The sequence below is a fragment of the Mya arenaria genome, chromosome 4 (genome assembly GCF_026914265.1).
Source record: "Mya arenaria isolate MELC-2E11 chromosome 4, ASM2691426v1".
NCBI lineage: Eukaryota > Metazoa > Mollusca > Bivalvia > Myida > Myidae > Mya > Mya arenaria.
In genome coordinates this window covers 66,967,635-67,026,561 of record NC_069125.1, presented here as the reverse complement: position 1 = coordinate 67,026,561, position 58,927 = coordinate 66,967,635, and the positions used below count along the sequence as shown (strand labels likewise).

General features: G+C 35.3%; 1 protein-coding gene across 2 annotated transcripts; it reads right to left on the bottom strand.

The window, feature by feature from the left end:
- Positions 1 to 1,812: 1,812 nt before the first annotated feature.
- Positions 1,813 to 57,738, bottom strand: LOC128232450 (uncharacterized). 2 transcript variants are annotated; one of them, XM_052945999.1, is made up of 10 exons: positions 57,649 to 57,738; positions 43,047 to 43,208; positions 26,667 to 26,808; positions 22,387 to 24,473; positions 16,932 to 17,028; positions 14,788 to 14,876; positions 14,008 to 14,209; positions 12,858 to 13,055; positions 12,567 to 12,611; positions 1,813 to 11,268 (listed from the first exon to the last, which is right to left on the bottom strand). In XM_052945999.1, the coding sequence occupies exons 2-10, from the start codon at positions 43,146 to 43,148 to the stop codon at positions 11,222 to 11,224; spliced, it is 3,009 nt and encodes a 1,002-aa protein (XP_052801959.1). In that variant the 5' UTR covers positions 43,149 to 43,208; positions 57,649 to 57,738; the 3' UTR covers positions 1,813 to 11,221. The 2 variants fall into 2 exon arrangements, with proteins under 2 accessions (XP_052801959.1, XP_052801958.1); XM_052945998.1 differs by lacking the exon at positions 57,649 to 57,738 and adding an exon at positions 57,509 to 57,642 and having other exon boundaries at positions 1,813 to 12,611.
- Positions 57,739 to 58,927: the final 1,189 nt, after the last annotated feature.

The window sequence follows — 58,927 nt, the reverse complement described above, 5'->3', positions numbered from 1 at the left end:
AGATGAAGGTCACAATTCTACATCAAATTCAGTTTTGTTTCCCCTCCACATTAATATCTTTTGAATGATAAGGTTGAAACTTGAATCATGTATTTTACAAATTAAAGGCAACTCCTGCAGCTAAATAAAGGTATTGTTCTGACTGCCTTGTCTTAATAGGTCATCAAATTTGAAGTAAGTTTCAATCAGCCTAGTGTAATACTCCTTTGAACATGATCATTAAACTAGTTATTATGGGTTTTTTGAATGACAAAAGAAAATACTTGTTTATAAGTGAAAGGGTCACACCTGGTAGATATTAAGAATGTTTCAGTGATCCTTTGACATGCTTGTTAGATTAAAATTTACTCTGTCTTTAGATATCAGTACTCTGAACTCTAGGGTCTTGTCTGATCATCACCAAGCAGCATGTGTATGGGGAGTACCGGTATATCTCTGCCAAGTTCGATAACCAGCCATGTTGCATTGTCACTTCACTGTTATGGCCATTACACAGACAACAACAAACATGAATTACATGTGTGTAAGTTGCGACAGTAGCAACCTGTGAAGTTTCATTGTCCTAGGTGAAGCAATTCTCAAGTTAACCAAACAACATTGACTGTAACCTTGACTTTTAACCTATCAACAATGAAATCAATAGGAGTCATCTACTGGTAAACAACATCCTTCCAGAGAATTTAAAGGCAACCTACTATTGACTTCTTGGTCATAGGTCAAACTATTCTAAAGTTATTATGACCTACTGTCCCCAAAACAATTGGGGACTTTTGGTGGTCAAGGCCAATTGGTGACTGAAGTTTCATGGTCCTACTACTGAAGTAGAATGTGCGACCAGGCGTGTTCAGTAAAGATAATTGCGGCGAACGTTTGCTGTTTGGTTTCCCACTTAACGTGTATGCGCTGCGTTACAACAGGGATACAAAACAAAACGTTTGCGAGCGTTTTGTAAACGCTCGCCTTACTGAACGCACTGCTGGTTATGTATTGCATATGTTGAGTAACAACCAACAGAAAAAAAACAGAACAATTGAAGGTGCTATAAATTGGCTTTTTGAACAGTGACAGCTTCAATGAAGACATCACAAACATTTTACTACAATAAAACTTCATTTGAACACTCACAAGCATCAGAGGTATTTTGAAGATGGTACACAACTTAATCAGAATATGAATGCAATTGAAAAGATATGCGTTCCTCTAAGGAAGAACAATAGGGAGTGTAAATATTCAAATATGTTCCAATAAGTTCAGCATGGAACTTGCTTTCCAAGACTTCGAAATTGGACCTTCTGCCCTCAAAAACAAAAGCCATCTACCAAGTTTGAGGACCATACCATTCTGTAAATATTCAGCAGTAACTATTGAGAGTGAGGTTACCATGACCATTGACCTACTGATGGTCAGCTACATGTTATGGAAATTATATTGAGCGAACATTTTTTTAGTAAAGGTCACTACAACTTTGACCTAGTGAGCTCAAATCAATAAGTCATCTACTGGTCATGATCAATATTCCTACCTAGTTTGTGAATAATATAGGATCAAGCATTTTGTCTATAGTAAGAGGTCAGTATTTTATGAGTAAAGTTACCATGACCATAGTCTTTAAAATCAAACAGGTGTATTTGTCATTACTAATGCTTTTAAGTCTGTAGACAGTAGGGTCAAGTGCATCTTGGCAAAAATCTTGAATTGTGCACATGAGTGGAATCATAAGGTTGGACAGCACAAGACTTATCAAACCAACCGCATGATACCTTTCAACATTTCAAGAAGCAATTCAAATGGTCAAATAATAACAACATCAAATGGCTCACTATTTTTATTGGCATAATCCAGTATTACACTTTTCCATGATTACATGCATTTTATGGTAAAAGCATACCAATATGAAATGTGTGATCAAAACAAAAATGGACTCCAATTATGAATAAATGATGAAAATAGACATTAACAAAGAAAAGTAATGACAGCAAAACATGCTAAACTGATGAAATGGCAACCTTGGTATCTGATGCAATAGCACTTGTCAAATATATGGTGGCTTTATGTCTTAGTTTGTAAAAAAACAGATGCCCACTTTTAATTTATTTGTCTAGAAATAACTTGATGCAGATATTTGAAGACCATAATTATGACATTTAAATACATTTAATTATTTCATTAATCCCCACTACATCATCAATAGTGTACATCAACCATCATTAATTATAGGACATTGTTTATTAAGGTCTTTATGAATATGATCCATTCATGCCCAGAGAAGCTAGATAATTAACATTAAGACCTCCGAATTAATGATAACAAATATAATGGTTGAAATCAATTTTGTTTAAATTAACGTGTTGTCGACCATTTCTGCTGAAATATGTACATGCAAGAAACATTGTTTCATTCTTTGAAAGGCTAAAAAAATTTTGTTAAGCCCAGGTAAGTTGAAATAATTTTTTGACTAAATTTTACTTTACCGCATTTCAGATTGTTTCGGCTGTCTTTTGACATTTTTTTTCTCATGTACATCTCCCAAGGGCTAAACTTTTATGCATGAGAGCCACAGTGGCTTGTCATTGTTGGCATGGAAAATGTTGAACACTGATTAAAACAGAAAAAGACTGCTCCTATAACCCAATACAAGTCTTAAAGACTAACAATACCATCTTTGTTTAAACATTGTGCAATCTTAGCAGAACCACATACTTCTTCAGCATTGTCAAAGGAGTATGACACTTATGCACCAGTCAATTGTAAAAGGTCAGGGGGTATATCTGGGATAACTGGGTCACAAAATAATCAGACAATGAAAATGTTCTAACTTGACTGTTTCTACCAGTAAGTATGGCACATAAAAATTAATCAATATGGAATGTAACAGACAAATATTTTGAAAAATACTACCAACCCATTGGCTCAAAAATGATTTCAACCATTATTTAAAGATTATTAGACCAACAGATTTAGACCAATATTGTAATAAAAGAACTAAAAGTGCATACATGATCATGTGTTTATCAAAAAATCAATAAAAATCCATGGACTCAAAACTTAAACCAGAAGAAATTTTCTGCATATAAAAATGAAAAATAAATTAAATTGTACAGATATTATGCCTCTTCAGTCATCACTTATTTTATAAGTTAATGATAACAACTTATGTTAGTCACTTGAAATAGTAGAGGAATATGAAAGAAAATTTATGAAATATTCAAATTATGTTACTATTAACAATAAGGGATATATCAAAGTTTTGCTCCATCAGAACAGTGTTACCCACTACTTTTGTTTTGGTTCAATTTCATTAATTATCACATTTTAAGGAGTTTCAAAATAATTACAGGAATTTATTTTAAAAGTGATAATGATAAACTACTTTTTTATCATAGAAAGTCAAGTATAAGCAGGTCATTTAACTAAATAAAATAAGGGACTTAAAAACCTGTTATGCTTAAAAAATTTCAAGAAATCTGGGCGTGGCTCTGATGGAGAAAACATTGATAAATGCACGAACAAGACAGGTAATTATTATGCCAAATGTATAGGAATCACAGAGATACAAATCATACATTAAGAACAGCACAATAGTAACAAATAAAAAATTGCCCGAGTACATTTTTGTCAGCAACTGAATAGACTGTGGTATTTTACATCAATTAGATTATTATAGTCAAACAAAAAAAGTTTCTAGGGGAAGCAGCAGTTTTGATACAGTGTTGAACATTGAATAAATTAATAATGACAGCTTTTTCGCTTATTAGTTATTGGTTATCTAAAATGAAGTGTAACAGGTACAAATCTTGAGCACAGATTGTTTGTCAGTGTACGGGCACTTGACAGAAATGTTCCCAGGCAAAAACAAAACTGAGCAATTTTAAACAACCATCAATTTCAGTACATTGATTTGTCATGCATTGTAGATATGACAGAATTACACAATAAAATGAAAAAAAATCATTCTGGCATCAAGCCACATACCCTTAAAACACATGATTGTTTTTATTTCATCCACAAGTACAGATTTGCAACATCGGATATCAAGGATTTTTTTATTCTGTTATCAGTGTAGATTAGTTATTATACTACAAATTGAACTTATTGAGTGTGTATAATAAACCAAATAGATCACATGCAGATCTGGGTGCAGTATGGCTGCAGAGTAGGGATGCGTACTATTGTTGGAAAATACATATTGGCGGTATCATGATATATCGTGACATTTCCAAAGTGAATCATGATATTGCTTTTGAAAATAAAAAAATATATCATTCTATATCATTCTATACTTTATCTGTTTCCACATTTTCCAATTTCTAAACAAACCCAAGTGGCAACAGGATGTCACATGATTTCTATAGTTCACAATGATCAAACAAGCAAATTCATTGAATTGATATCCCCAGCCAGATTAGGTGCAGAGAGATAGACTCATATGAACATTGAATAAGAGATATTAGTTTGGTTGCAAATTTTTGAAATGAAAAAATAAAACTAATAAAATATTTCATCAAGGCAAACATTCTGATTAAGTTTCAAGAAGATTGGACCAGAAATATTGCCACAGATTTCCAAAGATTTCTCTCAGATTTTACCTAGTTTTTGACCCCATGCGACCCACTTGTAAAGTCTACTGTGATAACATCAAAGGGAACAATATCCTGGCCACAGTCTGAACAAAGTCGGACCAACTAATCCCAATATTTTGTTCCAAAACATAATTTTTCAAAGACTCCACCTAGTCACCTAGTATCTGACCTCATTTGACCTAGTTTCAAACTAGTCATTAATTTCATCAAGAAATACATTTTGATTAAGTTTCATAAATATTTGGACAGATATATTGCCTCAAGTATATTCCCAAGATTTTACCCAGTGACCTAGATTTTTACCCCATATGACCCACACTTGAAAATGCAATGAGTATTCGTTAAGAGAAACATTCTGTCCATGTTCGAACACAATCTGACCAATTAATAACATGATATAGTTCCAGACAAGAGATTGTGTGAAGGGGAAACATTCTGATTAAGTTTGATGACTAATGGATCAAATATAAAACCTCTAGTGATTAAAAAGATCTGACCTTGTGATCTAGTTTTTTTTGCTGAGACTTGACCAAGGGGACCGTTCTGACCAAGTTTAAACATGATCAAACCTTTACCTTTCAGGATGGAGTCATTTATATAGTTCTAGACAAAAAAGATATGACATATTGACCCATTTGACACCACATGACCTAGTTTCAAAACAATCCAAGAGTTCTGCAAAGAAAACATTCTGATTAAGTCAAATGAATATAAGACCAAACAAAATGCCTCCACTGTCTTCCAATATATTTTTTGGAAGATTTGACCTTGTGACCTAGTTTTTTTTAGATTAGTTTAAACATTATCTGACCAATCCCTACCAACACAAAATATCATTTGTAAGAAAAACAATCATAATGGATTTGCTAAACAAGGTTTTACAAGGTAGTAAAATCATTGGTACATTCCAAACAGTGGTCCCTAACCAGTTGCATTTTGGGGCGTAATTAAATAAGCTATGAAGCAACAAGGGGGAAATGTAGAAAATACATTAATGCCAGATTCCTCATTTTAATAAGTCCAATTTTGCAGCAGGGTGTATGTTTAAAGAGGAAAAGGTGACTGCTGCTGACCCATATAGGCACTGGTCCGAAATTGTTTTTGTCCTGAGTTAACTTACTTTCACACTGGTCCAAATATCATGCTGAGAAAATTCTTGCTGAGTTTCTTAGATAAACACTGATGAATTTATGAAAGGAATAAGAAAGGTTTTATTATCTGACCAAGTGGCCTATTTTTTAACCAAGGTAATCCATATTCCGACTTATCTTAAATATCATTTCTACAAATATTCGGATAGAGTTTCATGTAGTTTTGTTAAACACTGTTGAATTTATGAACACAAATATTTTCATGATTTGACCTAGTGACCTAGTTCCTGTCCCAAGATAACCCATATTCATGTTGAGTTTCCTGAAGAGTGGCTAGACACTGATAAATTTGTAAATGGAATAAGACCTTGTTTATGACCAGAGATGACCCATGTTCACACAGGTCTTAGAAATCATGCTTAGGAAGATTCTGAAAAAGTAGTTTCATGAATATAAGATACAAACTGTTGTATTTATGACACAAAAAAGAATGCTCATCATAAACAAAGTTCTATATTGTCTGGTCATTTTAAAATTTGAATGCATGTTTAGTATGGCATATAAAACAATGAAAATATTGATATGTTGCAGTAGCATATCAATATGTAGCACTTTGGTTACATATCACAATATATCAGTTTATCTAGAACATGTAGCATCCCTACTGCAGGACCATGGCTTCATTATACTCATTAAATTTTCCCAGATAAAAATTTCACAACTATAACCACTTGTATATTGAAATTTCAAAGCCATCATATTGATATTGAATCATGAATCTTCAATTTGAATAAATGCAGTAACAAAATTAAAATATATAATGCCATCCTAACAAAAAGGCACACTTGAAGTGTTATAATAAATATTTATCAACAACAATTTTATTTACCGGGTTAGATTAGATCAAGTCATGCAGTAAAATATGATAAAAGATAAACATAAAATCAATAATAAAATGAATGTCTTAACAGTGGAATTATGGCGTTTAAGCATAAAACATACAGATAAACTTAACAGGATACAAATATACACCGAGAGACTTTAAAAACACAATATATGAACTTCGAAAATGATTTTTGATAAATGAAGAAATGTTCAACACTGTTAATTCTTTGTGAATTAAGTTTTATGGCAATCATTAAGGCTTAATTCACAAAGAATTTACTAGGCTGAACATTTTATGGTCTTACCAAAAAACAATTTTCATATCACATTGTATTGTGTTTTTAAAGTTTCTAAGTGTATATAATGATATGATCTTAGGCACTCAACCACAAACATTTAGCACTTCTGTTAAATCACAAATAGGCAACAATACATATTTTTATCATACATGTATAACATTCATATGCAGCACTGTACATACCTGTACAAAATACACATGAAGAGCAAAGGTTATTTTCCTCTAACACTCTGTATACTGTATACAGATAAGTTGATTGTTGACAAACATATTTATAACATTAAAAGAACAAATGCACAATCTTATATATATTATACTGTAACAATATATACTTGTGTATATGGCTACATAAAAATAACATATCTTGGCCATATACTTAAACATGTTGTCAACAAGTATACCATGGCAACAATCTTTGATACATGTAGAATTGTGATTTTAAATCTTTAGTGATTAAGAAACAGCAGATTCATTCAGCATAGTTTATTGAAGCGTTCTGTATTGTATGGTAGAACATTGAACTCTACAACTGTGCTGTATGCTCATTTAACACCAAACAAGCAATGCAACCCACCACAATCCTGACAGCAGTTTTAAACAAAGATAACAACGCTTGTTGGTTTTTTCAATCAAGGGATATAACTTTATTATTATTGAAGCCAAAGTTTTTGGCCTTCTTACATGTTATTGGAGAATGGTTACTAATAAATTGTGCACCAAGTTATATTTGAAAATCTTTCATCAGTTTTTCAGTTATTGCAACAGAAATTTTTTTGAATGCTGACACCAATGACTACTAAGATTTGTTATTGATTTGATTAAACTTTGTATATTCATGACTTAAGATAAACTATGGTAATTTATTACATTTATATATTTTCAAAGTGTATACATTAGTTGAAAAGAACAACAAGAGGGCCATGATGACCCTGAATCGCTCACCTGAGATATGTAAAGAAAAACACTTCTTTTAAACATTTATTGGCTTGTACACCCAATTTACATTTAGTGCTTGTACGCCCAATTTACATTTAGAATGGCATAAATCAGATCAGACCCCTGGGAGGGCACAGACTATATCTGATATTGTCAAAGATAAAGCTTAACTTACGGAATAAAATGCAGAAAATGCTGATGATATTTTCCATGTTTCGAGATAAAATGTGATAGACAGTGTGTTTTAAAAAAATGTATCATTGAATTGATGACAAAGTCTAAAATTATATCAGCCCTGTTTATTGTTGTTTTTTTAAATTTCTATTTTAATGCCTACATTTCAGTAATAAGTTGAAGGTTACATGGTACCATTACTATTTATTTGTCAATCTCCTATGTAATAATCTCTGTTGGCAAGTATGGACAAAAGAAGTTTTGAAAAACTAACATTGGACCTATCTTATTCATGAACCTATCATTCGATAGATTTTTCGAATCCTTTATTCTTGGCTGTTATGAGATACATCTTGAATGAAAAAACTTTGACTGGAAATATTACTCAAGGCCTGTTTGGATTTTAAAGTTCAATTCCAATTTCATTTCCCACACTTGCTTTGTATTTAATTGAAATCTGTCATAGTATGACAACTTGTCGTATGCTCATTGATAACATGAGCCAATGATGCTTTGTTTGTTTTGCAATGTTATTCAAAATAAAATTTCCAGGCTGTTCCCTTATAATGTATAATCATTTTTCCGAATTCATTTACTCATTACTGGTTGACAAACCTGAACAGATAACAAATCCTGAACACATGTTAAAACACGTTTATTTACGTTGATTTTGATGATCTAGACCAATACAGCCGCTTGCTTTAGCAAGTGTTCTTTTATCTTCTTTTGATATTTTTTTCTAAAAAGGCCATTCATTGCTCTAACATGCTTAAAGGTCAAAATGTAGCAGGTAGGGGCAATGACGTCACAGGGCGCATAGACATCTTTGAGGCCTCTCAGTTATGTTAACCTACATTTAAGATATTTATAGAGTTTTGAAAAAAGCACTGTGTCATTGCAACATTTAATAGATGTAAAAATGTAGAAATAGGAACACACATCACATGTTAGGGATCCTGGACCTTAAAATGGGGCCCTGTGCTTTTCCACAACTAACTGGAGAAATACTTTATATTTTCCAATTAAATTTTACATGAAGAAATTAACACTCCTGTTTTTAAAATAAATGTGATGAAAGCATTTTGGAATCCATGTTGTTGGATATCATCAGGCCAATGCCAATAGTCTTATAACATCCCTTTGCTTCAATTCAATACAATTTAGCTTTCAGTTGAAATATTTTATGAAAATAACAGTATTACTATGATTATTTTGTTTTCTTAAACTATTTAAAATTGATAAATTTATAAAAGAATAATAGAATATAACACAATTAAGTCAGATTCTTATGAATCATCATCTTCGAGGAATTTAAAAAGCTTCAAGCTATTCACAATAAATAAGAACCGAGAAACCCAATGTTTTCCTAGTTTCTAATGAAAGTACATTAAAAAAAATTATAATGAATTTAATTGCTAGATTTCTTATACTTTAAGCAATTCCTGAATTAACTGCCCAATACATGTATTTTCGCGGTAAAAAAATACTATTGGCAGGTAACCATGGTCATCCCTATCAAGTTATAGATGCTATCCTGTTTTTCATTCAGTTCAAACTAAAAACACTCCTCTGTTTCTTCATCCTTTTGTCAAAAAACACTAGGTAAGTGTTTGGAATGTTTAACCTCCATAGCATAAATTGAAGGGTTACTTACTATCCACTTAATATTAATAAGATTGTGAACTTATTGACACATTAATTAAAGATGTTTCATACGAAATGTAAACCCACTACAACAAAAACCCTCCAAGATGATTGTAAAAAAAACCTACCTTAAGTTTTCAAATTTAGGCCTTACCCAGAACAGTAGTGTGTTAACAGAAAAAATCTGTTACAAACTATACCAGTATTATCAAAAATGTCTTTCCCAAACATGCAACCTTAATAAGTTATCATTGAAGAACACAAAAACTGACTGCAATATTTCCATCCATATATATGTGTACCTCGATGGCACACCGCAGGGATTTCATCAGTTTATATAAGATGAAAGTGGCTAGCAAGAGATTGAATTCTGTACAAGTCTGTCAATGGTCTAGTCTGGTGGAAAAGTCTGATTATTAAATATAATATTGGAAAAAAATGTAATTCTATGAACTAAAAAAATATAATAATTACTTTAACCTATAAGTCTATAAAAAGAACAATAATTACCTTAGAAGTGACTTATTTGAAGAATTCATCAAGTATAAAATCTGTTCCCTTGTTACTAAAAATAGACAAAAATTCCAATGTGAAGAGAAAGGGATATAATGTAGCATGATTTGCTGCCCTTGTTCAAATTTTAACAATATGGATTTTTCACTCTGCTTTAAACTTTTTTTTTACAATTAAACCATTAACATCTTGTTGGGAAGTTGCTCAGTATCTTTTGATTAAGAAAAATAAAATTTCAGATAGATTTTTTAAACTTAAATCAGAAAGTCAGCCTTTATTTGTTGTTGTTGTTGTAGGTCAATCAAGAGGCCTTATTGTATTTTTGTAGATGGGCACCCAAGTTTCCTGTGAAGTTGAAATAAATTTGACACAGTGGTTCAAAAGAAATATTTTAAAAGACAAAAAAGAAGTCGGCCATTTTGATGTTGTTGTCATAGGTTGATCAAGGTTTTTTTGTTCTTTTGAAGAAAGTCCACCTAGGAAGCTTCCTGCAAGGTTTCATCAAATTTGGCCCAATGGCGTCAGAGATGATGACTTTCAAGCAATTGTTAATGGAGGTACATACGGACAGATGGATGACGAACAAAGATTGATCTTTATAGCTCATCCTGAGCAGAGCACTTTGTGCTTAAGTGAGCTATAAACACAGCACACACATTACTTTAAGTAATTAACAGTTGTAATATTGCACAGACAAGATCAGAATAAACATAAAATGACCCCATCCCTTAAAACTTTGTTGCAGAAAACAAATATACATAACATTATAAATCATAAATACATTTGATGCATGATCTATTATTGCCTTTAAAAGAAGCACTATAAATTTTTATATTTAAAAAAAAAAACAATTTAGAGGATAAAAGTTTACTTCATCCAGCATGAATCAGCCATGAAGAAATGGAAAACAGGAAAATGGGATAGAGTTGGGAAAATGTTTGGAAAGGGGTCCGGTATACCATCTTTAAAGCATTTAAAACAAATAAGTATCTTGATTCTTGTCATAATGCTTGTTTTCAAATTAGCTGAAGGGATTTGCTGTGTGTATAATGACCCTGAATAATGGTTTAAGCATGGGATAATAAAATCATAACTTACAACTAAATATTGCATCCAACATTCCAGAAACTAAAACAATCAATACTACCTGAAAAGAAGAGAAAACAACTCAAAACAGACAGGTAATTTAACAAAGGAGTAAACTTGCATATAAGAAATATGGCAGCAGTTGGATATTTTATGCTAATTAAAGGGACTAGACACCAGATGTTACAATTGTAAAAAAAGAAGAAAATTGTTAAAAACTTACATCAAATTGGTATTGTTGTGCACAACACATTGAATATTACTTACTGATGTATCATATCGCTAACAACACAATTATCTTTTGCAGTTTTTTCAAATTTAAAATCTACTAGGTTTATCTACCCAGTAAGTTTAAAAATAGCATCAATATATTTATCGACACTCATCATGTGACTTTTACATGCTAAATATACACACTTCATTTCTTCCAAAAAGGAAGGACAGTGCAAGAAAGTGGAAAACTGCTGTGAAATGAAATACAGAGCCTTAGAGATTAACATTGGTGATGAAATTGATTGACGAAATCTTTTGAAAGAGATTAACACTGCTGAAAATGATAGTTGGCTAAGCGCATATCGACAGGTTAGTGTCATCACATGACTTGCAAGTTGTTCGGATAAACTGTTCCGTGCCATTTTTAAACAGGAAAACCATTCTGCACTATTTTAAAAAGGGTAAACTCCCCTGAGACAGCGTGTGCGGCAACATTGTTGTTGATTTTTTTCTTTAAATCATACAAAATCATGTATTATCGGTCACATACTATCTCATTTTCCCAATTCTAGGCTTGTTTTAAGGAAATACTGGATTTGCCGATTTTGTGACCATTTGGTGTCTAGTCCCTTTAAGCGTTAATGCCCTGGATGAATCTGGAAACTATATGATACTTTCATTCTTTTTAAACAGATGGTTTTGATCAGTCAAAAACCGTTCAGCCCTTCAAGTGTGAATACTTCCAAACACAAATCAACTGTACCAACAAACATTTTCAGTTAATTATCATCATAATGAGCCATATGTAAATATAGATATATATATGTATATATATATATATACTGTCTTCATGTCACCGGTTCTAAAAATAAAGTACATCAACATGTACGTTTAAATATAAAGTACATAAACATATATGTTTAAAAATAAAGTACACCATCACACATGTTTAAAAATAAAGTACACCAACATGTACGTTTAAATATAGAGTGCACCAACATATACACTTCTAAAGTTATCTAAAAGTCACAAAAAGAACAATAACAATGGTATATGATATCTAATGTCTATATTGAAGTACATCATCTGAGCTGTGATGTCATAGGCCATGTGACTGGCTGGTAGCAGCTGATTGGCCCTGCTTACCGTTTGTAATCCTTCCATCTTTAACTGCACCTTCAACCTTCTTATCTATAAAACCAATGTGCCACCTTTTTATGCATATTACTTAATCAATTTTTACTACACTCAATTAAACTTCTAATCAGTTGATAAAAGAATGGTGCAACAAGTTGCATGTGATTATCTAAACTATTTTTAGTTATAGTCAATGCTTAAGATTTTGTGAAGCGAAGCCGACCCCAAAGCTGACATCAGGCTATGAAAACAGTTGACTCTTTTTATTTATAAAAGAAACCTTGTGGATTATCTACTTACTAATTCCACTGGTTGAAAATTTGCCAATGATTTCCTTCTGGATGCGGTTGATTTCATCCATGAGTGGAGTAAGGCTGAAGACATCGAGGATCAGCCCAGTGTGGTCGCTATGGTTTTTTCTCACCTCAAGTGAGAAGAGTTCCAGCAGTTCCGAGTTGAGGGTGTTCACCGCCTCAGTCTCCTCCAGCTCAAGGCCAACTGCAATTGTAAGATTATCACAAAGTTAAAAATAATAAAGTTGATCAGCAAATGTTAATGGCTACATTACTCAAGAGAAATGCTATTCACTTTATTCTAACTTAATTGTAGAAAGTTATAACAACAAGAGTGAATTACATAGCAATTGTATATAGAATTTGACATTCAATGGATTTATAAAATTTCATAATAGCTCTCAGCTCTAACTTAAAATCTGCATTGCAGTTTTGCTGCCTTCTTGAGCCCTTCATGCTATCTACTGACTGAAATTTCTCCAAATTTCTTCAGCATAACAGGCTTAAGTTGCTTATTTCAATTAGCCAAAACACCTAAATTCAGTCAGGGTTTAAATTTGATTTTAATAAACAGTTTATTGTGATTTTCATAGAGATAATTCCTATCGAAAGTAAAAATCAGCTTAGTTTAATCCTGTTATAAGGGACTTAAGAAGTTTGAAAAATTGGGTCCTGACAATGATCGACGTGCACACAAAGTTGCCCAAAAGTAATTGATCGGAAACATCCGTAATTGTTGTATTCAAGATGACCATGGGGTTGAATTTCAACCTGTAAACCCAATAAGGGTCATCTACTGACCATGACCAATATGCATACCAAGCTAGAAGACTTTATACCAAGTTGTACCAAAGCTTTTGATCGGAAATGAAAGTGTGATTCGGCAGAGTAATCTTTAAGTGTCAGCCATGCTATGCTGGTGATACGAAAAAGCTGGAGAATGATAGTTTAGGTTGATTTCTTCTGTATCTTTGAATTAACTTAATAGATATTAAACTTGTATATGCTTGATGTTTCTTATCAAATGCATACTTTAAAGTTATATGACCTTGAAAGATAAGCTTTCTTTTTACGGTAACAAATTTCAGTTTTGTTTTTGTTTTCATCTTGTAACAATCAAAAGCTATAGCTGTAAATGTAAGAAAGGATATATTCACCTGTTTTGGTCAAAATGACAGCGCTCAGTATAACAACTTCCAGATCAGTAAGTTTTAGAACATTGAACTTGTCAGCAAACGTCATTATAATATCAACAATCTCATCATTAAGGATTTTCCGCATGGCAGGAGCGGAGTATATTTCTCCTGTAGGCAGAATCCAGTAACTGTTCCCATTATGGAAATACTCTGCATACGACAACTGAAACAACGTTTATATAAGTATCATATCATATGTAAGCAACAGTGGTGTGCACTGCTTTCTCTGTCTGCATTTTTTCTAGATCTGTATCATGATGAAATCGAAGCATTTTCTATAAAGGTAATATGCTGTTTGACAGTCAGATGATTCACAATAATTGAAAGAAAATCTGACTGAGAATCCACTATATGATATCAGTTTTAAATGTTCTGAATAGTAAATAGTAGGGTTTTAGCTTAAGATTTATGAAAGGGTGCTCCACCCTGTCCTTTTTGGTAGCAACTATCTGCCTTCATGGGGACCAGCATGGCTACCCTTCTGCCTTCATGGCATTAATTGCTTAAGATAGTTAAGTAAAAAATATTTTTAAAGTTATAATGTTATTATATACCGCAGTACATACAAACTTTACATAATTGGCTGTTGAAACCTAATATTACTACAATTAGACATAATTTCTAACATTTTCTGTCAATTTCATAATTCCTTTTCATACAATGTGCCTTTTTCTTCCTTTTCATCCCTCTTCTGCTGTAACCTTTTTTGTAAAGCCCTAGTATAGAGAACATCCCACTTACTGTCCACATGTCATAATAAGCCCTCTTCATCAGTTTGTCCTGGTCTGACTTGGGGAAACTGGTAAATCCCGGCACACTTTCACAGAAACCTTCAAGTTCAACAAAACTCAATTCATTTCTAGGATTTTTAGGTACTCTTGTATCAACATGTTTTAAAGCTGCACTCTCACAGATTGAATGTTTTGACAACTTTTTTACTTATTGTCTTGGAATGAGCCAATTTATATGAAAATGCATGGAAACCAGTGAAATAAGACTGTTGACAAAAAAATCAGATCGCATATTTAAATAGTTTAATTCAAAAAAATGTTGTTTTATGCATTTAGTAACGCTTTTAGCCATAAAACATCAATTTTCGAACGAAAATATGAAAATCTGCGATCTTATCTTTTTTCAGCAGTCTTATATCACTAGTTTGCAGATATTAACGCAAAAAATGGCTCATTCCAAGACAAAAAATAAAACAAGAGGCCCAAAAGGGCCTATGCTCTACTGGCATGGCTTTTGTGGTCATATCAATCCAGAGCATGTATGTATGGGTAAAAGGCAACAGACATATACTTTATGTTTTGTGTTTGGGTTACCTGAAAACGTAGCATGTTCAACATCTGAGCCCAGAAAATATTGTAAGCAGATTAGTTGCATGAACTATTTTATTATGTGCCAAGTAAAAGTCATCTGACAAAAAAAAATGCTTTCAAAACTGTACTCATAGTAAAAATTTCTGTAGTTTTAAAAGTTAAAAAAAGTTGGTCAAAAGGTCAAAGTCAAGGGCATTCTAGGACAACATTGATCAATTTGAACAAACATTCACAATCAATTGTGCTGAGATGGATGCACGAACACACAAAAAGATTTTCAAACATCACCAGGTGCATAACTTAAACATTCACAACCAATTTTGTTAAGATGAATGCACAAACTACAGAACTTAAAGCTAAAAAATGGCCTTTGGGCTTTCAACAAGAACAAGGCAGAGTAATTCACAAAATCAACTGCAGAAGCAAAAAGCAAATTGTCTCTCAAAATCCTAGACTTGCAAATTGTCTCCCTTAACTCTAGACTTGAATTTACATGTACATGTAAACTTGGCTAAAAATAGAATTCGCTCATGCAGACCTGGCTAAAAATAGAAAGCATGGTTTTCGAAAGGAACCGAGCTCTAATGGATATCTATATACTGTACAAGTTTCATCGAAATACAATCAAAACTGAAGACTGTATCGTGTTCACAAGCAATTGTTTACAGACGCACGAACGCACGACCGCATGGATGCACATACTACGTACACATTACCATCGCATAAGCTCTTCTGGCCTTTGGCCAGTATAGCTAAAAAATGCCAAAACGGTAAACCTGTGAGAGTGCAGCTTTTAAGAAGATTCAGTATCTTAAGATAATTAAGTTTTAAATTGTATGCATTTTTGTAAGAGTTTATTACTAAAAAAGGATGAAAGAGTACTGTGAAATCATAAATATTCAGGGGACATTAACTTTCATGGATTTTGTGGGTTGGCTTATCCATGAATTCAAGATCCCAACAGAAATTTGGCACATGTAAAACGTGCTGATTATTAACCTTGTGTGTTTGAGCGTTGCCACCTGATTTTGTTTCTTTGATTTAATATTGAATTGATTATTTAATTAAGAACCCTTGCTATGTTTTTGAAGTTTGCAGAAAACACATTCAATGGCTTCACTATTTTATATCCTTGATTAGGGTGCATCTTTATTTATGACACTTAAATTTCCAATGAAGCCATAATTGGCATGTGTATCTGCGCTAATTGACAAATTGTCCCACTGTAGTGTCATAAACTGTGTGACGTAGTTGATACATAGCTTCATATTGGCATATGGTTAATTTGCATACAATTTAGCATCGCAGGTTCGATTATTTATTTTTTCATAAAAATGAAAATCCATGAATTTAAAACCCACGAAATTGCCCCCTTTCAATAAATCATGAAACTGTAAGCACAGGACTATAAATGATTTCTCAGTACAATAAAATAAAGGAAATTACGTTATATTAACAAAAATCAAAATTTAATTGAAGTAATCTCATAATATGCAAGTGATTTATACATCTTAAATACCTTTTAATTTTACCTAATAAAAATAATATGTTTCTATCATTTACCCAGGATGCGCTGACTGAGGTCGGGAATGCCGTTGATAAGTTTTTCATAGATGAGCTGCACATCCTCCTCACTGTCTGTCAAGACGCGCAGGAACAGCTAGGTACACAAACATATATGCAAGTGATCATTGTCTGTATTACATCTGAAACAATGGCTGAGTCAACTGATAATGTAAACAAGTTTAAAAAGTTGACAACACCAAGGCTATGAAAATACTAGCTGCTCTTTTACTACTACTGAATAAATACAATCTAATACATAAATTGTGACTGAGTAATAGAGGGTAAGTGACAGAATGAGAGAGGGTTTGTAACAGAATGACAAAGGGGTGAAGGCATAATGCCATAAAGGTTTGTGACAGTATGGCAAGAGGGTTGGTGACATAATGACAGAGGGTTAGTGACATAATGACAAGATGGTTTGTTACATAATGACAGAGGGTTTGTGACAGTATGACAATAGGGCTTGTGACAGAGGGTCATTTAAATCATGGTCCGTAAGTTTTTGAAGATGGTCCGTAATGTCCCTAAATCTGGTCTGTAGTGTCCCTAAATCTGGTCCGTAATGTCTGGTCCGTAATGTCCATGGTCCGTAGTGTCTGTAATTCGTGACAGAATAACAAGAGGGTTTGTGACAGAATAACAAGAGGGTTTGTGACAGAATAACAAGAGGGTTTGTGACAGAATGACAAGACAGTTTGTGACATAATGACAGAGGGTTTGTGACATAATGCCAAGAAGGTTTGTGACAGAATGACAAGAGAGTTTGTGACATAATGACAGAGGGTTTGTGACAGAATGACAAGAGAGTTTGTGACATAATGACAGAGGGTTTGTGACAGAATGAGAGGGTTTGTGACAGAATGAGAGAGGGTTTGTGACAGAATTAGAGAGGGTTTGTGACATAATGAGAGAGGGTTTGTGACAGAATGAGAGAGGGTTTGTGACAGTAGGACAAGTGGGCTTGTGACAGAATAACAAGAGGGTTTGTGATCTACTAACAGTGGGTTTGTGACAGAAAGACAGGGGATTTGTGACATAATGTCAAGGTTTGTGACAGAATGACAGAGGGTTTTTGACATAATGACAGAGGGTTTGTGACATAAGGCCAAGGTTTGTGACATACTGACAAGAGGGTTTGTGACATAATGTCAAAGTTTGTGACAGAATGACAGAGGGTTTGTGACAGAATGACAAGAGGGTTAGTGACATAATGTAAGAGGGATGGTGGCATAATGACAAAAAGGTTGTGACATAATGACAAGAGGGTTAGTGACATAATGTAAGAGGGATGGTGGCATAATGACAAAAAGGTTGTGACATAATGACAAGAGGGTTAGTGACATAATGTAAGAGGGATGGTGGCATAATGACAAAAAGGTTTGTGACAGAATGACAAGAGGGTTTGTGACAGAATGAGAGAGGGTTGTTTGTGCCATATTGACAAGAGGGTTAGTGACATTATGTAAGAGGAATGGTGAGATAATGACAAGCGGGTTGTGACATAATGACAGAGGGTTTGTGACAGAAAGACATAGGGTTTGTGACATAATGCCAAGGTTTGTAACATAATGTCAGAGGGTTTGTAACATAATGACAGAGGGTTTGTGACAGAATGACAGAGGGTTTGTGACAGAATGACAGAGGGTTTGTGACATAATGACAGAGGGTTTGTGACAAAATGACATGCAGGTTTGTGACATAATGACAGACGGTTTGTGACATGACAGAGGGTTTGTGACATAATGACAGAGGGTTTGTGACATAATGACAGAGGGTTTGTGACATAATGCCAAGGTTTATAGCATAATGACAGAGGGTTTGTGACAGAATGACAAGCGGGTTTGTGACATAATGGCAAGAGGGTTAGTGACATGACAGAGGTTTTGTGACAGATTGACAGAGGGTTTGTGCCATTATGACAAGATGGTTTGTGACATAATGACAAATGGTTAGTGGCATAATGCCAAGGTTTGTGACAGAATGACAAGAGAGTTAGTGACAGAAAGACAAGAGGGTTGTGACATAATGACAAAAGGGTTAGTGACCTAATAACAGAGGATTTGTGACAGAATGACAAGTGATTTTGAGAAACCTCACAAAAAGCAGTTTTGCCAACAAATAGGAGACGTTGAATTTAGATTTATTTATACCAGCAACTAAAAATCTTCCTCTCATATTTTATAAAAGGAATTTATACAAGGATGACCCAAGACACTGTGAAATCACTTAGTCTTCAGAATGGAAAATTCCAAAGAAAATCAATATACGTGTTAAAAATGTAAATGACAGTGTTAACAAGACATTAGCAAACATGGAAGATATCCTTCTGCCACACTTCTTATTTTAGATTGTGACAGGATCAATATGAGAATAGTCCATTTATTCCCATTTTTTACGATATAAATGAGAGGTCTTTTTTCACTTTCATTCTTCATACGACAGATGTTTCTTTTTTCGCCCATTTCTGACCACGCTTTGATTCAACAGCATTTATTTGTTTTCTGATTGTTTTCTGACTATTTAAAAAAGAATAATATGTATAATGCACTGTTATAATTAATTAAGAAGAAAAATTAACATTTGCACCATGTTTTTTCAAACATTTCATGATTATTTTTTTAAAGCACTGTTTAGTGTTCACTGCTAAAGTAATCAAATTAAAATATTTATGAACAAGGTTAAGGCAACAACTTTATCCTGATATTGGCAATACAGAGGTGTTGGTTCATGTATTTCAATCTGACAATTGCCTTTTCATGACAGGTAACCTTCAGTCAACTCATGACAGGGATGATAACAGAGCCAAGTTGCCAATCCTGAAAATGTCTGCGTGGGGTTAAATGGGCCGCTCAAGGCCCCCGATGGGTCCAGTGCAGGGATAAGGGGGGCGAAGCCCCCCGAAGTTTTCTGTATTTCAGGGTTTCTAATACCTTCTTTTGCCTTAGAATAGTGTTCAAGGGGTACACCTTTCGGTTTGGTAGATATAATTATGTTCAACACGAGACATCCACAATCAGAACAATTATCAGGAATCTTAGCAGTGAAGTTTAACACCTTTGTCTTTAAACAAAGTTAAATTTACTTTTTTTTACCTGAAGTCACAGGCATTAGACATGTACCTGACATTTTGGTTCAGTTGTCCACTTCCCATAAAACTCAACTGGCTATGATCAAATGCATGTGTATGAACAGTCTACACTGTGGGGTGTTTGATTTATAATAATGAACAACATATCAATTATCATGCTTGCAAATGTTTATTGTAAACGTGTTATTTATTCAATTTGTATGTATCATAAGAGTATTTATTCCATTTTCTGCACATTTGATGAGAATTTAATGTTATTTATTATTATATATATTATTCCAAGTAATATCCAAACGGGACTTAAATGCTTTGGCAGCATAGACGTTGTGGACATGGTGGACTTTGACGTATTCTGGTCCCCAAGCCAGATTTTTTCCCCTCATGGTGTTACATGAGTCCAGTAGCACACAAACTAGATTGTCCCACGGCAATTCAAGTCTCTCAAACAGGCTGTCAAATTCTATGAAAATTGATTCAGAATCAGCCCTTGTGATTTTTAAGGACGCCAAATGTCTCAACACTATTTCTTTCTAGCAGAAAAATAGCTGCAACAGTTTTCTCATTGTTTGTGTTTGTTGACTTGTCTAAGTTGAAACAAAATCGAGTTTCATGTAACTCCTCCACATGTTCATCATTGAAATGGCTAGCCACTCCGTGAGTCATCTTGTATGATGCTGTACACCTTTGAAGTTTTAATTCGCTGAGAGCTTTTGTATCTTCGGCAAGTGTCTTAACTTCTCTTAAGTAAGACTCACTACTGTGGTGCCAAGGAGCATGTTCAGCCATAAATCCAAGTATTGTGGCCTCTGCATTGAATTGTCAGTCATTGACAGGAACAACTGGATGCACTGGCAGAGGTGTCTGTTCATCCCTGACTTTTGGAACCATCAACATACCTGTAAATACAAATTACAACTATAGAATTTAAATCTCACCCAAACTGGGTCCTCAAGAAGTTTTGTTGAACTGTCTCAAATAGAAAATAAAATAACTGCTCCTACGTAATATAATTACTAATACAAAATATTTATTCATTTTTTTTTAAATTTGAACCAACCCAATTTTCATTTGAACCTCCCATTATGGTCAACAGCCACTTCTTATTGAGAACAATGCTTCAAACATTATGAGAACAATAAAGAAATGGTTTAAACTTCAATCGGCTAAATAAAATTTGTAAAATAAAAATCGATTATTATTAGGGATGCAAACGAATGGCAAAATTGATATTCGAATATTGGGTAATTCTTTTGAACGAATATTCGATTACCAAGATACATCTTTTAAAAGTTGTAGTAAACTTTTATAATATTCTCTAAAGTAATAGCCGGGGCATTTTAGCTCTACTTTGTCGTAACAACTACGCGTGGCGGACCCTGAATTTCACCAAATGAGCCTTTGAAATTCTTCATTTCAGAAAGACAAAAATTCATACTTTATGAACAAAGAAAAATAAACAAAACTTTTAATTAATATTCCTCTGCCTTCATATTTGTAAACCACGTGAACCTAGATGGATTTCTGGTCAATTGGCGTTATGCGCCAATAGAGAGTCTCCGTAGTACGAGCAGCCTCGTTCTGGGATTGACCTCTACTATACAAACTACGGAAAAACTAAACCAATTTCGGTACTAATTTATTTCAGAAATTCTTAATTTACCTAAAATAATTGGAATTTTTTCTGTCACTTGTCGTTTTCTGTCACTCCACGTGATTTTACAATAAGCCAGTTAATAATTCATTCTCAGTTTGATCATATTCTATTAACTTAAAAAGAAACGTTTTGGGAATTTTTCTTAAAAATAAATGCCAAATATACCCTTAAAATCGACGAATCGATGTTTTTAGAAGTTGGTGGTGGTCGTTTTCTTTCCAAAACTCGTTTATTCGTCTTCGTCGTCTGTCATATCCAGATACGACCATCCGGATACTGTCTACTTAGTCCCATCGGTAATTTCCGTAATCACCGGATGCTATCTTAACCAATCATATAGCTCGATTGCCAAGACGTAAATAGGTTCGTTAATTTCCGGCTTTACACTTCCGGAAAACTCACCTTGCATACCCATATTGTTCGAACTGAGCTCAAATCGCTCCCTGTACCCCTCCCCCTAGAAAAAAACTCAACGGATTTACATTAATCTCAAAATCGATCCGTGAGGCTTAAATCCGGAATTCCGGATTAATCCGGAATTTTATCATCCCTGTCATGACAACTTTATCCTGATATTGGCAATACAGGTTGGTTCATGTAATTCAATCAGATAATTGCCTTGTCATGATTTATTGATTACCTTACATTCTTACAATGGACATGTATAAAGACAAGAAATTCTTTGACATGTTGCTGACCATTGCACTTACCTTGCCTTCCCTGTACAAGCGTAATTTCTCCCTGTGTTCTGGTTTTAGTCTGAAGAGGATCTTGACACCAAGGTTGAGTCCATCTTTTAGGTTCTTAAATCTCTCATGGTCAAGGTTTCCCACTTGGGTCTCCTCTATGCTGCTCATTGAATTATCCAGCACCTCTGGGTTCCCATAACTGAGGGTTGGGAGCACCAGCCTTGCTTGCCCACTGAGGGAGACGCTACTGTGAGTAACGCTTGTATTGTGAGAATGAGTGTGGGACAGGGGTGTGTTAGGCTGAGGGCCACTACTTCCATCCAGGTGCATTTTCACACTCCTTTCCATGTCTAGATCACGCAGTGATACTAACATTTCATTGTCAGACCATTTACGCTTATGACTGCACCTCTTACTTTTGTCAATAGGGAGATTTGACTTGACATCGTCCAAGAAGAGAGCAATTCTTTCTTGCTTGCTGTCTGAGAGATCTGTAGACCCTGTGTGAGAGGTATTTTGACTGCTCGTTGTTCGATCACTTTTAGCAACCAGATGTCCTGTGGCTTCTTTCAACAACCCAATAACTCTACCTGCAGTAACCGAGTCCAATTTTGACAAACTTAATTTTTCTTTCAATTTCTCTATGACATTGCCGCCATTATTTGTTTCAAGAACTTGCTCCATGAGGAGTTTTATAAGCAGTGGGCTGTAAGGATTAGACTTTGACGAGCCGCTACCATTGCTGTCCTTGGAGAATGTTGACGGAGCCGGGGAACTCCTCCCTCCCACAGATGGAGTAGTCTCACTCGGCCAGTAGAAAGGGGACGCGTTCTCCCGCTGAGGAGAATGCAACATTTCTCTCTGAAAAGGCATTTTTGAAGAAGGGGGAGTAAACACACAAGGAGACTTTGCCTGCCAAACATTTCTAGAGTTCTTCGTTGGGGAAACGTTCGAGTGAGAAATGGCCAACCTCATAGGGGACAAAAATGGGTCCGCTACAGTGTTTGGCAGATTTCTGCTCTGAGTATCTAATGTTTCTGTGTATAAGGCATGGCTAGTTGGCACACTAGTTACAGCAAAACTCCCAGTATTCATTCCTGGGAAATGGCCTTGGAATGAATTCAAATCTTGCTGGGAGTCAAAATGATTGTTTTTTCTTGTCAAGTCTACTGCACTTTCAGTATGTTTGTTGTTATTTTGACTTTGACTTTCAAAGTATTGATGTTGCGTCGAGGTATTGTAGTGGATAAAATTGGGATGAACTGTCACTGGCACTTCAGGTACAACTAATGGAGCAGGTGTTTGTGTATGAGGCAATGTGTGAGGTACCCGTCTTTCACCAACATGTTCAAATCTAGTTTGATTAGTTCTTTCCTGATTACTTTCATCCCAACTTTGAGCAAATTCAGATTGATTCAGTGAATGCCTTTCCCTGTTGTTTATGTCTAAATTAGAAGCATTCGCATGGGGTCCATAGTTTCTGGATTCAAAAGGACCTTGATCTATTGCATTTAAAGATCTCCTATCTATTTTTTCATTAACTTTGTCATTCAGCATTGCTTGAGAAAACTTATCTGTAAATGTTTCATCCTTATACAACACTTTATGCCCCAAACCAGTATTTCTTTGAAATTGTGGTATACTTTCTATTAAATGTGAATCAACAGTTTCCTTTTTAAGTGGCACATGACTGACAGGTGTATCTGTTGTAAATGAATTATGAAAGAATGTGGACATTTCTGTAGAAACATTTGAACTATTTTTTCTTTCAAAACTCTGTGGTACAGACATTTTATTTTGACCATTATAATCCGCTTTATGATTTCCATAAGTCTCATGCTGGAAGGCAGTTTTTTCTTGTTTAAACTCTTGAAAGCCGTCATCATGATGGTAAGCTGCATCCTGATTGGCTTTATCCTTGTGTTCAGCAGGGTTGACTTCTGTGTCCCTATTTCTGTCCTCGTTTTTCGGGTTCAGCTGGAAGTCGTAGTTCCCCGCACCTGTCTGTTCTAGGCGGAGCTCAAGCTTATTAAAGTCAGCACCCTCCTGATGGAAAACCTCCAGGGCTTTCTCCTTTTCCACCTTCGGGATCCGGCCCATACGCACCGCTGGAATTAATGGATATAATCATCAGTATATGATATGTTCACACAGCTGGAATACATGAGTATAGGCATCAGTTTAAAACATGATACAAAGATAGTTTGTCCAAACTCACAAAAAGCAATGAATAAGAAAAAACTAATAAAAACTAAAAAACACTCATATTGAGGTTTGTGTAGCTTAGCTAGACGAAAAACTCCTGCCCTATTGACTAACGGCTGATTTGTTCTTTGGCAACAAGAGTACCATCAATATTTAACTTAGCATGTGAAGAAATACAGTGCAGCAAAACTGCAAATTTAAGAAAACGATAGAATGAAATGCTTTGTGAAAATGACCTTAATACTTTATTTCGGCAAATACAAAATAAATATTTTGCATGCTTGATTTCAAAACAAATCATACAGTGCAAGTGCTGTGCATTGAAGAATGAAACTATTGATAAAGACATAAAACAAAAACAAATAGTGATCAATGCAATGCAGAGTTTTATGTCAATTTTCTTGCATGGCATGTCACCATAAACTTCTATAAGATGATGTATTCTAGTAAATTCTTGGTATTGGTTCTGGTCATCATTTTCATAACCATTGCCAATATTTAAAACGGTCTATTTGTTATAAGAGTACATTATAGATCACCCAAAAATGATTCACTTAATTATTCAATACATAAGGTGACTTTGATGCTGCCTTCCCACCACCCGAAAAATAACTTGATTTCCCATTATGAAAATGTGGTAAAGAAAAACGAATATGCCTTTCAAAAGAAATTAAAAAAAAATAAAAAAATAAAAATAATAATAATAAAAATTCAATGGCCAAATAGTATAGCCCTCCTTGTTTTCCCTTGGTAAAAAACTGGTTAAGAATGTAAAAATGTGCCTGTCAAAAGAAATTTAAAAAAAATAATATATATATATATTCAAGGGACATAATTTGTATTTAGGTTTAAAATGGAGTTATGTTTCTTGTTATAAGATGGTCATAAATAATTTTGAATTTTATTAAGTGCATTGAATGAAAGGTATAGAAGTTTTTTTTATTAAAATCCCAACTTGCCCTTAACTTTTACTTGCCTAAAACTTTAACCTAAGTCAATCAGGGGCCATAACTTGTATTAAGGATATGGAGTTATGTAACCTCATTGGGTGATGGTCCTGAACAATTGTGTGAAGTATTAAGTCAATTGAGTGAAGGGTATAGAAGTTATTAATAAATATCCCTACCTGCCCTAAAACTTTAACCTAAGTCCAATAGTCAATCAAGGGACATAATTTGTATAAAAGATAATATGGAGTTATCTAACCTCATTATGTGATGGCTCTGAACAACTGTGTGAAGTATTAAGTCAATTGAATGAATGGTATTGGAGTTTTAAGTGAAAATCCCAACCTACCCTAAAACGTTAACCTAAGTCAATCAGGGGCCATAACTTGTATTAAGGATAATATGGAGTTATGTAACCTCATTGTATGATGGTCCTGAACAACTGTGTGAAGTATTAAGTCAATTGAACAAAGGGTATAGAAGCTATTTATAAATATCCCAACATGCCCTAAAACTTATAAACCTGAGTTTCATAGTCAATCAGGGGCCATAATCTATGTAAAGAATAATATGGAGTTATCTAACCTCATCATGTGATGGCCCTGAACAACTGTGTGAAGTATTTACTCAATTGAATGAAAGGTATTGGAGTTTTAAGTGAAAATCCCAACTTGCCCTAAAACTTTAACCTGCCCTAAAACTTTAACCTAAGACAATCAGGGGCCATAACTTGTATTAAGGATAATATGGAGTTATGTAACCTCATTGTGTGATGGTCCTGAACAACTGTGTGAAGTATTAAGTCAATTGAACAAAGGGTATAGAAGTTATTTATAAATATCCCAACCTGCCCTAAAACTTTAACCTGAGTTTCATAGTCAATCAGGGGCCATAATCTGAATAAGAATAGTATGGAGTTATCTAACCTCATCATGTGATGGCCCTGAACAACTGTGTAAAGTATTAACTCAATTGAATGAAAGGTATTGAACTTATAAGTGAAAATCCCAACTTGCCCTAAAACTTTAACCGGACGCCAACGCTGGGGCGAGTAGTATAGCCCACCTATTCTTCGAATAGTCAAGCTAAAAAGATATCCTCCTGTCTTAAACAAAGCTCTTAACAAAGCCATTAAAACCATAAGTGTACCTTCTACGGCCATCCCTGTATCTAAGCACCGTTTGAAGCGGCATGATTTACACCGGTTCCTGTTCTTTGGGGTTAGGTCACACTCTCCCCCGAAAAAACACTTGTACTTATCTCCCCTTGTAATGCTCCTCTTGAAAAAACCCTGAAAAGTAAAACATAACTCTAGCATTGAATGAATGTGAATCAAATAATACATGAAACAAACAGGAAAAACTGTAACTGTGAGGCCTCGACAAGCCGTTTTATTTGTTCTGTACAAGAGATCATGAGGTCAGGACAATTCCCATTTGCCCATAAAAAAAGGAAAGCACACACAATCACTTGAATCTATTTAATTATAAAAATGTTACCTCGAGAGTGTTAACAAGGTATGTCCATATTTGGGCTCTGTGACCTAGTTTTTGACCCCAGATTACCCATACTAGAACTTGAGCTAGAAATCATCAAAACAACCTTTCTGACAAATTTCCAGGATATTTGGGCTGAAAATGTTACCTCGAGAGTGTTAACAAGGTTTCTTCATATTTGGGCTCTGTGACCTAGTTTTTGACCCCAGATGACCCATCTTCGAACTTGAGCTAGAAATCATTGAACAACCATTCTAACAAATTTCCAGGACATTTGGGCTGAAAATGTTACCTCTAGAGTTTTAACAAGGTATTTCCATATTTGGGCTCTGTGACCTATTTTTTGACCCCAGATTACCCATATTCGAACTTGAGCTAGAAATCATTGAAACAACCTTTCTGAAAAATAACCAGGATATTTGGGCTGAAAATGTTACCTCAAGAGTGTTAACAAGGTTTTTCCATATTTGGGCTCTGTGACCTAGTTTTTGACCCCAGATGACCCATATTCGAACTTGAGCTAGAAATCATCAAAACAACCTTTCTGACAAATTTCCAGGATATTTGGGCTGAAAATGTTACCTCGAGAGTGTTAACAAGGTTTCTCCATATTTGGGCTCTGTGACCTAGTTTTTTACCCCAGATGACCCATCTTCGAACTTGAGCTAGAAATCATTGAACAACCATTCTGACAAATTTCCAGGAAATTTGGGCTGAAAATGTTGTCTCGAGAGTGTTAACAAGGTATTTCCAAATTTGGGCTCTGTGACCTAGTTTTTGACCCCAGATGACCCATATTCGAACTTGAGCTAGAAATCATCAAAACAACCTTTCTGACAAATTTCTAGGATATTTGGGCTGAAAATATTACCTCGAGAGTGTTAACAAAGTGTTTCCATATTTGGGCTCTGTGACCTAGTTTTTGACCCCAGATGACCCATATTCGAACTTGAGCTAGAAATCATTAAAACAACCATTCTGACAAATTTCCAGGACATTTGGGCTGAAAATGTTACCTCTATAGAGTGTTAACAAGGTATTTCCATATTTGGGCTCTGTGACCTAGTTTTTGACCCCAGATGACCCATCTTCGAACTTGAGCTAGAAATCATCGAAACAACCTTTCTGAAAAATTACCAGGATATTTGGGCTGAAAATGTTACCTCAAGAGTGTTAACAAGGTTTTTCCATATTTGGGCTCTGTGACCTAGTTTTTGACCCCAGATGACCTATCTTCGAACCTCAGCTAGAAATCATCGAAATAACCTTTGTGACAAATTTCCAGGATATTTGGGCTGAAAATGTTACCTCGAGAGTGTTAACAAGGTTTCTCCATATTTGGGCTCTGTGACCTAGTTTTTGACCCCAGATGACCCATCTTCGAACTTGAGCTAGAAATCATTAAAACAACCTTTGTGACAAATTTCCAGGATATTTGGGCTGAAATGTTATCTCTACAGTGTTAACAAGGTTTTTCCATATTAGGGCGTGTGACCTTGTTTTCAACCCCACATGACCCATATTTGACTTCGTCCGAGTAATTACTGGGACAAACATCCTGACCAAGTTTCGTTACAATTGAGGCAAAAATGTGACCCCTAGAGTGTTAACAAACAAAGTGTGGACGGACGACAGATGACGGACGACAGGCAATTATCGATCCTAAAAGCTCACCCTCAGCCTAAGGCTAAGGTGAGCTAAAAATGTGCATTGTGGGACCTTGAATGATGATGTTGAGCAAAATCCAAATAAGTATAAGTTCCATACACATAACTTAACATTTATTGTAAACATAAACATTGTCAGGTCAAACCTGTACAATGCTGCTAAGTTCCACAATGCTTTTGGTTCTGAACGTTTGAAACTTAAAATCCCTATTAAGCCTTGAATTTAAGCTTAAATCTGACTGATTTTGATACAAAAGTGGTTGATGATATTTCACACGTTCTCTATTGTAAGAGAGTATAATTTGAAAACGATGAAAGGGTGCTTATCTCATTTAAATACAAAAGAATTTATTAAAAAAATATCATGAAGCAGAAAAATTTAATTGATGAACTGAAAATTTACACCAAATGATGAAAACAAGTAAAACATGATTCTGTAATGGGACACTGTTGAAGTTTCGTTATAAACAGATATCATGCATGAAATACCTATTAAACCTGGAGCACATGAATATGTGTTTCCTACATAAATGATCTGATGTTCCTACAGTCTGTACGAAAGTTCATCGGACCTCAACTCCCGCCGGTAATAAATGATGAGTCTGGCAATCACATGTATATTGTAGGCCTGCGTGTCCGGCAATAAGTTTTGGGGAAAATCAGTTGTTTAATAGTAGGGATGCAAACGAATATTCGAATATTCGAATATTCGATCAAACGTTTGGTATTCGAATGTCAAAATCGGTATTCGAATATTCGAAAAAAAAAATTCAATAAAGAGAACAAAACACATTTTGCCTTCATCACTGATGTTGTTTATAAAGCTCGTTTATCTTGTTTTTACAACGATTGGCCCCTAATCCCAGAGGTGTGAATGTGATGACTAGACACGCGACATGTGTCATTTAGGGACATTTCGTCGAGTACTATAAAAAGTCCCCCTACTTTTACAATAACTGGCTATGGATCGGCTTTAACACCAATGTGTTGTCTTGGCTGCAAATTATGCTGTGCAAAATAGCGCAAAACGAGGTGATGATATAAATGCCACAATAATGTAATATTGTGCTCAATAATGTTGTTGCATATATGTGCTTTAAACTGTTTTCATCTTTCAATACAATTTTCGTGCTTTGAAATGGATTTTTGAATATAATTCCTCTATTGTTGTACAATAAATAAGTCCAATCCACTTATGTTTTCGTTTTACTATTTTACTAGTTCCCGAGTTGGTTTGAGTTTTCCATAGTTATATTTAGTCAGTTTAGAGGTCAATCTCAGAACGAGGCTGATCATCCTACGGAAAGACCTTCCATTGGCGCAAAACACTGTTTTACTAGGAATCCATCTAATTTCACATTGTTTACAAAAGGCAGCGGAATTGAATTATTCGATTTTGTTGTTTGTCTGTTTATAATGTATTGCTTTTTACTTCCTGAAAATGGAGAATTTCAAAGGCTCATTTGGGGAAATCAGGGTCCGCCGCGCGTACTGGATACGACAAAATAGGGTTTAAATGCCCCGGCTATTACTTTAGCGAATAATAATAGTAGTTTACTACAACTTCTAAAATATGTATTTCGCTAATCGAATATTCGAATATTCGATCGAAAGAATTACCGAATATTCGAATATCTGTTTTGCCATTCGTTTGCATCCCTATTTAATAGTTATGTGTCAAAATAAAGTGTTCCTTGTTAACTTGATTATCTAACCTATGTTTACTTGATCAAACCAACATATAATAATTCAGGGCTTTCAATATAGACCCGAGTTTTGACGCACAGAAATCATAAATGACTCGAAATCGACGCATCATTTATTTATACTATGTGTCAGGTTTGACCCAGGAGAAATTCAGTGCAAGGTATCATTTGAACGAGCTGCAAGGCAAGCTCTAAATGTTTATTTAATCAATTAAAGTCAAAAGCAATTAACTGCCGAAGTGACAAGTGATTATCGATCTGGAATCTGACCAGTTACCAACTCAAACTCAATGACGTGTTACTCCGCCCATTATGCAAATAAAAGGATATCTTCGGCTTTTTCTCTAAGTAGAAGTCTACGATGGTTTGAAAAACAACAAAGCTAAAATATATTTTGTTTTCGTTTTATTTATATCTTGTCTTGTTTAAATTCGAAAATATATTTGTATTAGTTCTTAAGGTATCAGCCATGTAATACAACTCGGGAAACATCGGGTAACATCGACATATATCGCCACTCGCCGTAACAGATCGCGACGAACATCGGGCGAATTCGGCCTGTACCGGATGTTGCTATTTTTAGAAACAGAAGGTATTTCCCGGCTATTCATAGGTCAATAATGGAATTTCTACATCGTAGGATTTGGAAACATTGTGATGTTTTTCTCATGAATATACGTTTAAAATAAATAATCACTAAAAGTACATGCTGACAGTTGATTACGATACATCTAACAATTTGAGTCATTACAATAAAACATGGATTATAAGTGAAATATACGCGTAAGAGAAGATTTTCTCTCGAAAAAACGAACTGTCAACAATCGGCATGGAACTGGGATATACGTATCAAAGGGCTCAGAATGTAAGTATCCTTGAGCAGTTTTGTACGTTGATGTGTTCAAAAACGTTTGTTTTTTAATTTATCTTTGGAATTCTTTAATCATTTTTATTAGCTAAATGTTTAGACAGCATGTTCATATTTTACATGTACTTATATGCACAACAACTACACATTTGTGCCTACCAACCCTTACTCTTGGCAAAAACAGATATTAGTGCAGAATGTATAATACTTGTGCATTTGTATTTTACGGTGGTAGTTTCTGCTGGTTGATAATCAGAAGTCTAATTTCTTCCAGGCAGGAAAATGACTGAATATTACTTAGTCAACAACACTGGGTTATGAAGAATTCCAGCCTGCATTAAATACTATGTTGGATCCTTGAGAGCGGATTTGACAGCCATGTCCATCCACAAGGCAGTCGCATCTGATCGAGATGATGTGAGTATTTCATATAAAACATATTTGACTCGGTTTTTGTTTTTATAAACCTACTGTATTCAATAATCAAGTGGTGGTGGTGGTGATGGTGATCAAGTGGTGGTGGTGGTGGTGGTGGTGGTGGTGGTGGTGGTGGTGGTGGTGATGATGATGATGATGATGATGATGATGATGATGATGATGATGATGATGATGATGATGATGATGATGATGATGAATTTTATTGATAAATTTTATAATTTTCTTTATATATATATACATGTATGTATCAGCTTGTTGTTGTTTTTTCAAAATATTGTCGAGAAATATTAAACTGTTTATATTTTATTTTGTATATGTATGGCAGTATAATTATCTATACTAATTAGTTAGAAAGGCTTTAAAGTACAACTTTTTTCCTTTACAGCACTAAACATTCTTGATGGGTAAAGTACCTGAAGGTGCATGAAAACCAAATCAGCATTGACTCAGCATTGAGTAGTTATCATCTGTGCACACACTACAAGTACAAAGCATGGGAACAGACCAAACTTCAAATGTTGAAGAGTGAAGAATTATTGTGAAAAAAAATAATTGTTAGAATACCAATGACAAAATAAAACAGATATACATCAAATTACCCACAGAGATTGTTTACATGTTATAATATTAAAAAAAAACATTAGTTGAGAACTTTCACTCTGATATTTTTGGAGGGGCGAGCCCACTTATTGTTCTTGTTTCTTCACATAGTTTAGTTTAAAAGTACACTCATTTGTTTTAAACTCTGTATTCTGAGTTAGTATCATAAGTAAAATTCATTTATTTGAAAGAGTACATTTTATGAATAAGTCCAATTAAGCTTTATAATTTTTTACAAGAAAAAGGTTGATTTTTAAGCATTTTATTAGCTATAAAAATGTATGGTAACATGACATTATGTATATTTTCTTCAAAACTGGACGGTAAACTATCATAAATTGTCTTTTAAATTGTTCAATAGACATCATAGATAATATCTCAAATGATTATAGCAGCTTGCCTTATAGTTAACTATTTTTTATGAATTTTATAAAACTGCTATATATTTTCAAACATCGAAAAACTGCTCTTTTCCGAAGAATCATAAGATCAATCAAAATGATTTTTTTCCATGTGTATCAATAATGTGTTCGTTTGAACTTTAGTTTTCTGTTAACTGAAGTTTATTTTACCAGAAACTGTTGTGTTTATTTCATAATCTCTGATAATGCGAAAAAAATTCAAATATAGACAAAATATTTACTTACCTTGGAGTTTGGGGGTGGGTGTAATGAAACATAAATAACTTTTTTAATTCACGGTAAAAAATCTTCAAAATTGAGATAAAAGTCCCATAGTGTACCGTGATTATAACTATGTTGTCGGTTAAAGCTTTTAAAAAAGTGTGTATTACGCGGCTAATACCTTAATGTGTAACAGAATAAAATAACATTTTTCGTAGCACATGGTCTAAAAAGCGCAGGAAACAGGTGCACGTTTACTTTCTGTCAATTTTAATGATAGTGAAAGAAGAACTGCGTAAATTGTTGTCAGTGTAAAGTTCTATAACTAACAAAATAGTTTTATTGTTATGCCATTTATGAAAAATATGTTGCAATATTGACAATAGGAACATTGAATGCTTTTGTTTACTCCCGGAAAAAATGAAAAACTTGAATGTGAAACTGAAAGTACAAGTGAGAAAAATGACATTGCAACTTAACGATCGCTGGTGCATATGAGATTCTGACAAGGATGCATAGGGTTACATAACAAATAGTACATGCATAATTCCTGTTTCCCTGAACATGCGTTAAATAAATAATACGTTCATAGGAGTCAGAACATTTTTTTCCAAGTTATGACTCTTGGAATTTGTTTACCACCCAAGAGACTGAGAAGAAAATAAGACAACAAGGTATTCAATAAAGATTTATGGATCAATTTTCTTATGCCTTGATTTTTTTCTAGAGTTGAAAGTAATAATACAGCTGATCTATATAAAAAATAGCAATTGTATTTTATTTTTTTATTTCGGAAACTATTAAACAACTTATAGATTATCATGAACCTTGCAATGCCATCTTATGACAGATAAGAACTATTATTGATGAAGAATGACAAAGAATTTAGAAATAAAATGGACAATGACTCTTAGAGATCTGATTTTGACTGTTGAAAATTAGACCTCAAGAGTCATTGACTCTTGGGTTTTAAACCCTGATGAGAGCCCTGACTTTCAATTAAACCATTCTCATTCATCAGAGGTTTGATAATGATAAATTTAACGGTATGGTATGCATAGCATCATCACTCTGGTTTACGAGAATGTACATAAAATTTTCGGACCTGCAAAAACTGGTCCGGTCCTGCAATGTAGACTATATTGCAGAACCTCGTGTCTTGCAATGCGATAATGAATTTCGTACAGACTGTTCCTATTTCAATTGTATTCCAAAACTAGAACTGTAAGCCATAGGCTAACGAATACCCCCCACCCCTCCATGTCTAGGTTGTTTGCCCTGGAGTTAGGCCGGACAAAGCTAATTTTGCCTACAAGGGGAGATAACTCCAGTCAGGGTCATGTGACCTGTACCAAATTCACAGAGGCGAAAGTTTACAACATGGCCATTAATTTCTGAAAGTTTGATAAAGATTTGTTGAATAAAAACAAAGATGAATCCCGGACAGGGCTTATTTTGCCTACTTTAACACATCAAGGGGAGATAACTCCAGTCAGGGTCATGTGACCTGTACCAAATTCACAGAGGCGAAAGTTTACAACATGGCCATTAATTTCTGAAAGTTTGATAAAGATTTGTTGAATAATAACAAAGATGAATCCCGGACAGGGCTTATTTTGCCTACTTTAACACATCAAGGGGAGATAACTCCAGTCAGGGTCATGTGACCTGTACCAATTTCACAGAGGCGCAAGTTTACATCATGGCCATTAATTTCTGAAAGTTTGAAAAAGATTTGTTGAATAATAACAAAGATGAATCCCGGACAGGGCTTATTTTGCCTACTTTAACACATCAAGGGGAGATAACTCTGGTCAGGGTCATGTGACCCGTACCAATTTCACAGAGGCGCAAGTTTACATCATGGCCATTAATATCTGAAAGTTTGAAAAAGATTTGTTCAATAACGACAAAGATGAATCCCGGACAAAAAAAAAACGGACGGACAGACGGACGGACAACCCGATTCCAGTATACCCCCCCAAACTTTGTTTTGGGGGGTATAATTAAGACTTAACCTACCAACTGGGGAGCATGCCTCCAAACCATCCATTGCCTGGATGCCCATGGGCATTATATTTTATCTCACTGCACCCATTTTTCACAGCTTTAGTGTCAACTTGGCAAAAAAAATTGTATGCGATTGCATTCCCAAATAGAGAAAATAATGTTTCTTTATCATGATTACAAATAAGGCAGAATCTGTCAACCTATTAATATAAAATGCTGCATTTTTTTTTAAATACTTTTATGTAATTATAAAATACAATAAATTGCTAATGTCTACAAATAACAAAGTATGAATAAAAATACCCTTGAATAATGCAGATAGCAATGCAGACAACACCAGCTTTAAATTAAAGTAGGAGAGGAGTTCAACATAAATTCTACGTTCGTAGACTGGTGTTTTTAATATAAAACAAAAACATTCTTTAAATAAAGTCATAGTAGTCAGTTATTTCATATACATGCATTATAACAACACCTGCATCTTGTTTAAATTCAGTAAACATGAACAAGTATACTTATAAATCAATAACAAATCCCGCCTGGTAATTGTCACATAAATAAAAGAAATGGGACAACAAGATGCTAATTCAACAACCAAATGATCAAGTATGATTAAGTTTTCTTTGTAAAAATGTCATCTTAAAGCAACTCATGTTCCAATCTACAGTAAAAAATCTGTTGAACTGTGTAGGAGATGGTTGGTGACTGTACAGTGTAAGAAGTGGTGGTGACTGTACAGTGTAAGAAGTGGTTGGTGAAGGAGGTGGTTGGTGACTGTACAGTGTAGGAAGTGGTTGGTGACTGTACAGTGTAGGAGGTGGTGTGTGATTGTACAGTGTAGGAGGTGATTGGTGACTGTACAGTGTAGGAGGTGGTGTGTGATTGTACAGTGTAGGAAGTGTTTGGTGACTGTACAGTGTAGGAAGTGGTTGGTGACTGTACAGTGTAGGAGGTGGTGTGTGATTGTACAGTGTAGGAGGTGGTTGGTGACTGTACAGTGTAGGAGGTGGTGTGTGATTGTACAGTGTAGGAAGTGTTTGGTGACTGTAAAGTGTAGGAAGTGGTTGGTGACTGTACAGTGTAGGAGCTGGTTGGTGACTGTACAGTAAAGGAAGTGGTTGGTGACTGTACAGTGTAGGAGGTGGTGTGTGATTGTACAGTGTATGAAGTGTTTGGTGACTGTACAGTGTAGAAAGTGGTTGGTGACTGTACAGTGTAGGAGGTGGTTGGTGACTATACAGTGTGAATGTGGTTTGTGATTGTATTGTGTAAGAAGTGGTTGGTGACTGTACAGTGTATGAAGTGGTTGGTGACTATACAGTGTAGGAGGTGATTGGTGATTGTACAGTGTAGGAGGTGGTTGGTGATTGTACAGTGTAGGAGGTGGTTGGTGATTGTACAGTGTAGGAGGTGGTTGGTGATTGTACAGTGTAAGAAGTGGTTGGTGATTGTACAGTGTAGGAGGTGGTTGGTGTTTGTACTGTGTAGGAGGTGGTTTGTGATTGTACAGTGTAAGAAGTGATTGGTGATTGTTCTGTGTACGATGTGGTAGGTGATTATACAGTGTAGGAGGTGGTTGGTGATTGTACAGTGTAAGAAGTGGTTGGTGATTGTACAGTGTAGGAGGTGGTTGGTGTTTGTACTGTGTAGGAGGTGGTTGGTGACTGTACAGTGTTAGAAGTGATTGGTGATTGTAGTGTGTAAGAAGTTGTTGGTTATTGTACAGTGTAGGTGGTGGTTGGTGATAGTACAGTGTAGGAAGTGGTTGGTGTTTGTACTGTGTAAAAAGTGGTTGGTAATTATACAGTGTAGGAGGTGGTTGGTGACTGTACAGTGTAGGAGGTGGTTGGTGACTGTACAGTGTGGGAGGTGGTTGGTGATTGTACAGTGTAGGACGTGGTTGGTGATTGTACTGTGTAAAAAGTGGTTGGTAATTATACAGTGTAGGAGGTGGTTGGTGACTGTACAGTGTAGGAGATGGTTGGTGATTGTACAGTGTGGGAGGTGGTTGGTGATTGTACAGTGTAGGAGGTGGTTGGTGATTGTACTGTGTTAGAAGTGGTTGGTGATTGTACAGTGTAGGAGGTGGTTGGTGATAGTACAGTGAAGGTGGTTGGTGTTTGTACATTTTAGGAGGTGGTTTGTGATTGTAAAGTGAAGGAGGTGGTTGGTGTTTGTACATTGTAGGAGGTGGTTGGTGATTGTACAGTGTAAGAAGTGGTTGGTGATTGTACAGTGTAGGAGGTGGTTGGTGATTGTACAGTGTAAGAAGTGGTTGGTGATTGTACAGTGTAGGATGTGATTGAACTGTGTAAAACGTGTTTGGTGATTGTACAGTGTACATAGTGGTTGGTGATTGTACAGTGTAAGAAGTGGTTGGTGTCTGTACAGTGTAGAAAGTGGTTGGTGATTGTACAGTGTATGAGGTGATTGGTGTTTGTACAGAGTAAGAAGTGGTTGGTGATAGTACAGTGTAGGAAGTGGTTGGTGACTGTACAGTGTGAAACGTGGTTTGTGATTGTACTGTGTAAGAAGTGGTTGGTGACTGTACAGTGTAGGAAGTGGTTGGTAACTGTACAGTGTAGGAGGTGATTGGTGATGGTACAGTGTAGGAAGTGGTTGATGATTGTACAGTGTAGGTGATTGGTGATTGTACAGTGTAAGAAGTGGTTGGTGACTGTACAGGGTAAGTAGTGGTTGGTGATTGTAGAGTGCAGGAGGTGGTTGGTGATTGTACAGTGAAGGAGGTGGTTGGTGATTGTACAGTGTAAGAAGTTGTTGCTGACTATACAATGTAAGAAGTGGTTGGTGATTGTACAGTGTAAGAAGTGGTAGGTGACTGTATAATGCAGGAAGTGGTTGATAACTGTACAGTGTAAGAGGTGTTTGATGATTGTTCAGTATAGGTGTAATTGTTGAATGTACAGTGTAGGAGGTGATTGTACTGTGTAAGAAGTGGTTGGTGATTGTACAGTGTACGAAGTGGTTGGTGACTGTACAGTGTAAGAAGTGGTTGGTGTCTGTACAGTGTAGGAGGTGGTTGGTAACTGTACAGTGTGAGAAGTGTTTGGTGATTGTACAGTGTAGGAGGTGGTTGGTGATTGTACAGTATAGGTGATGGGTGACTGTACAGTGTGAGATGTGTTTGGTGACTGTACAGTGTGAGAAGTGTTTGGTGATTGTACAGTGTAGGAGGTGATTGGTGATTGTACAGTGTACGAAGTGGGTGGTGATTGTACAGTGTAGGAGGTGATTGGTGCCTGTACAGCGTAGGTGGTGGTTGGTTATTGTACAGTGTAGGAGGTGGCTTGTAATTGTGCAGTGTAAGAAGTGGTTGGTGTCTGTACAGTGTAGGAGGTGGTTGGTAATTGTACAGTGTAAGAAGTGGTTGGTGTCTGTACAGTGTAGGAGGTGGTTGGTACTTGTACAGTGTAAGAAGTGGTTGGTGTCTGTACAGTGTAGGAGGTGGTTGGTACTTGTACAGTGTAAGAAGTGGTTGGTGTCTGTACAGTGTAGGAAGTAGGTTGGTGATTGTACAGTGTAGGAGGTGGTTGGTAATTGTACAGTGTAAGAAGTGGTTGGTGTATGTACAGTGTAGGAGGTAGTAGTGATTGTACAGTGTAGGAGGTTGTTGGTGACTGTACAGTGTAAAAAGTGGTTGGTGTCTGTACAGTGTAGGAGGTAGTAGTAATTGTACAGTGTAGGAGGTTGTTGGTGACTGTACAGTGTAAGAAGTGGTTGGTGTCTGTACAGTGTAGGAGGTGGTTGGTGACTGTGCAGTGAAGGAGGTGGTGTGTGATTGTACAGTGTAGGAGGTGGTTGGTGACTGTGCAGTGTAGGAGGTGGTGTGTGATTGTACAGTGTAGGAGGTAGTTGGTAATTGTACAGTGTAAGAGGTGTATGATATTTGTTCAGTGTAGGAGGTGATTGTTGACTGTACAGTGAAGGAGGTGGTTGGAAATTGTACAGTGTAGGAGGTGATTGTTGACTGTGCAGTGAAGGAGGTGGTTGGTGACTATACAGTGAAGGAGGTGGTTGGTGACTACACAGCGTAGGAGGTCATTGTTGACTGTACAGTGAAGGAGGTGGTTGGTAATTGTACAGTGTAGGACGTGGTTGGTGATTGTACAGTGTAGGAGGTGGTTGGTGATTGTACAGTGTAGGATGTGGTTGGTGATTGTACAGTGAAGGAGGTGGTTGGTGATAGTACAGTGAAGGAGGTGGTTGGTGATTGTACAGTGTAGGAGGTGGTTGGTGATTGTACAGTGTAGGAGGTGGTTGGTGATTGTACAGTGTAGGAGGTGATTGGTAATTGATCTGTGTAAGAAGTGGTTGGTGATTGTTCTGTGAAAGGAGTGGTTGGTGACTGTACAGTGTAAAAGGTGATTGGTGATTGTACATTGTAGGAAGTGGTTGGTTATTGTGCAGTGTAAGAAGTGGTTGGTGACTGTGCAGTGTAAGAAATGGTTGGTGATTGTACAGTGTAGGAGGTGATTGGTGATTGTACAGTGTAAGAAGTGGTGACTGTACAATGTTAAAAGTGGTTGGGAATTGTATGCATCATCAAGTGGACCAATCTCCAAGCTAAGAACTTGTTAATCGAACGATTGACTATTTCAGAGTTCAAACAAGGGATTAAACAATGTCAGGTGTAAACAAAGTCAGTGAATATTACGTTGAAAATACCAATGTTATTCATTATAGTATTATATAAATTCTATCCTGTGTAATTATATGTGTAGAATTTACCAATTTTGCCAAAATTGAAGCGAAAATTCCCAATCTCATGGATATAGTTCATATTCCCAAAATACCGAAAATTAACCCTGTACACTTTTGAACAGTGAGATTAACACTAGTTATCCATAGTGACCATCTTAGCCAATCTTAAAACGGATTCTATATCAATTTTGTATTATATATGCAAGTTATGCAAACAATATTAATAATATAAAGCTGTGCTTGTTAGGAAGTCATAAAACCTCACATAATATAAATATTTATGATGAATATTTAAGAATAACTTGGCACAATAATATTTTACTTTTAACGTCAAATCCCCCTTATCAAATAAATATGTTTTTAAATCATAAGCATACTTTTTATAAATATTATGCAAATTTTAATGTTTGCGTTATGACTTGAACTAAAATAACCTGTATTTTTGTAACCCTTGAAAAAAGTAAAGATATGATTAAATGCAATCTAGGAATATTTAAAAGCAATGGACAGAGCGCCGCCCTGAATGCGCCAAGGGGTCTTATCCCTTTTCCTGCCGTAAAGTGGCAACAATTTTGAAATACCAAGAGGAACCCTGCTCCAAGCATGACAAAGTTACAGCCCGGACAAGACCAACAATATTGTATATGCATATATGCCACAGTCCATAATGAATTCCTCTAAGGGTAACCCTGACATTTGAGGTAGGGACTTGGGTCTTTATGTATTGAACACAAGTGCCAATTTATTTTAAAATTCCTTGAGCATGACAAATTTACAGCCCGGACACAACCCACTATACTGTATAACGGTATATGCATATACATGCAGCATTCCATTATGATAAACTTTAAGTGTGACCATGACCTTTTGAGGTAGAAACATGGGTTTTCCCCACCAAACATCTTTATGAACCAAACACATGTGCCAATTGTTTTTTTAAAAGCCCTCCCTTCATGACAATGTAACAGCCAATACAGGGATGGTCCATCTATGTATATATATGCAGCATCCCATGATAAAATGAAGTTTGACCTTGAACTCTGAAGAAGGGTTGTGCGTCTTGCATGAGACAAATTGCTTTCTGAATGGAACACATGTGACAATCTACACATGTGACAATCTATTTCAAAATCCCCCTATGCATGAAGTGACAGCCTGGACACTTCCAACTGCATCTATTGCATAAATGCAGCATCCCGCAATGATTTAACTCTAAATTTGACGTTGTACTTATAAGGAGTACAGTGTGTCTTTCAAGCAACTCGTCATCTTAGAACACATGTGCAATGTAATTTTTAAATCCCTCTTTGCATGACAAAGTTTCAGCCCACACACAACCAACTATACTCTACATGCATATATGCAGCCTTCCATAATGATAAACCTGTAAATCATGTGTCCTTGACGGGGTAGGGACGCGGGTTTTGCATGAGGCAAGTTGTTTTCATGTATTGAACACATGTGCCAATTTATTTCTCATTGCATGACACAGCCTGTGCACGGTTACTTTATCTACATGTATGTCACAATGATTAAATTCTTAGTTTGACCTTAAATGTTAAAGTAGTGATGTTGGTCTTGCACACGACACGTTGTCCTAATATATCAAACACATGCACCACCTAAAAGCCCTCAGTGCATGCAAAAGAAGAGCCCGGACATGACCAACTATATGTGCATATATGTAGCATTCCTTAATGATTGAACTTTTGTTTGACCTTGCTTGAACTTTGAGGTAGTATTGTGGGTCTTGCACACGACACGTCCCTTATGTACCGAACATATGTGTCAATTTACTTTAAAAGCCCTCTATGCATGACAGAGTTAAGCCTGAACAATATACTGTATATGCATATATGCAGCATTCCATACTGATAAACCTGCAAATGTGACCTTGCCTTAGTAGCATTATTGGTCTTGCACATGAAAAGTCGTCTGTATGAACCAAACACATGTGCCAATTGATTTGAAAATCCCTCCCTCCATGAAAAAGTGGCAGCCAGGAAATGGAAAACAAATTGATGGAAATCGCAATTTAAGGATGCCCAATTTCAGGGGCATAAAAATTGAACCAATTTTGAGATACTTAAAGCTGCACTCTCACAAATTGGCCATTTTAACAACTTTTTTATTTTTTGTCTTGGAAAGAGCAAATTTTGCGTAAATATCTGCAAACCAATGATGAAAGATTGCTGACAATAAATCAGATCATAGATTTTCATATTTCCGTTCGAAAATTAATGTTTTATGGTTTAAACCGTTAGTTTAAGAAAAATGCATAGATCATCAACTTTTGAACTTAAATATAAAAATCTGTGATCTGATTTTTTGTCAGCAGTCTTATATAAATGGTTTCCATGGATTTTCGCGAAAATTGGCTCGTTCCAAGACAAAAAATAAAAAAGTTGTCAAATCGTTCAATCTGCGAGAGTGCAGCTTTAAGCCAAAGTGTTTATCTATAATTGACCTTAACCTTTGACCAACTGGCCTCAAAATCATTAGGGTTCATCTACTGGTCATGACCAACCTGCCTACCAAGTTTAAGGTCCCTTGGCCTGACCATTCTTCAGTTATTGAGCAGAATCAAATTTTCAGCTCAATGTCACCAGGGTCTATTTGCTGGTCATGACCAATCTGCCTACCAAACTTTTGGTGTCCCTTGGCCAAAGCATTCCAAGTTATTGATCACAAACTGTTCGGACAGACAGACAGTCGGATTACCATATGCTGCCCTTCAGGGGCATAGAAAGTATTTTAATTTGTGTTGACACTTCCATCACCATTTTCTTTTGGTAAATGAATTTGAAAAGGGGCCATTACTCTATTAAACATACATGAAATTGAACTCAAGTTGAACTTGACCTGAATGCTATAGTGTTAAGCCTCCATAAAAAAAAGTTGTTTCAATTTGTTAACCCTTTCATGGTTTATTGTCCATACACCATATTTTTGGTGTGTTTTTTTTTGTCATTTCTACGCTAATAAGGGGCAATAACTTCATAAAAAATTGGTAGTTTGTAACCAAATTCAAACTTGACGAATATGGTGTTAAACATGTGTACCAAAAATTATCTAATTCCGTAAACGCTTTCACGAGTTATAGTCCGGACAGAAGAACAGTCTGACCTCCAGACAAGCTCGCTCCTATATATCCCATCAAAGTAAATTTCGAATTCTTATTGAAAGCCATAAATGGAATGAAGTGAAAAACCTTGACAGAAATGGAAGCAGATTTGTCAATTGTTTACATGCTACAGTGCAACTTCTTACTTCAACTCCTTATACGCTTATATATGCAGCTTATTAATTAATGATTGAAACTCAATAATACTGAATTATATCCATTTATATTGGTGAAAGAGTGTTCATATTACATTGGTCAGCAAGTGAAATACATACCTTACAACCTTCGCAAGTCGCTACCCCATAGTGCACACCTGTGGCCTTGTCATTACAGATCCGGCACACCCCAAATGGAAATGGTATTGCTCCTGCTGGCATGTTCCTCACCTGTGTTAGAGATCATCTATTTCCTTCACTGTGGACTTTACCATGGTTAACCTAGAATATCAAGAAACATTACATAATATGATATCTTCATAAACATTACACTACTAATAACTGCCTCTCTAATTTCTCCTCTGGTAACTCAGATAGACTATAACTTGAATAATAAATACCTTTCATGGAAGCATCTGCATAAATTGTATAAAAAAAAAATATGAAAAGCCTCAAGTAAATTTTAAGGATTAATAAGACATAACATTCAATATGAAAGCAAAAACTTATTTAATGAAGCATCTCTCGCTCAGCTTTTCAAGGTAACTATGCAATTTTAGTCAATGTTCATAAGATAGTAGCTGAACTATAGGATTAAGTTTTGGAGTTATCAAAAACAAAACTTTTCTGAAAATGTTGAAAAACATATCAGGTGATCAGTTAAAACATGAAATTATGATGGCATATATGAATAGGCCCCTTTTTTTTAATTTTTAAAAACAACACAATAATAATTTGCCAGCAGCACAATTCAATCCTATTTACTTTTTAAGTTGTTTTTATATGTTTTTGCCCAACACAGCTGTACTAACACAGTGAATCATGTTAACTAGTATTTATTTTTAAGCTATTAAAGAAAGAGATTAACAGATTCCGGCTTGTTATACGTTATTGTAATATTGCTGACTGTATCAACCTGCATTACAAATTCTATAAAATAATTAAAAAAAAAATATACTGAAAAATTGGTTTCTATATTTATTTGCACACAAAATCACACACAAATACAGTTATATTACAACAATTATTATAATATAATAATAATAATATGTACATGGCACAGGGACCAATATTTATTTTTTGTACCACTACTGTATGAAGTCACACCATATTTGGAAATGACCTTAAATATGTTCAATGGTTAAACAGAATTCAATTTTAAGATGATATCTTGGCCCATGAGTTTTAAAGTGAAGTATGTAATGTACACTTAAAAAACATTCCCCATCTCCCTGAAACCACATGTACATGTATGACACATTATATTTACCATCAGTTGAAAATATAAATGTTCACTTATCATCTAAAAAGTAGAATTTACATGAGTTGACTTTCTCCGAGTCTGGTGTTACTTAACACTTACACAGGTTATTGTTGGTACCACTTCTCCAGCAGCCCATGACCGGCTGTATACACTAGGGATGCAAACGAATATTCGAATATTTGATGAAATGTTTTGTATTGTTTTGTAAAAATCAGTATTCAGATATTGTTTAAATGATGTTTTTTTGTTGTTGAATAAATAGTTTGCCTACAACTGTGTTGTTGAGCAGGTATAAAGTTTGTTTGTCTTGTTTTTACAACCATAAACCCCTAATGCCATGAGGCATGATCATTATACATGTGTCATATGTCAATTAGTGACATATTGTCGGGAACTATAACCAGTCCCTGTAATTTTACAACAACATCTAACAACGAAGTCGAAAGGACGGCTATATTCCCCGCCGTTGTTTTTCTTAAGACACTTTATTTGTCTCTCAGAACCTGATTGGTACTTTGAATCTAACCAAATTTGTACACTACCATTGGTCAAGAGTGGGGAGATAGGAAATACAAGTTGTTTGATCTGTAAACTAAATATTCTTGGAGATGAACATGTTATAAAAGGATATTTATTAAAGTTATTCAGATTGTGTGTAGTGTAGGTAAGATCAAAAACAATAGGAAAATGAGATAACATGGATGAATTACCAAGCCTTAAGTATTTTTGATAAAGTGATACATTTATATTTTGGTAACGTCATAACAATGTTTTACTGCTTTTGAAGAGAAAACACATGTTATAAACATATTATCATATTTAACATATTATCATATTTGTATCCATTGTTTATCAAAATATTAAACTTGTTGCACATAATGATTATGCTCGGCAGAGTGTGCAAAGTATTAATCTGTGCAACTTGTTTAACACTTTCAATTAACAAAGACTTTTAATTATGTACTCTGACTTATAAATGTCTCGTGTGACCTTGACCTTTGAGATATGGACCCGGGTCAATGTCCTTGAACATTGTTTCAATGAGGACAGCACGTGTACCAAGTTATATGGTAATCCATCCATGCATAAGTAAGTTATAGAATGGACATGAGCATAAGAAGTGTAAGCAAGTTCTGGAGAATGCGCAACGTAGAGCCACAAGACTAATACCTGAATTTCGTGGACTTTCCTATCAAGAACGATTGAAAGAACTGAATCTCCCAACATTGGACTACCGTAGAAAAAGATTTGACATGATACAAGTTTTCAAAATTATTCACGAAGTTGATGACATCAATGCAAGTGTATTTTTCAATTTTGCGGACAATAGTGGAACAAGAGGTCACTGTTTGAAGCTTGCAATGCCTAAAGCTCACAAGTCTATTCGATTAAATTCTTTTGGACATCGTACTATATCCATTTGGAACGGCCTTCCACATAATATTGTTACATGCAGCACCGTGAACAGTTTTAAATCACAACTGGATAAGTTATGGGCACACAAACGTTTTGATCTAAGTGATGTGTATTAATTTCATCAGCAAAAAATCAGACTGGAGTAAATTTCAATATTTTCATTGATAAACAAAATCAGATCGGAGTGGAGATTTGCATAGAAGTAGTCTAAAGGGATCAACTAGCCTAAAGGGCTAAACATTTCCCTAGAAGACACAAGGTAGACACAAGGTAGATATGTACTCTAACCTTGACTTTTGATGTCTGGAACCGGGTCAAGGTCACAGAACAATGCCTCAATGAGGACAACATTACAAGTTATATTGTAATTCATCAATGCATTATGTAAGCTATAGGAATGACGACACCATTACGTCATATGTACTTCCGTTGTGTGGAAAATTCTCAATAATAAAAAAATGTTCTTATGATTGATAGACATGTTTTCACATGCTCAATACACTGTAAATCAAAAATATCATTATTCCTCAAACTTTTAAACCTTAAGTATCTATTCTTGCTTGATTTATCATTGAGAGTAGAGATTAAAGCATAAACCGCTGCCCTATAGTTGAAAGGTCATTTTGGAAGAACTGTCATGGCGGACGGTGCAATTTTTAGAGTTTGTTTTTCAAGTGGAGTGATTTTTCTTAGGAATAACTTGACCCCCCTTTTTTATTGGCTTAAAAGGTAATTTAAAGCTTGTACTTTAGGAATATATGTGGTTATCATAGCCTGCATTCCCTCGAAATGCCTTTAAATGTTGTCTAAAAATTACAATTTTACATTGAATTATATAGGGAATAACAATGGTGGTGTGTAACCTATAGCCCGACAGACAGACTGAGGGTTGGACAAAGTGCTTTCCTATAATCCCCTCCCCAATCCCTGGCTGTTGATTAACAAAGTTTAATGACCCTCTGTTGGTGCATAACATCATTCAAACAGGAATTTACAATCTCCTCCAATCTTACTTCACATTGTATACAAATGGAATTGAAATAGTTTGATTTTGTTTTTTGTTTGTTCAAAATGTATTGCTTTTTGTCCGCATTTTTTCTGAAAATTGGGAATTTCAGAGGCTCATTTGACCAAAAATCTCCGTTGCGAGTACTATAGAGAATAATAATAGTTTAATACAACCTCTAAAAGATTAATTTTGGTAAATTGATCGAAAGAATAACCGAATATCAACTTTGCCGTTTGTTTGCATCCCTGGTATACACTTATAATACATCAGTGGTGAGGGTCCTATGTTTGATCCACACTCCAAGCTTAATCGATGATATTACAGGCTGTCACACAGGAATGGTTAAAACCCAGTTACCTCAAGTTTGGTCAGTCAAGCAAACATTTCCCCGAAATAAACTCTTGGTGGTAGAACTGATAACAATAAGTAATACAATGATACTTGACAAATAAATATAAAATAAACGCATAAATAATAGCAAGTATGTACAAATGAACACATGGTTATTATTTGTTTCAGTTTCCAGGGAAAAAAGAGTCTCCTGAACTATGAATAAATCCACTAAATACACATAAATAGTTACATATTTTAATAATCAAAGCATAATTAAAGGCTAAGAGATAAATTTGTGAATTAAAAAACAGGAGTGGTCTTCTGAAAATTGACATACCGGTAACTTTATTATTAAAAATGTTATTATAAAATTTTGCAATTTATAAAGAAACATAAAAGCTAGGAACATTATATGAAATAAATCATATTGTAACAAAAAATTGATTGGCAGTGTAGCATCAAGTTAGAAAACAAAGTTCAGAGTTAATCGGCAACAATGGACCGATTACAGTGCTGGTAAAGGTTAATTAAAAGAGCAAAATCATTCACATTTTTTAAACTGTATTCATTAAACTTATACCATTATAAAGATAAGAGAATTCTCAGTCAGAAAAATCGAACATCTGAGAATTATTTTCAAATTCTTTCCTTTTCGAGTTCAAAATGTATGGAAAGCAAACAAAAAATAATCTACAGACTGCATTCAAAGACGATGGGCATTATTAAAAATGTCAATAATGTTAACATTTTTCATAATATGTTTACTAAACTTAAACTGACTGAAAGTTAAGACACTATTGTTTCATATGATTCAACTTTGAATATGGTATCTAATTTCTTTCTTTTACAAAATACCAAGTTGTACAAAAATGGTTCACGAATAAAGACAACTTCAAACAGAAAACACAGACGGTGTTGTTTGTAAAAAAAACTTCAAATGTCTCCATGGTTTGTATGATTTCTTTATGAAATATAAATTGAAAGATAAAGCATTTTGCTTTCATTTGATTAAATCTTGAATTTGAAGGTTTTGCTTTCATTATATATCATTACCTTTTGGCATTAAAGTGACTTGCTCATGTTTTTGGACCAAAAATTGGTTTTCCTGGTAATGCATCTGAAAACTCTTATTTAATCATTATTTACTCTATGATATCGAAATTGCAGAATATAATACAGTAAGAGCATAAAAGTATTTTGGTTTTAGTGGTGTTCGAACCCATGCCAATCAAGTCAAAAAAAGAAAACAGCCGGCTAATCCACTCAGCCACTGGGCTTTAACAAAAGTGGTGGATATGTTGACCTGTTAAGGATATATTGATAACATCACATGATAATTAACCAATCATGCAACACCACAGCCGTAATTAATTTTCAATTAGTTATAAACTCTAATGAAAATTGTGGTCTTCAAAGACGATATTTGAGCAAATATCAACATTTGCTGAAGGGTTCCAGCTATTGGTTTTTTTGTTCTAACACTCCTATGATTTGCCACTTTTTTTCGTATTAAATAAAAAAAGTGCATTTTACAAACTATTAGCGAGTCACTTCAAACGGTAATGCAAAGAAAATAAAGGATTAGTACTTTTGTAAAAGCAGACTTGTCAAACAAACTTCAATTAAACCTTATAACTCAAAGCTGGGAACATTAATAATTATCCTACTCCCAACACAAATTTAAACCAAAATTAATATAAATTACCATGTTTATTAGGTTTGAATTGAACAGTTATCTTTAAATAATTTATTAATTGTAGTCACTTAAATAAATGTCTTACCAGCTTGACTTGCTTTTATTCTTCTTTGCTTTGAATGATTATAATTCATATGTTTGCAATTAACAATTACCATATACCCCTACACACAGGGTATGAACAAGAGATGTTTGTCAAACATTATGCCCCCCTGAGCGCCATGATGTCAGGATTACTTGGGCAATTGAATGAAATATGCATGGACCTCCAAGTTTTAGGGCCATGGGTTCAGGCAGTGTCAAGTTATCACACAGACAAGCTTTTTTCGGTCAAGGTCACTGTGACCTTGACCTTTGATCTGATGACTCCTAAAATCAATAGGGGTCATCTACTGGTCAGGCCCAGCCTCCATGTCGAGTTTGATGATAATAGGTCCAGGCATTGTTGAGATATCACTGGGAGAAGCTTTGCTAACTTTTTTTCGCATTAAAGGTCACCATGACCTTGAACTGTGGATCTATGACCCCCAAAATGAAAAGGGGGTCATCTACTAGTCAGGGCCAACCTTCATGTCAAGTTTGATAATCATAGGTCAATGAAATGTTAAGTTTGCCTTAATGGTCACTGATGTTGACCTTTGTTCCAAAGACCCCTAAAATCACTGGGGGTCATCTACTGGTCAGGCCCAACCTCCAAGTCAAGTTTGAGGGCCATGGGTGCAGGCATTGTCAAGTTATCACTCAGACACCCTTTAACCAATCAAGGTCACTGTGACTTTGACCTTTGGCCAGATGACCTCCCAAAACAATAGGGGTCATCTACTGGTCAGGCCCAACTTCCATATCAAGTTTGATGACTATAGGTCTTGGCATTGTTGAGTTATCACTCGGACAAGCTGTAAAATTATTTAATCATTAAAGGTCATTGTGACCTTGACCTTTGACCCGATGAGCCCTAAAATCAATAGGGGTCATCTACTGGTCAGACATAACCTCCAAGTCAAGTTTGAGGGCCATGGGTGCAGGCATTGTTGGGTTATCACTCGGACAACCCTTTATCATTCAAGGTCACTGTGACCATGACTTTTTGCCCGATGACCCCAAAAATCAATAGGGGTCATCTACTGGTCAGGCCCAACCTCAAAGTCAGGATTGAGGGCCATGGGTGCAGGTATTGTAGTTATCACTTGGACAACCTTTTATCATTAAAGGTCACTGTGACCTTGACCTTTGAGGCAATGAGCCCTACAATCACTGGGGGTCATCTACTGGTCAGGCCCAACCTCCAAGTCAAGTTTGAGGGCCATGGGTGCAGGCATTGTAGAGTTATCACTCAGAAACCCTTTAACCAATCAAGGTCACTGTTACTTTGACCTTTGGCCCGATGACCCCCCAAAACAATAGGGTCATCTACTGGTCAGGCCCAACTTCCATATCAAGTTTGATGACCATAGGACTAGGCATTGTTGGTTATCACTTGGACAAGCTTTAAAATTATTTTATCATTAAAGGTCACTGTGACCTTGACCTTTGACCTGATGAGCCCTAAAATCAATAGGGGTCATCAACTGGTTAGGCCCAACCTTCATGTCAAGTTTGATGACCATACCTCCAGCAATTTTTGAGTTATCACTCGGACAACCTTTTATCATTAAAGGTCACTGTGACCTTGACCTTTGACCCGATGAGCCCTAAAATCACTGGGGGCCATCTACTGGTCAGGCCCAACCTCCAAGTCAAGTTTGAGGGCCATGGGTGCAGGCATTGTCAAGTTATCACTCAGACACCCTTTAACCAATCAAGGTCACTGTGACTTTGACCTTTGGTCCGATGACCCCCCAAAACAATAGGGGTCATCTACTGGTCACACCCAACTTCCATATCAAGTTTGATGACCATAGGTCTAGGCATTGTTGAGTTATCACTCGGACAAGCTGTAAAATTATTTAATCATTAAAGCAGGGTTCGAATTTAGACTCGCATACTCGCAAAATGCGAGCGACATTTGGAAATTGCGAGTGACTTTTATTCAAGCTCGCAAAATTCTGCGAGTGGCTTTTTCTAGACCACAAAATGTTAAAAGGAAAGTAGAATAAACATGAACTTAATTCTGCTATGTAGTCCAGTGTAAACAGCCTATAAGTGGCATGTTTACACTACCCGTATAAAGAAGACAGTACGGAGTCATGCTCTAGTAGGTTTTCAAAAATAGAACAAATACGGAAAAGGCCGAGTTTTATCTCGAATCTTTCCGGGATGCTCCGAGGCGTGCAGAATACAAAGTAAATACGAATGACGTAATCAACTAGCTCAATCAATGGCTAAATTTAGCGCTTTTGCGCACTATATGTAAACCCCATCATCATTTGAATATATTTCCGCCCAACTGTCAAAATGAAAAGACTTCGTTGATCGATATATTTCATGGTCCAAAGAATCCACGCTACATTTACTGTTGCTTTTTTCTTTTAAATTTATTTTTTTATTGTTTTTAATACTTATCTAGACTTAATGAAATCTGTATCGTGCTTGTCGAATGGGTATTAAATTACCCGATGGCGAGGGTAAATATACAAAGTGAACAATGTCAAATTATTGGACAGCTTTGTTATCAAAAAGCTGCCAGCATCAGACGAGTCTTTCCATACCCCCCCCCAAATAGAATAAGCCATCAACAAGTTCTAGTAGTCGAGTCACTCAAGATTGATACTTTTTAATATTCATAATATGTCTTAGGTGTTAATTTCTACTTTAATTAGACAATATTATAAGGGAATAAAGCAAATAATAAAATTGCAAGTTGATTTGTCATTTTGCGAGTTGCCTCAAAATGCACTCGCAAAATTTTGCGAGTGCTTCTCAAAGTTAAATTCGAACCCTGATTAAAGGTCATTGTGACCTTGACCTTTGACCTGATGAGCCCTAAAATCAATAGGGGTCATCTACTGGTCAGACATAACCTCCAAGTCAAGTTTGAGGGCCATGGGTGCAGGCATTGTTGAGTTATCACTCGGACAACCCTTTATCATTCAAGGTCACTGTGACCATGACTTTTTGCCCGGTGACCCCAAAAATCAATAGGGGTCATCTACTGGTCAGGCCCAACCTCAAAGTCAGGTTTGAGGGCCATAGGTGCAGGCATTGTAGTTATCACTTGGACAACCTTTTATCATTAAAGGTCACTGTGACCTTGACCTTTGAGGCAATGAGCCCTAAAATCACTGGGGGTCATCTACTGGTCAGGCCCAACCTCCAAGTCAAGTTTGAGGGCCATGGGTGCAGACATTGTAGAGTTATCACTCAGAAATCCTTTAACCAATCAAGGTCACTGTGACTTTGACCTTTGGCCCGATGACCCCCCAAAACAATAGGGTCATCTACTGGTCAGGCCCAACTTCCATATCAAGTTTGATGACTATAGGACTAGGCATTGTTGGTTATCACCTGGGGAAGCTTTAAAATTATTTTATCATTAAAGGTCACTGTGACCTTGACCTTTGACCTGATGAGCCCTAAAATCAACAGGGGCCATCTACTGGGCAGGCCCAACCTTCATGTCAAGTTTGATGACCATACCTCCAGGAATTTTTGAGTTATCACTTGGACCTTTTATCATTAAAGGTCACTGTGACCTTGACCTTTGACCCGATGAGCCCTAAAATCACTGGGGGCCATCTACTGGTCAGGCCCAACGTACAAGTCAAGTTTGAGGGCCATGGGTGCAGGCATTGTCAAGTTATCACTCAGACACCCTTTAACCAATCAAGGTCACTGTGACTTTGACCTTTGGCCTGATGACCCCCCAAAACAATAGGGGTCATCTACTGGTCACGCCCAACTTCCATATCAAGTTTGATGACCATAGGTCTAGGCATTGTTGAGTTATCACTTGGACAAGCTTTAAAATTATTTTTTATTTTTTTTTGAGTTATCACTTGGACAAGCTTTGGTCTATTGACGGACCGACCGACCGCCTTACCGACCGACCGACATGTGCAAAGCAATATACCCCTCTCCTTCGAATGGGGGCATAATTAACTAAAGTATTTACATTTCATTTTGATATAAATATAACAAGGACATGTACATGCAGTGAATTGTATAAGTTAAGACATATATTATGTTATTAAGGTATTCTATCCATCAATAGCAATATTTGAATCGTTTGAAATGCTACTGCAACATTTATAAACAAAATAGTATACAGTCATGTATTACAAATAATAACAGCCATTGGATTGTCACTGTTTGTTCACTGTTGCCAGAAAACTCACAAACAAGCAAGGTATAAACATGGCAGGAACATGTCTGTAACAGCTGGACCTGAAAGTGCAATCGAAAAACAATTAAATTAATGAGTTAAGTGAAGATGGTAACTTAAGTAATTGTTCTCATTTTAGGACAAGTTATTTTGAAATTGATACATTGAAAAAGGTAAAACAGCAAGTTAATGTTCTTTTGACATCTTTCTTCCAAATATATCCCTGAGGGTTCATGGTATGGGTTCATATTGATAAAATATGACTATAAAGTAAAGTATCACAGATATTGGTTTAGATTCACCTTAGAATCTTTTATCATAGTTACATTTTAAACACTGCCAAAAATATTTATTCTAACACATGAAACACGCCATAAATTTCATTACACCATTCCCGCCCGCCTCAACCATCTGATGCCTATTTGACAAGAAAACAAGAGCTGTCACAAAGACAGCGCGCTCTACTATTCCGCCGCTTGTCAGTGTAAGGATTGAAAAGATTTGGTGAAACATGCATGGATCACTGTTAGATTAGATTTCAATGCAATACATGATGTGCTGAGATATTAACATAAATGTGGTAACATGCAAATTTTTAACGAGAATTTCAAAGTCTAAAAATAAAGGGCCATTATTTGCAAAGTACAGTTATCTAACTTGGTTATTCAATTAAGTTGGGTGGTTGAATACCATTGTATAAAGTCTCAATGCAATACATCAAGTAGTTGCTGAAATATTATCCTAAAAGTGCTAACATGCAAGACCTTAACCAGAATTTCTAAGTGGCATAATAAAGGGGAAAAAGTTATATATTATGAAAGATAGATTTATCTTACTTGATTAAATAAGAAGGTTAAATGGTTAGGAGCCTGTGTGTAAAGTTTCAATGCAATACATGATGTATCGCTGAGGTATTGACTTAAAAGTGATTACATGCGAAAACCTTAACCAGAATTTCTATGTCGAATAAAAAAGGGGGCATTATTAGAATTTAATGCACACTAGAGTTATCTTACTTGGTTATTTAAGTAGTTTGGATGGTTGAGTACCATTGTATAAAGTTTCAATGCAATACATCAAGTAGTTGCTGAGATATTTGCATACATGCAAAACCTTAACAAGAATTTCTAAGTCAAATAATAAAGGCCCATAATTTGCATTATATTCAAAAAAGTGTTATCTTACTTCATTAGCTTAGTAGGTTAGATAGTTGGGAATACATATCTAAAGTTTCAATGCAATACATGATCTATTTGCTGAGATATTGACTTAAATGAGGTTACATGCAAAACCTTTACCAGAGTTTCTAAGTTGAATAATAAAGGGCAATTATTTTGCATTAAATGCAAACAAGGGTTATTTGACTTGGTTAATTAAGTAAGTTGGATGGTTGAGTACCATTGTATAAAGTCTCAATGCAATACCTCAAGTAGTTGCTGAGATATTACCCTATGTGTGCTTACATGCAAAACCTTAACCAGAATTTCTAAGTTGAATAATAAAGGGCAATTATTTGCATTAAATGCAAACTAGAGTTATCTAGCTTGGTTAATTAAGTAGGTTGGATGTTTGAGTACCATTGTATCAAGTCTCAATGCAATACCTCAAGTAGTTGCTGAGATATTAACCTATGTGTGCTTGCACGCAAAACCTTAACCAGAATTTCTAAGTCAAATAATAAAGGCCTATGATTTACTTTTAATGCAAACTAGAGTTATCTAACTTGATTAATTAAGTAGGTTGGATGGTTGAGTACCATTGTATAAAGTCTCAATGCAATACCTCAAATAGTTGCTGAGATATTAACCTATGTGTGCTTGCACGCAAAACCTTAACCAGAATTTCTAAGTTGAATAATAAAGGCCTATTATTTGCATTATATTCAAATAATTGTTATCTTACTTCATTAATTTAGTATGTAAGATAGTTGGGAATACATATCCAAAGTTTCAATGCAATAACTGATGTATTTACTGAGATAATGACTTAAAGGTGCTTACATGCAAAACCTTAACTAAGGTGTGAAGCCGATGCCAGGGTGAGTAGTATAGCTCTCCTTATTCTTTGAATAGTCAAGCTAAAAATTACAAACTTCAAGCCACAAATTTAGCAATATTTTTACAAAGGAAATTATTCGAAATTATGCATTAACATCTATTAGTATGTTACTTACAAAGTTATGCAAAAGCTATGAGCAGTTATATACATATACGTTTGAAAATAAATATAATATCATCAGTGTGATGCAACGTTTTTACAAAAAGTACCATAATCTCCAAATCTCCAAAAAATTCCACATTTCAAAACATAATTGAGGATTCATATTTACATCAACTATGTTAAAAAATGTACAATTACATTAAGCTATGTCATGTTTATACATTGACACAAAAAATTTGCCAGTACTCATATTTGTATGTGTTAGAAAAACTAACACATTGCATCTCCCAAATGGCAAAAAAAACACACTTGGTCCAAAATATCACTGATCTGAATTCAAAGACTTGCACATTTGGTCTCAAAAATATTGTTAAAACTAAAAATAAAAACTCAAAGGCTATATGAAAAATAAATACAAACACTTACCGTAAATGTATTTCAGTGTACTAAAACATTCTGTGCCAATTCTTGGACGAAATCATAAAAATTAACACGGCATGTTTTGTTATTTTTCCGATTCATCAATGAAGGCTGGAAAAATTTGTTTTGGGTCACTTGCCCTGCAGGGCGAATGAACCAGTCCTGAACTTCTACTCGTCCTCCGCAAAAATTACTCATCGTTATTAACAATTTTTTTTTAACAAAATCAGGTGACACTGATTAATCATAAGCTAGTTTTGCAGCCAATCAAATTTACTTTCAAAGACTTTAAATTTTGATCTGCTTGATAATCAAACCTAATCACAGCCACTTACTGCTGTGCAATTCATTGATGAAGAAGTTGGGAACCAGATCGCATATTACCACCTTATAATCGTTTAAAATTCATTCGATTAAACAGTCTTCACGTTTGACCATGTGCATTTGATAAAGATGAGGTCAAATTTCCGACTGTTTACATCACAGTCTTCCCGAAATGTGCCGGTCAGCTGGACATGTCAGGCAGCTATCTTGTCAACGCCAGTCTAGATGACCGACATATTTTGAGACAATTAAATAGCGAAAAGGAACATCAAAGCTGTAAAAACTGTTCACTGATTATTTGCCTTAGCGGTAGTTAGTCGATTCCACATTGATATTTGACGTCACATAACGTCCCCAAAAGTCGGCCATTTTCGATATAGAATCATGATGTTGATTGCCGGAGATAAACGAGTAACTACAAGTATATATATATATATGTCAATGTAGTGTTGATATGTTTTGCTTTGGAGAATTACATCAGGAAAGCATTAAAACCAGTTGAAATATTCAATGTGTATGTTTTTTGTATACTATTTAATGACATATTTGTTCAGACAGGCAAATATTTTTTTCGGACCAGCTAAAACTTTGGGAAGACTTGACATCAGGTATTTGATTAAAATGTTTACCACAATGAGTTTACATTTCAATAAAATATGAATTAAATGTGTTTTCAATATCTTTCCCACTACTGACTTTGCTGGTTTTAATCACAAAATCTTGAAATACTGCCTATCCCTCCAAGATGGCTGCTAGTACTTAAATTAGGCAACATGCAACCTCACTCTTTCTTGTGATTATGTTCATCAGTTTCAAATATGTACAGTAAGGTGACAGAATAGGACATGGTTGTTTGTTTCCTTAGGATACAAACCTAGTCCAAATAATTGTACGTTGACGGATTTTTTTTAGATTTTTGATATGGCAAATCCTTCACGTACAAATTGTTTAGTATCAAAAGTGGGTAGTTGTTCCGATCAGGATTCCGGGTTACAGCATATAGCGTCTATAAAATATCATAAAAACAAGAAATATTACCAGATAATGTTATTTTATATTAGTTCCGTGCACAAAAAATAAATATCCAACTTATAATTATGAGTTTGACGGCTTTTCTTCATTTCATTCTGTTAAAACATAACGATATATACATGAAGGGCACCTGCAAGGCTTCAGGGCACAGTTTTAAATCGCTCGGAACATTTCGGCCATGGCCGAGTTGTTACGATTGTATAACGAGGTCTATCTCGAAGCTTTGTCAGAGGAGGCCGAGTTATTACGATTGTATCGAGTTGTTCCCCTTCGCATAATTGTTGTCTGTGTCAGTCAACTTTCGTTTTATTGGAAAGGTAAAAAACTTGTTTTAATGCATTCAATGCTTGTTTAGTGCAAAATAACATTTAAAATGGTAAAATATGAATATAACTCTTGATGATCAATTTCAACCATAAAATACTTCATTTAAAACAATTTCAATATTTTTAAAACACTCCCGTACAACACGTCTATTATTTTAGACTAGATTACAAACCATACTATAGAAATGTAGCAGTTAGTGCAATTCAAAGGGCATTGCTAGATGGAGATACAAGATTGATTTATAGTGCAATTCAAAGGGCATTGCTAGATGGAGATACAAGATTGATTTATGTCATCGTGACATAATAAATATCATTATGACTTAAATATGATTGTTTACCTGTTTCAGTGTTTGTCTGCACCATCAATTAACCACAACCTACTTTCAAATGAACCGACGCGATATTTCGAACTGTCACATGCAGTAACGGTTATTAAAAAAAACATTTCTTGCTAGAATACTAAATATGAGACATATACCTGATATTTTCTTTAAGTCCTTGTTATATTAAAAATACTATAAATTTTATTCCCCAAAAATAGGTCATAAGGAAAAAGTTTTAGTAAGACTCGTCACATTTAATACTACCGCAATGTTCGTTGATTGTGTGCTAAAACCCGGTATCCGGTATTGCCCCGGTTTACAAGGCTCGACGATACCGGTCTAGGTTACAATAACTGATTTTGGAGCTATTTATTTTAGCTATTATGAGTGGGGTTTGAGTGTTCCGGTTAGGGTGGTGCTAAAAACCGGCTCCTGATACCACCCGGTACCCGGTACCACTTGTTGATACCGGATTAAATGCTACCAGGATGTTATTAGCTGACTAATCTCATTATGACATGACCCGCGTTTTTATTGCCTATTGAAGGTATCATTATCAACATCTCTGATGTTGGCGGTATGCGTTATTGTTATATTTTACCTGGTTTGTAAAAAAGTTTGTGTTGTGAAGCAATAACTGTTTTTACGGAGTGCAAAATAATGGGTGGAATTACCGAAAACCTGGGAAAACCCCGTAAATTCATTCGGATATAGTATAAAGTATATACAATAGAGTATTCGAGGTGGTTTGTAGGCCCGGATTTAATACTACATTGTGTTCGTGGGTTGTATGCCGTAGTTGTTGGTGGTTGGAAAGGAGGAGGCGGGGGGGGGGGCGTTAACCCGGGAGCATGTAGATAATTGTAAACATACATGTATTTGAGGACAATACATTCCATTATATGTTATACACAGCTAATTAACGAAATAAGACGATTAAAAAGTTTAGTGTTAGTGTTTTCAGGATCAAAACTACTCGTAGTTTAATCGTATTTTATTGTATATAATATGTACGCACGTCATATAAATCATTTCGACAAACAACATAATTATACAATTGGGTTGGGCAACAAGTTATAACAACGTTAGAAAATGGCCCTCCCCGCAAACTACGATTTTATACCGTTCTCTTTCGTGCAAGCTTATCTGATACCTTGACAGATATTGTTATTGCTTTTCGTGTGCAGATCGCCAGTTTTTGGACTAAATCGGCAAATTTAGGAAAAAGCTTGCTGGTTCATTCTTACTGCTCTTTCGTGGGTCAGTAGAATGTATGTATATTCATGACTATTTTTTATGCAAAGCATCAAAGACGCTGCGAATGTTTTTGAAACATGACTATAAGAATGCAGTTTACCAGCATACCACATTTGAGGTACCTGTCATTTTCCAGTTATCGAACGAAATCGGATTTTCAGCTCAAGGTCACCGCTG

Excerpts from the sequence above, each read along its gene's own strand:
- LOC128232450 (XM_052945999.1), bottom strand. The coding sequence starts at position 43,148 with ATGCCAGCAGGAGCAATACCATTTCCATTTGGGGTGTGCCGGATCTGT. Across the intron at positions 14,877-16,931 it reads CCTCAGTCAGCGCATCCTGG|GTTTCTGTGAAAGTGTGCCG; the intron begins GTAAATGATAGA and ends TTGAACTTGAAG. Across the intron at positions 14,210-14,787 it reads CTTATTATGACATGTGGACA|TTGTCGTATGCAGAGTATTT; the intron begins GTAAGTGGGATG and ends ACGTTGTTTCAG.